Below are 67,595 nucleotides of genomic sequence, written 5' to 3'. Positions count from 1 at the left end.
ACCACTGCTGCATTAGTGTTTGCTTGCATCTGTGTAAGACGTAAGCTGTGATTTTCCATTCAGGAACGGCTACGATTCAGTTTGGTCCCATGAAGTGCACGCAGGAACGGTTATGAATAGACACTTTTAGATATAATTATGTGATCAATTATCAAGAGTTATGTCTATTGAGAAGAGATGTCTTCTCAATAGACATGTCCTTTCATCATATCTTTTCACCATGTATAAATATGTAAACACCATGATAAATGAATACAAGAGTTTATTTGCTACTCTATTGTCTTTCTTAATTATTATCTACACCACAATAGGAACTACACTTTTTACTATGCCGCCGAGGATCTGCTCCTCCAGGGAATCAGATCGATCATGCAGATGACCAGATTCCTTTCGTCCTCAGCTCCCATATCCGAACCGGATCGGTTAAACAATCGCGGCGACTAATTTTCAGTCGAGTGAACACGTGGACCGTCCGATCTCCCGCTCGTCAGGATCAGACAGATCCTCTTCTTTCTTCTTCCTCCGTCTCCCATCCGCCTCCCGCCCGACTGTGCTCTTCCGTTGAGTCCTCATCGCGCTCCCCCGCCTCCCACTCGCCTGCTCCCGTCCCCACCATCGGGTCTGCCCCGCCGCGCTAACTCGTCGGCTGAGACACCCCCGCCCAGACTTGGCCTGCCGGTTGTCTTCCCGCCGCCGCGCCCGCCACCACCACCTGGCCGGCCTTCCTCTCCCAAACCCATTTCTAAGCCTGACAGCCTCCAATCCCCGTAGGAAACCCCGGCCCTGAAACCCTAACCCTGGCCGGCCAGCACGTTCACATGTTCGATTGAAATCTCCTACGATTGCAGTCGATCAATACGTAAACAAATAATTAGCATGCGTGACCCCTCCAAATTATCACTACTACAAGTGTAGTTCGTGTCCAGCATTCCAACAGGAGTGGAGTGCTAACAATACTCCAGCTTCATGGCCCTGGCAAGGCTACGTGCAAGCAAGGTACAGGCAGTATGACCGCATCGAACGTGATCGATCGAGCACATCTGAACCTGATGCGTGCCTCGTTGGAGATGCCTCCGTCTGTGTGTTGCTGTGTGTTTAACGCAGACGCGATGCTATGCGTGTGCTTCCCAGTCTCTGAGCTGCTGCTGCGTCCTGGATCTGTGCAAAAATGTCACTCGAATTCTGATGTACTAACAGAAAGGAAACGTCTTGTGAAAAACCTCGATCTCGGAGCACATCGTCAGGGTTTCACGCACACGCTTCAGATCAAATAACAGGAGATGCTAAAGCTCGAGAGAAAAAATGAATGATAATGGATCAGCATGGTGCGATCAGTGTAATGTGTCATTATTCGCATAATTGGTCAGGGTTTACTAGACCAACTCCACATGATATTTTCCTAAAAAGTTACCACTTCGTAGGTGGTTGATAGGCTGCGAAACTTTTCGACAGGCATGGAACCTGAACATTTCTCACTTATTACCTGACGCAACGGAAGAGGAAAGGAAACTGCATGCGAGTCTGCAACCCTTCCTCTGTCCATGTGTTCCATTCCACTCCAGCGTCCAGCCAGCGCACTGCTGCAGATTGCACTCTTACACATGGCCAGTCCGCGCCCACCCCACACCGTACGTTCAGAGCTTCAGGGTCAGGCTCGACAACTGCCTGCACCTGACGATGGGTAGGTCGATGAACCACGTAACAAGGCTACCAAACTGAGGGCCCATGGCTTCCCAAGTGCAACAAATAACAAACCAAGAAAGTACTAATCAAGGTGTGTGCCCAAGTTCAAGTGTTCTTTTTTTTATAAGCGACCAAACATAGTTTGAACAAGGGCTCAAACACTGTCCTGTAACAACCATCACGACTATAAAATAAGGCGGATGCTAATAATCAGTTGCCTGTTTTAGATTTTTTTTTTATCAGTTGGCGCCTCTGGACCGTTGGATTCGAATATAACGATAGATCTTTTTTTTTTCAACCTCTGTCTCCAGCGTTAGGTCCCTCACGCCGTCTGCCACCATATTAACTCGGTGTCCTTGCCTCCTCCGCCTGCGGTCAGCAGCGCTCTCGCCACCTCGCTACCCCGCCCTTGCCACCTCCGACGGGCCGATCTGCTTCCCCGAGCATCCCCTAAACCCAGGAAGCACACCGGCAACCCAAAAATCTCCTCTTTGAACCCTAAACCTCGCCTGCCATGATGTACGTGGCGGCTGCCGTCGCCTGATCGCCACTCCTAAATTTCATTGATAAGCCGGAGGCAAATCAAGCCATCAGAATCTTGCACAAAACAAAATATACGCAGGACATGCACTACTACAAAAACTATTTTTCGAGACACCTAAAGTGCATTTTTACAGGTGGCTCATATGAAAAACCGCGTACGCAGTTAGCGAAGGTCCGCTGTGGTTATGGACCGCCTGTGAAAATATATTTTCACAGATGATTCCTTATATGAACCGTCTCTAAAAATATGATGATTATCACATGCAATTAATATAAGGAATCGCCTGTGTAAAAGGTCATTTTCACATACGGTTTCTTATGTGAACTATATGTGAAAATAGATCATTTCCACATGCGATTCACATAAGTAACCATCTATAGAAATAAGTGACCGATTATCTTAAAAAAATTATAACTTTTTCATATGAAGTTAGATAGGACAGATTTTATATGAAAATTGTAACTCTCGATGAGATCTACAACTTTTTAGTTGAAAAGTTTTCCATTTGAAGTCATTTATATGTCCAAATTATCGTTTAAAACTGCAAATGATTATTTGGATATATAAATGACTTCAAATGAAAAGCTTTTCAACCAAAAAGCTGTAGATCTCGTCGAGAGCTATAAATTTCATATAAAGTTTGTTCTCACCCGATTTTGTATGAAAAAATTATAAATTTTTTAAGATATGTTGTCACTAATTTTCACAATCGGTTTCTTACGTGAATCGTCTGTGGGGTTCTGTATGTGAACCGCCTCTGGAAATCGATGATAGATTTTCTTAAAAAAATTAAAACTTTTTTACATTAACTCAGATGAAAACAAATTTTATATAAAGATTATAGATCTCGATGAGATCTACAACTTTATAGTTAAATTTTTTTCATTTGAAGTCATTTAGATATCGAAATAATCGTTTAAAGTTTCAAGTATAATAGATCAAAAGGAGTGCATATGCTATTGTTGTCTTTCTTCTTTTTGAGATAGTGAGAGTCTTTGATCTTATTTTTATCGATTTTGTTGGAGATGTTGAAGTTGGTAATATTCTTTTTCTTCTTCTGGTATTAATAGGACTTGTGGTAACAATAGCATATGTAATTCTTTTGATATCTTGTATCTAAAATTTTAAATGATTATTTAGTTACCTATGACTTCAAATAAAAAAGTTTTCAACTACAAAGTTGTAGATCTCGTCGAGATCTATAATTTTCATATAAAATTTATCCTCATCCAACTTATATGAAAAAGTTATGATTTTTTTTTTAAAAATAACACACATTTATTTTAAATAATTATTTAGATATGTAAATAACTTTACATAAAAAAGTTTTCAACTACAAAGTTGTATATTTCATCAAAAGCTATAATTTTCATATAGAGTTTGTACTTATCCAACTTAGTATGAAAAAATTTATGAATTTTTAAGATACTTTATCACTCATTTTCACAGGCGGTTCACATATGAATCCGCTTGTGAAAATGATGGTCATTTCTATAGACGGTTCACATAAGGAAATGCATGTGAAAATAAGTGACAACCTATCTTAAAAAATCATAATTTTTTTATACTAAATTGGACGAGGATAAACTCTATATGAAAATTTTAGCCATCGACGATATCTACAACTTTGTAGTTGAAAAGTTTTTCATTTGAAGTCATTTAAATACCCAAATAATTGTTTAAAGTTTCAGATAGAATATATCAAAAGGATTGCATATGGTTTTAGTATCACTAGCATTTCTCTGATGGGATGGTAATGAAAGTTCGCGCGAGCTCAGAGGTCCTGGGTTCAAGTGCTCAGAACCGCATACGCGCGTATTTTGCACGAAAAATCTTGCGATCGTGGGGAGTATTAATTTTTTTTGCTTTTTTTTATTAAAACAATGACGATTCGAGGACCAATTATTACAGATGATCCGTTTAAGAAACCGCATGTAAAAACCCGCTTAAGAAATCAGTTTCTACAAACGACCCGCTTAAAAAACCGCCTATGGTAATATGTTTTCACAGACAGCTCTTTTACACTTGTGGAAATCGTTTTTACAGACTTTTGATTACAGACGAATACGCTAAACGTTATCAACCACATCTAAAAAATAATTTTTTAGTAGCGATGAAAATCACCTCTTTTATGCAGGCCTCTCCTTAATCATCCCCATCTTTAGCTCCAGCATCCTGTTGCTCTTGAACACCACCTTGGAGCTGTGCTGACACATCCATCGTAGCAACTCCAGCTTGCAGCTTGCGGGGGTACAGCATATGGAACTTCCCTGGTCGTTTCAGGTTTCCCTTTGCACCTGCGCCCAACAAAACAGCCCATGAGTTACGGCAGAAGAGCTGGTACACAGAAACAACTGAATGTGCACATATCCGTGCCCAAACCCTTCCCTCTAAAATCGCTACTAAGCAGCATCAATGTCGGGGCTTCAAAAAATGTATATATACATATATCACACCTACTTGTCAGTTTACTATCATATTTATCTGGGGTTTGCCATTTGTCTGGCAAATTAAAGATAGGGAATCACCTGGCGCCATGTTGAAATATCTGGAGATCCTGGATTGCATATAAATATAACCGAAAGCAATGCCGTTCATTTTTTCTGCGTCAAACACGGCAGCTCTTTGCAGTCTAGTGTTCTTCATGTCAACAGACAGCACCAATGCCTTCTTGTCCCAGATGCTGACCTTGCCCATGAGGTAAACAACGCGATTGTTACTCAAGCTCAGTGTGGAGCCTACCCAAGGTTCGCTGAGATGTTCCTCCACTGTCCGGCAGCTTAGGCAGCAGGTCGGCATTGTCAATGTTGTCGTCAACGCTGACATGGCGGGACTAGATTGTATACTCCCTGTGCCAACCATCCTGTTCCTCCCAGGGACTGGAGATGCTCCATGTGGAAAGATCCCAGCTGGTGTTTGTAGCTGCTGTCGGCGTCTATGCTGCGATGCAGTTCGACGAGTGTGAGGAGACCTTCGACGAAAGCGATGCCCCGAAAAAGCAAAGGCTCATCGTGGAGCTTGTCGAATCTGACGTAGTGCACAGGTTTGCAGCCAAGCATGCCGCAGACCAGGACGCCCCGCCAGGGGTCAACAAAGCCCAGTAAACCACCTTCTCCGAGCCTGATCACCTTGGATGTAATATGGACGTGATGAATGCCGGGAGAAACGGGAAAGCTGCTCCATTTCTTGTCCATGGAGTTGTAGATGCAGAGGTTGAAGCTCGCAGGCCGGTGGCGATCGTGACTGAGCTAGTGCGGCCATGTAGTATCGTTCGTCGTCGTCTGCGATGTGGCCACCCTCGCCAACGTCACGGTGGGCGAGGATGACTGTACCGTAGCAATTACACATGTAGGGGTGGGGGGGTCCTCGAGCCGCCACAGCGAGGGCCGACCCTTGCCGCCGGTGGCCTTGTAAACGAAGTAGTCGCTGCGACAGCGGTGGCCGCTAGAGCAAGACGCGGAAGAGGACGAGGACGAGGTCCGCCTCCGTGGCCTCGACGGTGGGCTCGCTCCATGGCTAACTCGGTCGGTGGCAGGTCAGGGCACCGGACGTAGACGGCGGGGGCGCGGTACAGAAGGCAACCCGGATCGCCTTGCCGTTGCCCATGTAAATATTGATAAACTATGTTTATATATATGTTTGTATATATAGAGAGTTGATGTCGGGTTTTTATAGATAGAATCTATGTTGATTGTATAATCACTATTTTGAATTGTTCATCTATATCTTTGTAGTTTTGCTAACGTGGTAAATGTCTAAAAATCGTCGAAATGCTTAGCAATGCATAGATCGTCGGTAGAAGACGAGCAATGGTTCGACCGTTATTCGCGAGCTTAGGGTTTATTATATGTTCACGTATATGGTTATGTGAATGTTGGTTGGATGAGTGGTGAGTATGAGATGAGATATGAACGGTGTTAGGGGTGACGTCTGCCTCAAAGGAAAGTCCTAGGGGTAGTCCGGAAGAGGAACCTGGGTACCATAGACCGCTTGCATCGTTTAGGGCCGATCGTCGGGTAGTTGACTTTAGCACTTACTTTACTCACCACATAACAATCTAATGGTAAGGCGAGCTGAATACCTTCGCAGCTGTGGCTTTATGGGCCTGAACATTAACAGTGTGAGCGGGCAGACTTGTAAGTGGTACTAGTTTGCTTCGGGAGTAGTTCTAGTACTGCCACGTCGAGCGATGCACGATCTACACGGTTGGAAAAGGTTGTCACGAGTACCCTCTTGTGTGTATTTTAGCGGGTGGCACAAGTTGTATGGTCCTCGTGTCGTATGGGTCCAGGAGTATCCCCTGCAGGGTGTATAAACAGTTCGAACTGTCGCGCTCTCGGTCATGAGCATGCTATTGTTTCATTTGCACCTGGTCGTAGAGTTCTCGTTTGTGGATGATGGTTCGGATATGTGATTGATGGTTCGGTTATTATGGTGATGGATGAGTTGGTTCAGTTTACTTATATGTTCAAGTACTTATGTTACAGTTTCATTTATGTTCAATTGGTTATTGCAGGGTAGAATGACATGTTTGATTAAGTATATGTGCTCATACATATATGTCTAAGTTGTTTACCGTATATGTTTTACTTAACCTTATGGCCTGTTCTTGCTAACAACTCAATGCATAATACTTAGAGTCGGAATATTATATACCTATATTGTGTAAGTCTTGCGAGTACCTTCGTATTTAGTGTATTGCCCTTAAATTGATGCAGGTATTGCTGCTACCAAGGAAGATGTTATCTTTGGCTACTTCGTGCCTGCCGATCAAGGTGACGGGCAAGAGTAGTTCATCCTACTCTAGGAGGTCGTGCCTTTGGGACGGTGCCTAAGGGCATATGACACTGCTCTCTCTTTTGTTGTATAGGTTTCTTTCGTTGCGTAGTTGTTATTTCTCTTTTGCTGTAAATTGTTGGAAACCGTTGCATGTTTAAAAAACTTGTAATATAATGTTAATTACTCGCTCTTTATTAAGCTATGTTGTGATGTATTATGTTGGAAGGCATGTGTTCCGATCTTAGGCATAAAACACGTGCTAGGACTTCCGGAGCAGTATTCGGGTTAATCGTTGAAGTCGTGATTAAGTAAATGATCGACTTAATGATTAATTAAAATATTGTTTGGACGGTTCCTCACAGCATGGCATTAGAGCTTAGTTTAATTAAGTAGCCTAAACATAATTAGAACATTATCTAGTAAGCGGTCAACTTCACTAAGCAACCCACTAAAGTTTCTTTTATGCCCCCTAATGATTAATATGTATGAACTTACTATATTATGCCTCTAAGTATGACGTATGTGGTTGTGATGCTTGATGGGGTGAGATGCATTCGAGAAAGAAACGTGTAGTTCAGAAGCGAGCATACTTTCATGTTTTATTGCTCATTTTGCATCATGCCTTTGAACATGTATTTTCATCAATATATAGTGTATGGATCCAAGTAAGTGAGATCCGACATACTAAAGTAGCATTAGTTGGAGTTTGATTTTTCACTTATGTCAGAATTTAACCTTTCTCATCGTCACAACAAGATGAGAACCCGTGGCAGTTTAGGTGATGTTCCTGAGGGTTCCAATGAGAATGACACGCCTCCACCACCGAGCATGGCGGAGATGCTTATGCAAATCGAGCAAAACCGTCAAGCTCAGACGATGCTCCTCGAGGCTCTCGTGCGCAACATGACCCCTCAAGGAGGAGGTGGGGCTGGGCGCCAAGATGACTTCTCGGATTTTTTGCAGACTCAGCCGCCCACCTTCACACGGGCTGAGAATCCCCTCGATGCCGATCCCTGGCTTCGCACCATCAAGTAGAAGCTCGCTCTCCTTCGGTGTGAGGACCATGAGAAGGCGTTTTTCGCCGCCCAGCAACTTCAGAGTGCGACGGACGCGTGGTGGTCCAACTATTTGGCCATGCACCCCGCCAATCATCGGGTGTCTTGGGCGAAATTCCGCCAGGCATTCCGTGACTTCCACATTCCTAAAGGCTTCATGGAGATCAAGAGGCGAGAGTTCATGGACCTCAAGCAAGGAGGCAGAACCATCATAGAGTACGTGCAGGTGTTCAACCACCTTGCACAGTATGCTCAAGATGAGGTCAACACCGATGAGCCGAAGCAATACCACTTTTTCAACGGCCTCAATTCCAAGATGCAAGACCGGCTGTTGACGCATAAATTCACCGACTTTAACAAGTTGGTGAGCACGTCCCTCACGGTGGAGTTCAAGCTCAAGAACCACCAAGAGGAGAAGAAGCGCAAGAGAGGTCCGTCACCTTTCATGGGTGGGAGGTCACAACGCGCCAGCGCGGAGAGCCAACCTCCACCATCTCACGTGTCGGCGTGGCTGCTCCACGTCCAATGTGGCTTGTGCAGCGTCCAGCTTTCTCCACCCCACAAGGGCAGACAGCAAGACCCGCTGGCTCCCAAGTGAGCGTGATCGGTGGCCCAGGCGGCCTGTGCTATAACTGTGGCCGTGTCGGGCATTATGCTCGAGACTGCCCATATCCGAAGCTGGGAGCCGTGATGACCGCTCCAAGGCCACCACCGGCTCAGTCTGCACCACAGTCCTCTCAGGCGACCCACGTTCCCAAGCGTGGCCGAGCGTGCGAGACCACTGCTGAGGACGTTCACGAGGGTGATACCGTTCTGATGGGTACATTGGATATGAGTTTTAAATCTGACATTGTGTCTGCAGTGGTTCTATTTGATTTCGTGGCCTCTCACTCCTTCATAGCTACGAGTTATGTTTGGCGACATAGGCTGAAAGTCAATACCACTCCTACATCGTATGTTATAGACGCCCCAGAGCCAAGGTTCTAGTTAACCAGTGTGTGACCAAGGCATCAGTGATCATCAACGAAATGCCCTTCGTTGCAAATCTATTGGTGATGGACTCGAAGGGAATAGATATCATATTGGGGATGAACTGGCTCTCTAAGAATAAGACTGTCATGGATTGTACTCAGCGGACAATTACTCTAAATGGTCCATCCGTCACCCGAATTCAATTGAAGCTTGAGGGTGTCGATTCTTGTCTTTTTTGCTTTGAAGGCTGTCCCCACTATAGATTTGTTAAGCTGAGCTGAAGAAGCAATTACAAGAGTTGCTTGTAAAGGGATTCATTCATCCGAGCTCCTCATACTGGGGATGTTCAGCACTCTTTGTGAAGAAAAAGGATGACACTCTGTGGATGTGTGTTGATTACCACCCGCTGAATGAAGTCATAGTGAAGAACAAGTATCCTCTCCCTAGGATTGACATCTTGTTCGATCAGCTAAGCGGAGCCCGGGTCTTCTCGAAGATCGACTTGAGACTAGGCTATCATCAGATTAAGGTCCGATCGGAGGATAATCTAAAGACGGCTTTCTTGACCCGCTACAGGCTATATGAATTCACCGTCATGTCCTTCGGATGACGAATGCGCCAGCATTTTTCATGTATCTGATGAACACAATATTCATGGAGGAATTGGATAAGTTTGTCGTGGTTTTCATCGACGACATTCTCATATACTCCAAGACCGATGAAGAGCATATTGAGCACCTCTGTATTATTCTTGGTCGGCTCAGAGATCATCAGCTTTATGCCAAGTTCAGCAAGTGTGAGTTCTGGCTTAGGGAGGTAGCTTTTCTAGGTCATGTTCTGTCAAAAAACGGTGTTGCAGTTGACCCAAGCAAGGTGCAAGATGTGCTTAAATGGGTACAACCCAAAAATGTCACGGACATCCGTAGTTTTCTTGGACTTGCGGGCTATTACCGTCGGTTCATCGAGAATTTCTCCAAGGTTGCCAAGCCAATGACCGAGTTACTGAAGCAAGGCAACAAGTTCGAGTGGTCAAGTGAGTGTGAAGTTCGCTTTCCAGACTTTGAAGAAGTTGCTCACGACCGCTCTAGTTCTCACTCAGCCAGATATGAGCAAGGGTTTCGATGTCTATTGTGATGGTTCTCGCATGCGCCTCGGATGTGTCCTTATGCAAGAAGGTAGGGTTATCTCTTACGCCTCACGACAGTTGAAGTGCCACGAGAAGAATTATTCGACACATGACTTAGAGCTGGCTGCAGTCGTGCACGCTCTGAAGATCTGGTGTTATTATCTGATGGGGAACTTGTGCCGTATCTATACGGGTCACAAGAGTTTGAAGTACATTTTCACTCAAGCCAATCTGAACATGAGGCAGCGAAGATGGCTCGAGTTGATCAAAGATTACGAACTAGAGGTTCATTATCATCCAGGCAAAGCGAATGTGGTCGCCGATGCACTAAGCCGGAAGGCTCATTATCATTGCCTTAGAGTCGAGCCTGGGAATACCACACTTTGTGATGATTTTCGCTAGCTTGGGCTCAAAATGGTTCCGGATGTCTTTCTTGCCAATTTGGAGATCAAATCCACTCTCCTGAACAATATCAAAGTAGCTCAAAAGGATGATAAGGGCATGGCCCGAATCTAGGAGAAGATGAAGATCGGCAAGGCCGTATGCTTTTCTGAAGATGATCAGGGTATTCTGTGGTATGGGAACTGACTAGTGGTTCCAAGGGTTGAAGCACTAAGGAAGAAGATTCTTGATGAGGCTCATGACTCTTTGCTATCCATTCATCCAGGGAGCACGAAAATGTATCAAGACCTCAAGTCACGGTTTTGGTGGACTTGCATGAAGTGAGAGATCGCTCTATATGTAGCTGAGTGTGATGTCTGCCAAAGAGTGAAGGCCGAGCACCTCAACCTAGCCGGTACACTTCAGCCTTTGCCCATTCCTTCCTGGAAGTGGGAGGAAATTGGAATGGATTTCATTACTGGCTTGCTGAAGACCTTGAATGGGTATGACTCCATATAGGTCATTGTGGACCGACTCACGAAATCAGCACATTTTCTTCCCGTGAAGACTCAATACAATGCAAAGCAGTATGCAGAGTTGTATCTCACTCGGATTGTGTGCCTACATGGGGTTCCAAAGAAGATCATTTCTGATTGAGGCACACAATTCACTTCTCACTTCTGGAGGAGCTTTCAAGAGGCTATGCAAACCGAGCTCTTTCATAGCACGGCATACCATCCTCAGACTGATGGCCAAACTGAGAGGGTAAATCAGATTTTGGAAGACATGCTTTGAGCTTGTATTCTCACTTATGGGAGGAGGTGGGACATATGCTTTCCCTTCGCAGAGTTCTCATACAACAATAGCTTCCAAGCGAGTATGGAGATGTTGCCGTTTGAAGCTCTATATGGCCGAAGGTGCCGAACGCCGCTGAATTGGTCCGAATCCGGCGAACGTGCTTTCCTAGATCCGGATTTGGTCAAGGAGGCGGAAGATCATGTTCTGAATATCCGCAAGAGTCTTCTCACGGCTTAATCCCGGCAAAAGAGCTATGCGGATCGTCGCCGCTGAGACCTCGAGTTCGCAATTGGAGATCATGTGTACCTCAAGGTTTCTCCGCTCAAGGGTGTTCGCCGATTCCAAGTCCGAGGCAAATTAGCGCTTCGATACGTGGGCCCATTCCAGATTGTTGCTCGACATGGAGAGGTGGCATATCAACTGGACTTGCCTCCGTCTCTCTCTGCCATGCATAACGTTTTCCACATGTTGCAACTGAAGAAATACCTCCGAGTTCCAACCGAGGTCATTGATGTTGCACCTCAAGAGTTGCAGCCGGATTTGTCATATTATGAGCGGTCGATAAGGATTTTGGGTGAAGCCGAGCGCAAGACGCGACGAAGTTCCATCAAATTTATCAAAGTCCAATGGAGCAACCACTCGGAAGACGAGGCAACTTGGGAGCGTGAGGATAAGATCCGCTCTGAGTATCCCGAGCTCTTTGCAGGCTTGTAAAAGTCGTTGTAAATTTTGCACAGTTGGAACATTTCATGTGTATGTGTTCATCGCCATGTGGAATAAAAAGGTGTGCATTGGATTCCATCTCTAACAGCATGATGTCTACTCACAGCGTGCTCATTGTTCTCTTCCCCCGACTCGTACCAAATCTCGGGGCGAGATTCTTTTTAAGGGGAGGAGGTTTGTCACGTCCTAAATCCTTAATCACACAATTAAGCATAATCATGCTTTTTAAGCATTATGTTTAATTTTGCGTAATTGTAAGTCAAAATACTAATGCACTTCGTTAAAAGGCAATTGGATGAGAGAAAAAAAATTTAGGAGGAAAAAGAATGAAATTCGCAGTCACAACGGACCCTTTTCTCTAAAAACGTGGGCCCCACATGTGGGCCAACCACCCCACCTCTCTATGGGCAGCAACCCACTCCCTCTCTCTCTCTCCCACATGCTCCCGAGCTCCCTCTCCCCAGCTCCAACCGGCCAAGGCAAGAGGAGCACCCCCTCTCTCCCAAACTCTCTCTTCCTCCCTCAAATCCGAGCTCAAGAGAAGGAGTGGAGGTAAGCATGTGGTACCATCGCGATCACGAGCTCATAAGCTATCCATTCCTCTAATTCATTTTCGTTTTCCCGAAGGATTTGAGCCGATTTTGTTGTCTTTTGGTGTTCTTGGTTGAAGCTCAAGGAACACCGGAGTTCTTCGATTTCTCGCCGTTTACTCCTTCTCCCGGTGGTCCCCATCCTCGGCAAAGCACCTTGGGTAAGTCCTTTAGGCTTCCCATGGCTTGGATACGTATTTGGTTGATCAAAATCCGAATTTGGAGCTAGATAGTGAAGTTTGGGTATTTTTGATGCTTTAGACCTAATTTGAGGGTTTGGATGAATTTGAGTTAGGAATTGAATTTCTAGGTTGGGTAGTGAGTTCTAGGACCCTTGAATTAGCTCTAAGATGTTTTCTTTCGGTACGGAGAAGTTCGCAAATCATTTTGGCCAAATTTCCCCCCTCTCAAACGGACTGTTCTGGAGCCACCTGGAGAATACGGGTTAACCCGGAGGGTCCGGACGACTCCCAGCCGAAAATAACAGAGGACCCCTCCCGGAGGGTCATCCGGAGACTCCCGTACCCGAAGGTTTCTAGGTTGACTGTTCATCAGCTTTTTTTTTTCTTTTGTGATGATAACTTGTAAAATTCATAGTAAATTCTCTGTAGCTCCAAAAATTATGAAACCAATTTTGTTGGTTTCATAATAATCTCCTCTATCCATTAAAAATATACCTAGCCATGAAATAGTTAATTAAATTTCTGAGATGAATTAATTAGATTAAGGCTTATTTAATTCAACACTAATTCTTTACAAGTCAAAAATGAGTGAAACCAATTTTGCTAGTCTCCTTATGACTTGTTCTATCTAGGAAAATTGTTTTCCTGCATTATGTGGCATATTTTGGGGCATTTCATCATATGCGCCTTGTGACACACATTGTTGCATTTCATTCATACTTATCATTGCACGCGTTATGTTTCATAGAGCATACTGATCCGTCGATCCTGAAGGCTAAGGACAATCCTGACACGCCCCACCTATTTGAGCCAGTGCATCAGGATAAGCATCTATCATATTGCACCTTTGTCGAATTGAATGAAATCTAAATATTGATAAACTATGCTTATGTATAGGTTTGCATGTATAGGGAGTCGATGTCGGGTTTTTATAGGTAGAACCTATGTTGATTCCATAATCCCTACCTTGAAATTTTCATCGATATCCTTGTATCCTTGGTAACGTGGTAAATGTCTAAGAGTCGATCGAAATGTTTAGCAATGCATAGATCTTCGGTAGAAGACGAGCAATGGTTCGACCGTTGTTCGCGAGCTTAGGGCTTACTACTTGTTCATGTATATGGTTATGTGGATGTTGGTTGGATGAGTGGTGAGTATGAGACGAGATGTGGGCGGTGTTAGGGGTGACGTCTGCCTCGAAGGGAAGTCCTGGGGGCAGTCCGGGAGAGGAACCTGGGCACCGTAGACCGCTTGTATCGTTTAAGGCCGATCGTCGGGGTAGTTGGCTTTAGCACTTACCTTACTCACCACATGCCGATCTAATGGTAAGGCGAGCTGAATACCCTCGCAGCTGTGGCTTTGTGGGCCTGAACATCGATGGTGTGAGCGGACGGGCTTGTAAGTGGTACTAGTTTACTTCAAGAGTAGTTCTAGTACCGTCGTGCCGAGCGATGCATGATCCACACGGTTGGGGCTGGTTGAGAAAAGTTGTCACGAGTACCCCTTTGTGTGCATTTTAGCTGGTGGCACAAGCCGTATGGTCCTCGTGTCGTGTGGGTCCAGGAGCATCCCCTTGCAGAGTGTATAAACAGTTCGAACTGTCGCGCTCTCGATCATGAGCATGCTATTGTTTCATTTGCACCCGGTTGTAGAGTTCTCGTTTGTGGGTGATGGTTTGGATATGTGGTTGATGGTTCGGTTATTATGGTGATGGATGAGTTGGTTCAGTTTACTTATATGTTCAAGTACTTATGTTACATTTATGTTACAGTTTCATTTATGTTCAGTTGGTTATTACATGGTAGAATAACATGTTTGGTTAAGTATAGGTGCTCACGTATATATGTCTAGGTTGCTTACCGTATATGTTTTACTTAACCTTATGACCTGTCTTTACTAACAGCTCAATGCATAATCCTTGGAGTCGGAATATTATATACCTATATTGTGTAAGTCTTGTGAGTACCTTCGTACTCAAGGTGATGCTCTTAAGTTGATGCAGGTATTGCTGCTACCGAGGAAGAGGCTGTCTTTGGCTACTTCATGCCTATCGATCAGGGTGGCGGGTAAGAGTAGTGCATCCTACTTTAGGAGGTCGTGCCTTTGGGACGGTGCCTAAGGTCATGTGGCACCACCCTCTCTTTTGTTGTATAGTTTTCTTCCGCTGCGTAGTTGTTGTTTCTCTTTTGCTGTAAATTGTTGAAAACTGTTGCATGTTTAAAGAATTTGTAATATAATGTTAATTACTTGCTTTTTATTAAGCTATGTTGTGATGTATTATGTTGGAAGGCATGCGTTCTAATCTTGAGCACAAAACACGTGTCGGGACTACCGAAATGGTATTCGGGTTAATCGTTGAAGTCGTGATTTAATGATTAATTCAAATACTGTTTGTATAGTTCCTCACTCCATTTTAGTGTGGGATTTGAGAAGAAAAATGAGTTGGGTTGAGAGATTAGAAGATTGAGTGCAAGTGAGCTAAAATCCATTCTTGTGCACTCGAGTTCATCGGCAAGAAGTTCATGAAGCATTTGTTACTCTTGGAGGTGAAGCCTCCTAGCCGGCTAGGTGTTGCCCGGCGAGCTCCCGTGCGTGTGGTGAGCTGCGGGAAAGTTTGTGAAGGTTGATCTCACCTCCGCAAGGGAAGAGATAAAGCTAGTGGATCGAGGAAAGCGGTTGAAAGAGACCCGGCTCGTTGGACCTTCCTCAACGGAAACGTATGATTCACGGTGGTGAATCCGAACTTCGGGAAACAAATCTTTGTGTCTCCACTTCGGTTTGTTTACATTTGAGTTTTTGCTCAATATTTGTGTATTTTACTCGATCTACTTGTTCGTGTGTATTTGATTGTAGGTTATCCGTGGATCTATTTGGAATCATCAATTGGAACATATGACTTCATTTGGTTTGAGCTAGAACTCTGTAGGCGTTGTTTAATTTCAGTTTTGAGCTCATTTCTGTACAGAACCCGGAGGGTCCGAATTTTTCCGAAGGTTCCGGAACTGTACAACCCGGAGTATCCGGATTAACCCGGATACTCCGTTGAACAGTGTTTTCAGCCTCTTTCAATTAGCATTTTCTTGCATATATTTTGCTAGAATTGAGTAATCTTTGTCACCCTAGGACTATAACTTTCACACTTATTTAGGGTGATTGTGCACTAGGTTAGACTAGCATATTTAGGATTTTCTCTTGTGAAAAATTTATTAGTTTATTTTTCGCTGTAAGTTTAGGCCAACGAAAAAAGGGGTGAATTTTTGTAAAAACACCTATTCACCCCTCCTCTAGGCGACATCATTGTCCTTTCAGAGCGGTGGCCTCACCGGCCCGGACGAGGGCACCACTGGCTCGAGCGTGAAACGGGGAAACCGTTCGAGGCACCCATGGCGGTCGGCGACGACCGGAAGCGGGCGGCGACAACACATGGTGGTGCTAGCTCCGTGGCGGCCCGGTCCAACACGTCGACGGTGAAACGACGGTGCAACGGCCCGAGCGAGGATACCTAAAGGATCTACGCGGGTGTGCGAACTCAGCGGCATGCTCATCGGCCAACGGACCCGGCCGGAAGGTGGCCGGCGGCGGCTCACAGAGACGGTGGCGGTTGGCTCACGCGGGCGGCCGCGCCGGAGACGAGCTAGAGCCAAGGCAAAGCGTGCAAAAGGAAGAGGTGAGCGAGGAGAAGCTCACCGCGTGGTTGGTCGGGGCAGAGAAGCTTCAGATCAACGGTTTCGACAATGAGGGGCGGAGCCACTTGGCCGGCGCTGAGGAAGACAAGGCCGGCGCGCTCTAATCTGGATGGAAGAGGGGGAAATCGTGCGGGAAACGGGTGGAGAGGGCTTCAGCAACCTTCCCATGCACGGTTGAAGCTCCAAAGGGTGGGCTAGGGCTCAGGGTGGCGTGGATTTGGGTTGCGGCACTGTTGTGCTTTGCGCTTGTGCTCGCTCGGCTCTAGTGCTTGTGATGGCCGGGAGAGAAGAGTGAGGGATAGAGAGAGAGATGCACGGGAGGGGATAAGGACGGCAGACGCTTCCTCTCGAAGCAACTTGGTGCCATGACTCACTGGCCTGCCTCCAAAGTCCACAAAACCGGTGAAGTGCAGTAGAAAGAGAAGGGATGGGCGCGATGAACAGTTGCCAGCCAAAGAAAAATATCCTCTCTATTTACTTCATCGAAACGAAAGCCTTCCCAAGATCCAAAATTTGCGAAACAATTTTTTTGTGAAACTATAATTCATGTGAAATCCATTTTAACTTGTTTTACCCAAAAACCTTGAGCCAAATTTGAACTAAAATTCTACAAAGATGCAAGCTCTTCTAACTTGTAGTAATTTTTATGCCTTCAAAGTAATTTCCAAAAATTTGGAAAAATTCATTTATATTCTTCACATGGCATAGGATAATTTCTAAAATTATTTCCAACCCTATGTTTCATAGAAATTTTGTGAGTTGCTTCTCAAAGCATCACCTTTAATTAACTTTAACAATTCGGGTTAAATTTAAATCACATGCCAAAAATTGCTCAAAGCAATAAACATGATGCTAATAATGCTCATTAATGCTTAATGACTTGATTAATGATTTTGGGTTGTCACAACAATCCAACACAAACTATCCAATATACAAAATTTAGCACAAATTTTGAAGAAAAATTCAGCACAAATGTAGAGTGAGTTGGTACAAAAATGATAAGTAAATTCATAAAAATAGAATGTCAAAGTTATTCTGGAGAGAAAAGCCATTTTGAATACTGAGAAAAGCAAATCAGTATAATTGTATAAGCAATTATTATAAAATTAGAAAGCAAATCAGACTCAATATGAATTTACAAAGCAATCCAGTACGAGTACAAAAAACTGAAGTCTAAATTTGAGAGCAAAATAGACTTCAAATCTCAACATGCGGGTGGGGTGGGCGGAGGCAACAATTCCCACTAGGGGACACACTGTGCTATAGCAAAAGATAGAAACTAACCATTATCCTAAGTGGAAGTACCAATTTTTAAAAGCAATTAACAGACAAAGCCTCAAGTTTATAATATCAAACATATCTGATTTGAAGCCTAGACAATGATATAACTATATTGGCATTTTCTTTGTAATAAAAAACTCGACCCAATAGGAGAGACACCCCAAAGGTATTACATTAAGGTCGAGAAAAGGCTCCAAAGGCTGACTACAACCTGCACGCTATCACTGAGCGAACACGCTACGACCACGGGGAACACACAGCGAGAGGGCTTTTTTTGCGAGAACCAGGGTTCAAGCCCTTATTGGTAGCCTCACACCTGGAGATCTTACCACCGTGCTATTCGCAAGTTATCATTTTCCTTCTAATAAAAGATCTAAGTATACATGCAAACTCAATTAAGGATACTATGCATCTTGCAAATCTCAGCTTGCAACTATATTGCATCTCAACAGACCAACTTTCTTATGAAACTATACAATATTGCTTTTGAAGAAAAAACACACAAAAAATGTGATCTAAGAACTAACCTGAATACAAGGGTGAAACCTTGAGCCCATCCTGTTTTGATATGAAGATGAGCAAACATTGGCTCCACAAACCCTTGTTTAACCTAGCAATAAAGAAAGAGCATAAAACTGAACATCGCAGAAAACCAAGACTATTGTATGTGCATAAAATGCTTCTAGTAAATACCGAAATTGCTTCTAATAAGTAAAAAAAATGCTTGTATGTACAAGGACTGGATTTGAGCCTACTCGTACTAGCATTTGCTCAAAACACTTGTCCATGTTGCCATCTTCTATTCTATATACTTTCTTCAATAATGAAGTATGAGATTTCAACTATTAATCTACCTCTAGTTAGGTACTTGGCAGTAAGAAAAGGTAATAGTAACTCTGTGATACCAATTCTGAAAGAGAGAAGAAAAAAAGACCAAAACTGCTATATGATGCAAGTGGAAAAAAGACAGAAATAATGACGGTCATGGATAACAGGGAAAAACACGAAAAATCACTATCCCTGGTTTTTTACATAGAACAATGACTGTTATCCCTACTTTCATAAACAGATTTGCTAGAAAAACTATTGAAATGCCAGTTTGGAAGATCCTATTAAATATAATATATTTTTAGCGGGTGTATTAACTTTGTTTTCTACCAGAGAAAGTTCATTAACTCAATTAACCGTGTGCGATTAACTGCTGTGATCTAGCCATTGCCATCTATGTGTGTACAAATACTAATCACAAGTCATAGCTCTGAACAAGCTGGCTCCCTAAGCATTCCTTGCTCTTTTGATAATTAACTACCAGAACTTATATAGAGTGAAAATTTGCTCTCATGACTCCTGAGATCACCATAGAAAATAAAACAGATGCCTACCGCGCACTAACTAAGGTCCACACCTTTTGACATGCGTACCCAAAGCAGACTAATTGTGAACACAATGTACATGAAGATTAGAAATGCTTAGCAATCCAGTGCCATCTATCGTGGTTTTTATCCACTCGTTCAAAGGATAAAGCTCCACAGCCCCCTACAAATCATACCAACACAAAAAGGGTCACATAATTTTGGGTTCAGATCAAGCAAAAAAAAAAAAAAAAAAAAAAAAGCAGCGACCATAGCTTATATGCTGAGGAGGTCGTTCTCGCTTCATTGCCGGTGGTGATGGTTGCCTCGTCGAGCTTCACAATTGAGGCGATCCGTTAACTAGTGCCATGATCCTCCCCTTCCCTCTCTGAGGAAGGCATCTGAGCATAACACCAACAAAACTGCAGCAAAAACATTCCTATTGAATAGCTGAAGAAAACTTACAATTTTTTTGACACAATCCTCATCGACAACAGATCCAGATGCCCACATCGTTATACGCGACGCCCCCAGCATGTGCCCGCCAACGTAAGCAACTTCCAAGATCTAGTGTCCTTTCATTTATTATTTCATTATTTGCTCTATCTCCTGAAACCAATGTCCTGGACGGATTCTTTGTTTGATCTTGTTTTCCTGATTGGATCTCTTGATTTTGTTCTTGTTTTCTATTCGCCCCACTTGCAGACTTATAAATTCTGTCTCTTTCTCCATCATATAAAGTTAAGTTGGGGCGTTTTCTGTTGTCTAAAGACTAAACATCTCTTATTTGTCTTACTGTCAAAAGTTAGCACCTCTTTTCTCACACTATTTTAACACCATTCGTTATTTATTTTCCTTTGGAAGCATAGCTCAGATTGTCCTTGGACTTTACACCAAACTATCCAAACAGATTCAGAAAGGACTGAAGCTGGCAGAATCACCTTCTGAGCTGAGATAGTGAAATCTCAGCCTAGCCTTCAGTGTAGGTATGGTCAGGTTAAACGATGCATGGAGGTGATGAGGCAGGTATTGTCAGTTTCGCTGCCATTTTGATTGGTTAGCATCGGTCTGTGCAGCACAGTGGCTGTTTTGGTTCGGTGTGCATCTGCACAGGGTCTGTACTCTGAAGAAACATTCGCGGAAGGCGAACACCACCGGCACCCCAGCTTTAACTCGCCTGCAACTTTGGTCCGTTTTTATGTTGTCGTAGTACTGAGCTTGTACGGGCTACTGCCCTTGCCTCCCTTTGTAAGTTTCTTCCAATCGGTTCTGTGAACAACGTGCTGTAACTTCGGCGATTGGCCCAGACCAATTATTGATGCGCATTAGGTAGAGTTGCTTCCTAGACTGTCCCTGCAATTCACTAAGAACGCTCAAATGACACCTTGATGTTGATGTTGGGGTCCGTGCTCATCTCATCTGATCTGCTGAGTTCCAGCACGTGAAGTGCCGAACTGCCGATGCGTCTGCTCGCTCGAAAGGCCGGAGCAGCGAGCACGACGCGTGCTGCACGCCCGTCCGGCCTCCGGGAGCCGGCACAGCCGCGGACCCGAGCAGCCGGGCAGGGTCCCCGCGTTTTCCTGGACAGGTAAACGGCGGTTGGTGACAACCGTGGCCGTAAGCATCGTGCCGCGCAGTCATCAGTTACGAGCTGCCGGCCGGGGTTGGGTTGGGTCGCCACCGACAGCCCCCGTCCCGGCTCCACGCAACGAATCATTCGCCTGCACCTCACGTGTCCCGTCGCTGCCGGTGTGGTTGATTGGTTCGTTGCGTTGCATGCTGTCGTTGTCGTTGGCCGCGCCGAGCTGAGCGGAGACAAGGAGAGGAAGCGCCTGACTGCCGAGCTGACATTTGCCGGATCCCGAGAGCACCGTTCTTCCTCGGTTGATTACTCTTCCTCCCGGTGGATTAGCTAACCGATTGAGCTGATTAGCTCGAGCGCGCGGCATAAAGACCGTCCTTTCCTCCCGTGCTTGCTCTAAGCAAAAGCGGAGCGAAACCAGAAAAAAGGAAAGAAAAAGTTGGGTTTTTTTTAATTAGGAGGTAGTGGTCGCAGTAATCATGGGTTCATAAAAGTTGGATATGTCCGAGCTGAGGCGGATTGGATCCCCGTCGCGACGTGGTGAGCTCTCTCTTCCGCTGCTACCTGCTCTCCCTCTCCTCGTGCGCGCGCTCCGCTTCGCTTCGTGGGGTCGTGTCCGGCCGGCCGCCTCCTCCTACCTCATCAGCATTTCCTTCTCCGCTCGTATTAATCTTTGCCTCCCACCTCTGTCCCCGTGTGTCTGCGTTGTCCACCTCGGCCACAGATGGTTTCGTTGATGAGGTGAGGTGACGTGGGGGAGCCAAAGCCAAGAACCGGCGGCGTTTGAGGTGGGTTGTGCCGCGAGGTGGCAATGGCGCCGTGGTGGGGGCGGGAGGCGCGGGGAGGGGGCGGGACGTCGGTGGTGGTGAAGATGGAGAGCCCGGACTGGGCCGTCCCGGAGTCGGAGGCGTCGGCGGGGGGTAAGGCGGGGCGCGGCAAAAACGCGCGCCAGATCACGTGGGTGTTGCTGCTCAAGGCGCACCGCGCCGCGGGGAAGCTTACGGGCGCGGCCTCCGCCGCGCTCTCCGTGGCGGCCGCCGCGCGGAGGCGGGTGGCTACCGGGCGGACTGACTCCGACGCCCCGCTCGGGGAGAGCCCGGTCCTGCGCACCAGGTTCTACGGCTGCCTCCGCGCCTTCGTCGTCCTGTCCATGCTCCTCCTCGCCATCGACGTCGCCGCGCACCTCCAGGGCTGGCACCTCGCCGTCGACGTCCCCGACCTGCTCGCCGTCGAGGGGCTCTTCGCTGCTGCGTACGCGTCCTGGGTGCGCGTCCGACTCGAGTACCTCGCGCCAGCGCTGCAGTTCCTGGCCAACGCGTGCGTCGTGCTGTTCTTGTTCCAGAGCGCCGACCGCCTCATCCTGTGCCTCGGTTGCCTCTGGATCAAGCTCAAGGGAATCAAGCCTGTGCCCAAGGCCGGCGGCAAAGCGTCGGACGACGTCGAGGCCGCCGCCGAGGAGTTCCCCATGGTGCTCGTGCAGATTCCTATGTGCAATGAGAAGGAGGTGAGCTGGAAAAGCAAACAAAAATTTCGATTCTCTGCTTGATTTCTGTGTTGGGATTTGCTCAAGGTCTCATTTTGTGATTGGGCGTTGAGTTGCCTGGCCGCATTGGTGGTTGCAGAGATCGAAGGATTCGGTTTTTGAGCTGCAATTGGGGGGACTCATTGGGTGGTGGATAGGATAGGGTAGATTGGGGAATCTTGGTTGTAGTGCCACTAACGCAAAATATAGGGTTCTAGATGTTATTTGGGGATTGGAGTTATGCTTAAAAAATGGAACGAAACGGTTTCGATTTCTGGCTGACAACTGCAAAAGTACTATAGATGGTTACTTCCGATTTCTGGCTGACAACTGCAAAAGTACTATAGATGGTTACTACGACATTTTGGTGTGGGTCTTTCTGTTACTAAGTGTCCGGTTGGTTCAAGAATCGATTTTGGGTTGGAGTTTTTGGATAAAGAAGAGAAAGATTCAGTTTTGGGTTGGGAGCTCCAGTGATTCTAGAGCTCACTTATGTCTGCCTAGTTTTGTATCTTTTTACTCCGAAATACATTTTAGACTGTTTAATTTAGATATTGTTATCATGTCATTTAGTAAGGTGAAATTATCAGGAGGATCAGACATTGTACTGACCCTGCTTGGAGGGGGAAACTATTAAAAGGAAGGGTTACTCAATCAGCGTAGTACTTCTGAATAGGCTAAGATTAGATTCATTGTAGACAATCCTAAAGAAGGGAAATATTGACTAATCAAATAATCTGTGCAATTATATAGGAACTCTAACCAAATTTCTCGTTCCTTCGTTTATATGTTTGCAGGTGTACCAGCAATCCATTGGCGCTGTTTGCAGTCTGGACTGGCCAAGGTCAAACTTCTTGGTGCAGGTGCTGGACGATTCTGATGATGCTGCCACGTCAGCTCTTATTAAGGAGGAGGTGGAGAAGTGGCAACGTGAGGGCGTTTGCATATTATACCGACATCGGGTGATCCGTGATGGCTACAAGGCTGGAAATCTCAAGTCAGCCATGAACTGCAGCTATGTAAAAGATTACGAGTTTGTTGTTATCTTTGATGCTGACTTTCAACCCCAACCAGACTTCCTGAAGCGAACTGTGCCCCATTTCAAGGTTTCCCGGACATTTTTTGCTTACATTTTCATTAAGGATGATTCTGTGCGAATTCTATTGTCTTGACTCGCTGTGTGTGGGACTTCCAGGGCAATGAAGATGTTGGATTAGTTCAGGTAAGGTGGTCATTTGTGAACAAGGACGAGAACTTGTTAACTAGACTGCAAAACATAAACCTGTGCTTCCACTTTGAGGTGGAGCAGCAGGTTAATGGTATCTTCCTCAATTTCTTTGGGTTCAATGGAACCGCTGGAGTGTGGAGAATAAAGGCACTTGAGGATTCTGGTGGGTGGATGGAGAGGACGACAGTGGAGGACATGGATATTGCTGTCCGAGCACACCTCAAGGGCTGGAAGTTTCTGTTCCTTAACGATGTTGAGGTACTTGCATAAATTTCGTTGTGCTTTATGAATATTTTATATTGTGTTCAGACTTGTAATTACAATTAAAGTTGTGTTACACGATTATCCTTTCAGTGCCAATGTGAATTGCCAGAGTCATATGAAGCATACCGAAAGCAGCAACATCGATGGCATTCTGGTCCCATGCAGTTGTTTAGACTCTGCTTTGTAGATATTATTAAATCAAAGGTATGGACCTTTTCTTGTATGCATATTCTGAAATTTGGATTGCTCATCATCGTATCAAATTCTAAGGATCCCTTTTGACACATGGTTTAGGATCATCCATTCATCCTTTTCTACCCGTTGAGAATATTTCAGCTACACTCACTGTAATAATTTAGCATGGTGGACTATGAAAATGGATTTCTAGAGACTGAATGGGTTCCTTATATGACCTGAACCTTCCATGATTCTTATTTTGATCCCTCGTAATTTTAAGCACTTATTTGAAACCTTGAGTTATGCCGCAGAAGCAGAAAAGAGATAGAGGAAAAGAAATTATTTTGGGTATATTGTATCATATGCCACTGTCGGTTATTTTCTTGTTCTGTTTTTAACACACAACTGGACTTCCAATTTGGCATATGCTGGTTTACTGTTTTCCACTCCTTTTGAGGCTCGTCATTTTTGTATTGCCTGCCCATTTTTTAAAAGTTGTAGTGAAGTCCATCTAGTCAAAATTTTCCTAAAAGCCTGGGTTAATTGAAGTAATGTGCAAATAAACCGGGCCTGTGTGCAATACACTTGTATCGAAGAAACTAACATTGAAATACAAAGCGGATCAGTAACTGTTCAAGCACTTGTGTCTACGTTTCTTTGGTCTGTGGGACTCGATTCTTAGAATAGCCTTTATGCCATTTGTAGCAAAAAAAATGCATAGTTGCTCTCTATCATTATATGTTCAGCATTTGATCAGTATGTTTTCTTTCCAAATTTTTGACCTAATTTTTTCTTGGGTTCATTGGGCTGGGGCTGACTTTCTTTCCTTTGCTGCAGATTGGATTTTGGAAGAAGTTCAACCTCATATTTCTTTTCTTTCTCCTTCGCAAACTTATTTTACCCTTCTACTCCTTCACTCTTTTCTGCATCATCCTTCCCATGACAATGTTTATTCCTGAAGCTGAGCTCCCTGCTTGGGTTGTGTGCTACATTCCGGCAACCATGTCCTTACTGAACATCCTCCCAGCCCCCAAATCCTTTCCGTTTATTGTTCCCTATCTTCTATTTGAGAATACGATGTCAGTAACAAAATTCAACGCCATGATTTCTGGCTTGTTCCAGCTCGGGAGTGCCTATGAGTGGGTTGTCACCAAGAAATCAGGCCGTTCTTCCGAGGGAGATCTTGTTGCCCTTGTCGAGAAGCAGTCTAAGCAACAGAGAGTAGGGTCTGCACCCAATCTCGACTCCCTAGCGAGGGAGGAGTCTCATCTCAAAAAGGATTCCAAAAAGAAGAGACACAATAGGATATACAGGAAGGAACTAGCACTCTCCTTCCTTCTCTTAACAGCAGCAGCTCGCAGCCTGCTTTCGGTGCAAGGCATACATTTCTACTTCCTTCTGTTCCAAGGGGTCTCATTCTTGGTCGTTGGTCTCGATCTAATCGGCGAGCAAGTCGAGTGATACAATACAAGGAACGTGATGGATTTCTTTTTGCTGTGAGGGGGGTAAAGCCATCAAAGAGCACTTCTGGTAAAGGGAAGAACAGTACATGATTTGATGCATACACGACTACACGAGAAGATTTGGTCCCACTTATTGGGGGTTATAGTTCGTCAGACACTGAAATGTGGAATTGTAGATATATGACTTGGGAGTTGGGAACTGGGTCTGTGAGTAGTCTTGGAGGTCGAATTCTTTTGTAAGAATCTTCAGTGGTTAGATGGGTTCTTTTTTGCTTACTCTACATTTACCTTCAAAGGGATATACTGTAGTTTTCCATGTACTTTGGCCACTTGCTACGAACGCATACTGAATTACTGATACTATGATACTTGTTCGTTGGTTGTACACCCACTTGTGGGTAGAAGATAGCACTGAGAACCCGGCACAGGGAATATGTTCTGCATTGGTGCATCGAGAGTTAAACTTATTTTGTAAATGACTGCCATTTGTGAATGCAAGAGCACAAGTGTGATTTATGGGAGGATATTCAACCTCTTCGAAGTATGAGCAACAACTGTTTTTGGCTTCCCCATCTGCATTATTCAGAGTCTTAAGTGTTCGGCCTTGTATCACCGTCCTTGAAAAGGACAATTCAGAAGCTTTAAGTACCGGGGCTCTGTCGCTTATGTCAAGATGATGTTGATATGTTCTCTTGGGTTTGCAGTTTAACATGCTACTTCTATCGGGCTATAGCTTTACAAACTTTTTATTTTAAAGGAAACCGGCAGGAGAATTATCCGTTGTATTAAATAGGATAGCTTTACAAACTGGCGGCTTTATTCGATCATGCTAGTAATATTTGTGCTTTTCTGCTTCGTTATCCTGGTTGAATGGAAGGCCGCTTGCTCTGGTTGCTCGTTCTGTTCCGGAGCGTGGTACGTGGTAACAGAGTCAGAGAGACGGCGCTCGCGCGGAGGACGGCTTGCAGAGCGGAGGACGGCAAGGCAACGGCTCCTCGCGGATGGGTGTGGCTGAAGTGCACGGGGCACCTGCATGCTCGGCGTCGTCGATGCGCCGTCAGGCTGGCCGCGGGCGGTCGAGCTCAAAGCGCAACGCGCGGCTGCAGGCAGTGTCATGCCATGCTCCGAGCCATCAAAAGCAAGATCAAAATTTTCGACCCATCGATCCAATCATCATATCATATGTTCTGATGCGCCGCACGATCGGGTGAAGCGAGACTGCGCATGACGACCCGGGGCTCGGCGCCGGCGTCCAGCTTGCGCCACGACGAGGACGGAGGCAGAGCAAGGGAGAGGTGAACACGGCGAAGAGAACACGCGCCGAGGCGGCCGTCCATACCGACCACGAGGGCCATGGAACCTGCACCACCCTCTCCTGTTGCCCGTTTTAAAAAAATTACAAATCTTAACTGTTGTCGTCCGTTGTTAAAAAAAATATAAAATTAAAAAAGGCAGGACTCTAGATTAGTAATTGTTAAAAACGGGTGCATATATTTACAATTTTTAAAAAAATATAGAATTAAAAAAGTTCACTCAACCGTAACGTATCGACCCACGCTGGCCCAAAGGTTGGACAGCTGAAGCCTTAGCCCTAACGTCGCTCCAACAATGCCGCTGTTGTACCCCGCCTTTCTGCCGCTTGTTGGTGTCATCCCTAATGCCGACGAGCCTCTTCAACAACCCCAAACACTAAAAATCAAATGTTTCGGCGATTAAAACCAATTGTTCCACCCATTTTATTCAAAAGTTCCAAGAATAGAAACCAAATGTTCTACTTAAAAAAAATCCAAATCTGACGGAGGTAGGGCACGTAGGCAGCAACGCTTCTGCAAGTAGGATGAGCAGGAGGTGACTGGGATCGGTAAAAGGAGGTGGGGAGAAAGGAGGGGTTGTAGGGAGCACGACGATAGTAGTCGGGAAAGGGAAAGCCAGAAAGAGACTACTATGTTCCTAGATCTGGGGAAGGTGATATCAGGACCTTGGCGCAACAGGAACAGCCAGAGGTAACAGAGAAGATCGTAACGGAGGAGGAGAGGCCCATAGGACAGGGAGAGACGAGTGAGTGGCTGGTAATATGTTGGCGTGCATTGTAACTTAGAGGCCGATGAGTATACAAGCCGTGCCGAACGAGAACAGTGACAGGTTGGATGTGACTGACCATTTCGTGGCAAACACGTCCCTCTGGCGTGACTCGAGACATCTTCTTCCTCCTCTCACCCCTTTCTCATTCTAGAACCTTCTAGAAGCTTCTACTCCTACCTTCCCCTAGCAGGTCCGTAACAATTGGTATCTAGAGCCTCACCACCCGAGCGGTGTTTACCCGGTTTAGTCAGGAGTTGCGTGGGTGAGCAATCCTCATAGCTCAATTTGGCATCATCAAAGGAAGACGAAGCCAATCTGTATCTGAAGCCTAGGTATACGTCGAGGAGACAACATCACTTGGAGGACATGGAGGGGGAGATCACTCAGCTTCATCAGTTCATGAAGCCGCTGGACGAGGATCGACATGGCATCTCTGACTACGGGTGAAAGGGCTGGTTCAGGTCACCTCTCAGGGATGGGCGTGCTTGGAGTGCCTCCCCGAGAAGGACATAGAGGGCCAAATGGCTACCGCGATCTCCACGACCACCGAAGGTTGGCTCCTGGGTGTGTGACCACCTACGCGCCACCTTTGGTCACAGGTGCGCAAACTCACCCGATCCTCATTTTGTTGATGAGTGTTTCATTCAAACCAATTTCTCGGCCTTTTCCGATTCTTCTACCATGCATGTTGGACAACATTTTAAACTCGAGTTCCTTTGCTTTGATGGTACTCAACCTCATTTGTAGAGGAATTTTTGTGAGTATTATTTTGATCTCTATTTGGTGCCAAGGGAGCAATGGGTTCGAATTACGGCGTGTCATTTTGTCGGGACCACTGCCACCTGGATTCAGGGACATAATTGAGCTGTGGTGCGGGAGGATTTCTGTATCAAATTATTGGAGAGGTTTGGCAAAGAGCAATATGAAGATCAGATTAGGCAGCTATTTGAAATCCAACAAACTCAATCAGTGGTTGAGTACCGAGAAAAGTTTGAGCCCCTCATGCATCATATTTTGGCACATAATCTAGCTTTTGACATGGTGTTTTTCACAACAAAGGTTCATCGATGGTTTGAGGGATGACATTCGGGCTGCAATCATGTTACATCGACTGAAAGATTTGGACACTGCATGTTCACTGGCTACATTACAAGAAAACATGTCTGTTCATGGCCGTCAGTGTGGGGAACGGATCAATGGAATTCTGATTTCATCGCGGCTGCCAACATGGACCGCTCCTGTGGTGACCACACTTGCGGCCACCACACTTGTGAGATTGTTCATGGATGCTTTGGCAATGGATAGACATGGTACTGAAAGTGCTTGTGCCCTTGGTTCAAAACTGACAAAGGATCGCCTCGCTATTGTAGTGAACATGACCCTTTTAGGGTATGTATGTGATTTTAGTAATTAATGACAACATAGTCAATGAGACTAACATGTTTGTTAAGTATATACGTTAGTAGGTCTTATGGATGCAATACATGTAGAAGCTACCGAAGCGGAACTCAAGAAAGTTTGAATTGGACGAGTTTAGAAAAGGTTGCACTCACCGGATGGTCCAATGCTCAGTAAAATGTACACGCCGGAGTGTTTTCAACTTAGAAGAGAAAATTAAAGACTACAGCGGATGGTCCGGTGCTCAACAAGGTATACACGTCGGAGCATTTTCTAGGAGCAGTATTTCGGTATAGAAGGAGTTTTGAACGCCGGATGGTCCTACAATGAAAAGGAGTATACACCGGAGGCTTTACCGGAGCATTTTCCAAGAGATGGTGCAACGGCTTGTATGGTGTGGTTATACACGCCAGATGATCTGGTGATCAGATGATTATACACGCTAGGCAAATGCATAGTGAGAAGTGGCTCGGTCGACTCAAGTATACACACCGGATAGTTCGGTGATGGAGTTTAATGTTACACCGGAACATCTGGTGTTCACAAATGAGTCTAAGTGAGGTTTCAATGGCTAGTTACTATTGTTGTACACATAGGTTGGTCCGGTGTTTGTACTGCTGTTGACGCTGGATTATCTGGTGTTTACAGTTTATTTGAGCCATTGGAGCAACGGCTAGTTCGCGAGATTAAGGCTATAAATACCCCTCCACTTGGCCATTTGAATGGGCAGGAATCCAGATAAACTCATATACACCTGAGAAGACATCTAAGGCACCAAAGTGCTAAAAGTGATCATCCAAGGTAATTAAGCACAAAATTAAGAAGTGATTAGTACTATTAGGCCTAGAGAGATTTATTGCTAGGTATTTCTGCCTAGAGAGGGGATCGAGGAGTGATCCTACATTGTACCAAGTGGTAAGTTGGCACCTTGGAGTCTTGGTGACTCGTCGGCACTGTGAGACTTGGTGACTCATGCTTGTTGACCATCCGACTTGGTGTGAAGCGGCGGCAAGACGTTTGTACGGGGATACGGACACCCTTGCCTTGGTCACTCAAACTTTGAAGTGAAGATGGCGGCAAGTGACTAGAAGAGAGGCTTATGATGAGGTCTTACCTTGATGGCTTGATGGCTCAACCTACTTGAGGTCTAGGTGGCTCAAGGGTCATGACTGGGTACCGTCCGGGAGCAATATCCTTAGTAGCTACTCCAACGTGGACTAGGATGGTGTTTATGCTATCGATATCATGAGATAAAAATCTCTTGTGCCGAGTTTGCTTTTTCTACCATATTTACGTTTTCGCATTTACATACTTACAATCTGTCATCGCATGTTTGCCTTTCTAGAGTATCTTACTAGGATTGACTATAGGTTGCAAACCTTTTGAACGGTACGAGTAGACACACTAGATAAATCTAGAGCACATTTGAATAGAAATTGAAATAGGTTTATCTTGTGAAGTTTTTGGAGCTGATAAGTTTTAGATGTCCTAATTCACCCCCTCTTAGGACGTCATTGGTCCTTTCAACTACTCTATGGGCTTATCACCGTGCTCATGGATTATGTTTCAAGTGCAATGAATGGTAGAGCCATAATCATTAGTGTGCCTCTCAAGTGCAAATACATGTCGTTGAAGAATTGTTAGATTTACTGTAGAATTTTGAAGTGAAGAGTGATGGGTTTTCAGAAGTTGAAATTGAGGAGGACACTCTGATGACTATATCGAAGATTGCAGTTCAGGGAACTGAAGGACCTTGGACAGTCAGACTTTGTGGTATGATTGAGGATAAGGAGGTTCTAATCCTTGTGGATTCCGGTAGCTCACACAATTTTATTAATGAACAGTTGGTCATTCAGTTACAACAACAGCCGACTGAAATTCCTCCTGGTTCAGTGCGAATAGCTGACGGTGGTGTGTTAACCTATACTATAGAATTGACCAACTATGAATGGTGGGTGCAGGGCTTGTCCTTCAGTACCAATTTTAGAGTTCTAAAACTCGGTTGTTACGATGTGGTGTTGGGAATGGAATGGCTCGAGCAGCATGATCCCATGGTTACTGAATGGAGGAACAAACATTTGTGGTTTACTTATTAGGGATCTCTGGTTTCTTTACAAGGCATTCGACCAAAGTTACTCCAATGTTCAGCTTTGTTAGGAGTTCAATTACAGCAACTATTGTAGCAGAATGCCATTCAACACATAATTCATTTCAGCGGGGATAGTGGTGCAATGTCAGTACCAGATCAAATAACTCCTAGTATTCAATAGCATCTGACAATACACCACAATCTTTGAAGAACCTACTGCATTACCACCCCACCGGTCATGGGATCGCCACAATACTCTTTTGCAAGGTTCTAAATTGCTCAGTATTCGTCCCTATCGCTATACTCCAGCCCAAAAATAAAAAATTGAGCACCAAGTGTCTGACATGTTGAAAGTTGGTCTTATTCGACACAGTTCCAATCCGTTTTCTTCACCCGTGTTGTTAGTCAAGAAAAAGGATGGGTCATGGCGCTTTTGCGTGGATTTTTTACATCTCAACGCAATGACTGTCAAAAACAAGTATCCACTGCCCATTATCCACGAACTTCTTAATGAATTGACTACAACCCATTGGTTCACTAAGTTGGATCTACATGCGGGATATCACCAATTCCAGTTAAACGAGCAAGATGAGTTCAAAATTGCATTTCAGACGCATCACGACCATTTTGAGTTTTGAGTGATGTTGTTTGGTCTCTATAATGCTCCAGCGACGTTCCAAAGCACAATGAATGAAATTCTTGCTCTTCTTCTCCGGGTTTGTGTGTTGGTCTTCATCGATGACATTTTGATTTACAATGCTTCTTTGTCTCTACACGAACAACACACCAAAGTTGTCTTTGATCTTCTCCACAAGCATGGTCTGAAGGTGAATTTATCGAAGTGTACATTTGCTACTCATTTCAGCTGATGTATTGTTGCCCGGAGATAAGATCGAGGAGGTCCGCAGTTGGCCAACACCGATGAATGTCAAGGAATTGCCAAGCTTTTTGGTTTTGGCGGGGTATTACTACAAGTTTGTGCGAGATTATGGAATGATCAGTAAACCGTTAACAGATTTGTTGTAGAAACAATCGATTTTGGTTTAGACTATAGTGGAGTCAGCGGCCTTTCATGAACTAAAGACTAAACTGACCAATGCACTAGTGCTCACTTTGCCCAACTTTTAGAAGCATTTTGTGATTGAAACCGATGCAAGTGACAAAGGAACCGATGCAGGAGGGACATCCCATTTCTTTTCTCAGTCGAGTTTTGTGTCTGAAGAATCAAGGTATGTCGGTCTATGAGAAGGAGTATTTAGCTCTTTTGATGGCTATTGATCACTGATGTCCATACCTTCAGCATGCGGAATTCACCATCCACACTGACCACAAAAGCTTAATTCATCTTTCGGAGCAACGATTACACACTCTTATTCAACACAAAGCATTTACCAAATTATTGGGCCCCAGTTACACAATTCAGTATCACCAAGGACAGTTCAACAAGGTAGCTGATGCCTTATCGCGCAAACCAGGCATGCCTTCTACCGAATATTTAGCATCAAACTAAGCGGGTTTTTGCAATGGGTGATCGTGTTTATATCAAGTTACAACCGTATATTTAGTCTTCGATTGCTCATTGCCCAAATTAAAAGCTTTCTTTTCGGTATTATGTATCGTTCACCATTACCGAGCATGTGGAATCAGTGGCATACAAATTGGAATTACTAGCTAGACCTCTCATTCATCCGGTTGTTCACGTGTCATTACTGAAGAAAGTTGTCGGTCTAACAATAGCCTTTAGTCAGAATGTGCCGCCCTCAACATCGGTTCTTCAGGTTGCTAAGGTGCCCGAGCAGATCCTGGATTGTAAATTGGTGAAATGGGGAGCTGCTACCATTCCTCATGTGTTGGTTCAGTGGCAAGGATTGCCTTCACACCTGGCTACCTGGGAAGATGTCGTGGCTCTGCATTGGTGCTTTCCTTATTCAACGGCTTGGGGTTAAGTCGACTCTGAAGGAGACGAGAATGTCAGGACCTTGGCACCACAAGAGCAGACAGAGGCAACGGAGAAGACCGTAACGGAGGAGGAGAGGCCCACAGGATAGGGAGAGACGAGTGAGTAGCTGGCGATGTGTTGTCATGCGTTGTAACGGAGAGGCCGGCAAGTATATAAGCCGTGCCGGACGAGAACAGTGATAGGCTGGATGTGAATGATTAAATCTATGAATGATCATTCCGTGCTAAGCACATCCCTCTAGCGTGACTCGAGACATCTTCTTCTTCCTCCCGCCCCTTTTTGTCCTTCCAGAACCTTCTAGAATCTTCTATTCCTACCTTTCCCTAGCAGGTCCGTAACAGGTGACAGGGAGCTCAGAATGGGCGACACTAGCCGGGAAAGGGAATAGCGAGAGGAAGCCAGAAAAGGAGGAGGGTGTGGAAAGGAGGGGGTGTGCGAACTAAAGATGGCCAAGTGGGTCGGGTCAAATGGGCCGGCACGAGGCACGACCATTTTGGCCTGGCATAGGCATGGCACGGCACGACGACTTGGGTCGTGCCTGGGCCGAAGCCGCGGCACGACGGGCCGGTACGGCACGGTCCGTTTAACTGTTTATATTTTTATATTATTTTATATAATTTGCTTAGATCTAATACCATATAGGATATGTGGTACAATGGTAGTGTGTTTGACTCACAAGTAGAAGGTCAGGTGTTCGATTCCGAGTAAAAGCAAGTTTTTGTGATTTTTTTCAATTTTCCGTGAGCTGACGGGCTGATGGGAAAAAAATTATCGAGCCTACAGTGCCGCGGGCCGGTACGGTACGGCTCGATCTTAAATGGATCATATCTGGGCTGGAGTCGTAGCACATAGGCCGACACAATACAACTCATTTAGCTAACAGACCTAAACAGACAATACCTAAACGGGTCATGACACAATAGATCCATATAATACCGGACCAGACCGGACCATCCATTTGGCTCTGGAGCTAAGGAGCAGCCCCTATGCCGTGTATAACATTCACGGAGAAAGCGGCCCACGTTGCCCATCTCAAGTGCGGGTGAGCGGGTCCGTCACACCAGTCACCGAACCCAGCGCACGCGCTAACCTGGCCCACCTAGCCCGCTGTTAGTCGCCCCACACGACGCCGCCTCGCCGCCGGCTTCGCAACCTCCAACTCTCTCGCGCGCGCTGCAACCAGGCGGCCCGACCGGCGCGTGGAGCTCTCGCGCCTGGGACAGACAGGAAACCCGCGGATGGCTGCTGACTCTGTAGCCCCAGCGCCTTCCTCCGGCTCCGGCTGGGACTTCACCTGGTGACTCCTCGATCCGCCCTTCTCGCTCCTTTTAGTGGTCACACACTCACACTCGTGCGTCGTTGCATTCAGATTTGCATGTCACCGTAGCTTACTGTTGGTTTATAAATGTGATTTGGTTGTTTCCTTGTTCAGCAATATGCGATTACGTCTTCTTTGTTCAATGCTGAGCGCTGACTGCGGCGCAAGCTTTCCGCGTATGCTATTTCCGCATGCTTGATTTGTGCTCGACGGATTGCCTAAGAGAAAGAAGCGTTATTTAAGGCAGAAAATAACTCTCTGGGATCTACGTATAATTAACGCGTGAAAATTAAGGCTGCGAGCGTCTAATCCAGCATTCGTAGTAGTGAAGTACATCGAGTTATTTTGTTTTCTTGAGCAACTTGAACTGACATACCAGCGGCAGCTGATCAGTGGACTCAATGATACAGCCATATATTAGATCGCTTCAGTCAGTCGTAGTTTTGTTTCATCAGTGTTGAGATGGCAACTAAGTAATCCGAAGCAATCAATCATAGTGCTAAGGCGATTGAAAATAAACTGTAAAACTGATGTACGTAGCATCTGTTTGGAAGTTATGATTGTGCGCTACCTTTTTGCAGATTCCTGGCCAAGCAGGATTTGTATTCATACTTTCATAGCATGAACTGTCGAAAATTGGATGGTTTTATGAAGATGGGTAAAGCAGTGAGTTGGCTGCTCAACTTTATGAATTAGTGTTACGAAACCATGTATTTTCATGAATGATTGTTGGGAAAAATTACTGAAAATTTGTGGGAATTGGTTGTTTGTAGATCTAGTTTGGCAAGCCCAGCCTTACCGAGTAATCGAGGGTAGAGTTAGCTTGATACCAGTTGCTTGCTTTCCATATTGGCCCTTTAACACCTTGCTCTAATAAGAATTGAGATGCTATTACTGTTGTGTCAGAAAATTGCAATGACTTGATACAGATGTTACCCTTACTGCCCACTCACAATTTTGCTTGTGTTGTTAATGATTCCTGGGTAGCGTGCAGCACTGACATTTGGTTTGGCAGTAATTTTGAAGTTGATTATGAGTCTGAGGAACATGCATCCATTGTCTACAAAACGTTAGCTGTTGACAAGGAGGTAAAGAAGTCGTATTCTACTATTTAACAGCAGACAATCCGCATTCATGAACTCATCAAATTTTCTATTTTCCGACAACCTGTGGCTTTGTACTGCAGTTGCAGCCTGACAAGGTCAAGAGGGAGATGACTCTTTCTGGCAGCAAGCTTCTCGTGTTAGTTATCCATTCTGGCATCACTAACAACTGTCTTTGCATTGCTGCATCAGGTCTAAGACTTAAGTCCTCTGATTTGCGCAGGCACTTTGCGGCAGTAGAGGCCCGGTTTCTGCGAGCATCATTCAGCGCATTTGTGAATCTTATGGTACTCGTGACGAAGCTTGTCGAAGAATATGGTGTGGCCAAGGAAGGGCATTCTTGATGAACAATTTTCATGCACTGCACCATCGAGTTCTTTTTCGTCCACCTGTGAGCATTTTGGACAGTCTGTATCAGTGAATTTGCTCTTGATTTGTCAAGCTAGATCCTAGCTACTATATACGAGTATGCAGGAACATGCTTATACCAAAAGCCGTCAAGGATGCATGAGCAAGCCCTATTCACACTGTCATAGCCTCAATACGATGGGAAACCTAAACTCAACTAAACCTAAGTTATAAACTGGCTGCAACAGGTACTTAGACACACCCCAAGGGATTATGTGAATAGTGACACACACACACACACACAGGGATTATATGCTTCAGCTATATGTGTGCGAGACACGCATTCCCACGTGATCAATGGGTTCCACAACTGATTGACTACTCTACACATAATTGGAATCAGTCTGTAAAGGATCAGCATTGTATAGATCGAAATGGACAGCTGGGCTTGGCATTATGAAGGTAGGGGGCGATTGATCGAATTCATTGTCCGCTCGATCGACAATATAGGATAAATGGCAAAGAAATATGGCTGCTTTCTCCTGTAGATCTGCCCAATTTTTATGTGGAGCTGAAGATGATTCATGGGGTGAGAGCATGCGTTGTAGCAGTGCACCTTGTCGTGACATGAAAGCACATAGGATCAACCTAGCTAGCTAGCTAGCTCAAAGCCATCGCCCGTCGCCTTGCAAGCGGTGGCAAAATAATTGGCACCTCTGATGCTATCACCGGCGCAGCTTGCGGCAGCGGCGGTGGCACTATGACCTCCGAGGAGAGGAAGTTGATGCGATGGGAAACAACCTTCATGCGCACCTCCAGCACCGACTTGACGTCGGCGGCGAGCTCCGGGAACAGATCGTCGTTGCCGTGGCGGCGACCGAGGCTGAGGTTGATCTCGAGGTCACGGTCGGCGAGCTTGCCGTCGTGCAGCTTCTTCCTCAGCTTCTCGATGCGCTGGCGCAGGAAGCCCTCGTACTCGAGCATCTGCTTGTGCTTGGAGCCATCGTTACAGGTTCGGCCTCCAGCCACACCCATGCATGGAATGTAATCACTGGTCACTAATTGAGGCAGCTCGAGATCCTGATCGAACTTGTGTACGCACTCCAAAAGTACAAAGTGCTTGAGTGCACTCGCAAGGATGGACCGGGTGGCCACAAGCCGTCAACACAATTCCCTCGGTTCATGGGATGTGTAGCTTGTGAGGGTACAGTGAATGCAGAAACGGAAGGTAGTTACAATATCCAGGGTTTTCGACAGCTCACAAGCTTAACATGCAGATTTCGTTCTTGAGATTATAGGCAACCTGTTTCTCAATAAGGAAGAGTTCTCGAGATATCTACATGTTACACGATATCTGACAATGATACGATTATATTACATTCAGAATCGCGTATCACCAGCAGTTCGAAGGGGCAGTGATACGGACAAGTGTAGGACCACATGTAGAATTCTATGTACAGAGAACGGTCGACAGTGCAGATACATCAACTTGCGACTAGGACGAACGCAAGACTCCGTGGCATTGTTATCGTGATTTCGCTACTGCATATCCATAACCAGGCAGTGAAGTGGCACAGAGACAAAGTGACGATCTTTTGGCAGCAATGTTCTTCATGAAGCCACCATCTAGCATTGAGGCGCCATACTGATCCGTTAGCAGTGAGTGTTCTTCGATCCGAGCTTACCGTCTAGCTAGCTGATAATGGGCTTGCATAATGGCCTTCATTTAATCATCCTCCAGATCACTGAAGGATACATCTTCCTCCTCCCCCACCGAAGTGGTGTTGCCAGTTTTTCTGGGCACAGAGGCCATATCCTGAAGCCAGTCGTCCACTTCTTTGTCATCATCATCCGCAGTGTGCAGGTTAGACTTCTCGGTGGGTACACTCTTCATCTCATTTTTCACCACCAACTCTTCTTGAATAACAGACTTGTCAATTATTTCCGCCTCAGTGGTTGAAATAGGATGCTTGTAAGCCTTAACGTCCGTCATAGGATTAGAAGTTGGTTCTTGGGATGATGGAGCTTCAAATATCCCACTCTTGTTTTGGGTCCTTGAGGGTGACAATTCTCTATCTTCAGGTTGGGTAGAGGGAACATTCCTGTTTTCTGATGACGGCCCACCATCCTTGCACCCCTCAGATGATAGCTTGTTCTTTGTCGGTGAACTTTGCAGTAATTCTTCTCTTGCTTCCAGGATCTGCATGAAACAGAATGCTTAAAGAAGGTGAAATTCAACAATAAGCATAGATGCACAGTTCTAGTTTGTAATGACGTAAAATGCAGCAAGAAACTTCCCTTCCAAACGTACTACTACAAGAAAAATCTCAGGTATGATCCACAACTTCCATATTTATCATTATGATATGCTAAGTTGTCAGTATATTTTTCCATGGATGGTATGCATATGTTTTTTTTTTCTTTTTCAGAATAGGAGGCTACAAAGGGGTCTCCCGGTGCCAACGTTGGGGATCAAACCCAAGTCGCCGGCTTGAGAGGGAGCCCAGGTATGCATATGTTGACTGCACAAGAGAACACATGATACTAATAGCAGTATGATGCGATCCACAACCTTTGCATCTGTACACCATTACATCAATTATGCAATTTGTCGTAGTTTCATGGATCACATGCACATTTGACTATACGAGGAAATTAGTTAACAAAAAAGGGCAAATACTGAAGGATAACACGCAAAATAGTTAGGCAATACTTAATTTCAGAAACTAGGATCTCCCTTTAGAAGGCTTTATTTTTCAGTAATCAAGATTATCTCCACAAGAAATGACAATGTTGAATATAAATCTGCCGCTTAATCTCAATCTATCTGACAATGGCTGGAACATAGAAATGGACATAAAAAAGTTCTTGATCAACAAATGTTGAATACGAAGATGAGATGTTCATCAAGAGTAATCAACAAGCTTTATGTGCCTACATCATCTAGTACTCATCAGGCTTCATGTGCTTATATTGTCTATCACACTATGATGCCACATTTGGGCTTAGTTCTGCTAACAATCTTTAGTTGTTACTGTATTCTATTGTATTCCCATTAACCCAGCAATAGAGAACTTATTTAAGCTCCGAGGAAGATTATTTGTAACTTGTAACTGTGATGATACACCCTGGATATATAATTTGTCAACAGGTAGTAGTGCCAGAAGCAGTATAATATCATGCACCCACATGACCCAAAGCTAAGTTTCTACAGATAGTGTTAAGTTTATATTCAGTAGGATGCAATACAATATAAAAGCCAGGCTAACGAAATTTTGCATAGTTTGAGCTCCATTCATATTTGAGCTAAGCTTGACCCCAGCCTCAGGTTTGTACCAATCAACTCGAGCTCAGCTTATTCACAATGAACTGTTTCATAGAAAGGTCAGACACTATGCTAATGAAACAAAAGAACAAGCTGTGTGTTGCGCACATAGGGTAATGTGCCCTGCTTTGCTTAGTAGTTCAGCATGTCTTGGTAATGTTAGCTCACTCTAAACTTGTTGCAGTCTTAATGTCTTATATATCCATAAGACCAATGAATCAGGGCATTTCAACATTTCATGCTAAGCCAAGTGCAAGGAGCTGCCTTTTTTTCAACATGAAATATGTCATGATGAATGCTAATCATGGGGTGTGGGTGTTTTTTTTTTTGGGGGGGGGGGGGGGGGGTGAATAGTGTTTTCCATAGATAAATCTTACAATCAAAAGACAAACACTTGCTTTGTATAGTTCATATATCTAAATGAGTAATTAGATTTGGATAAGATTTATATAAGCTGCCTTCCCAATAGAGTCTATAGGCACATGTTTCTGTTTGGATAATTGTAAGTTACCATTCATGGCAACAAATAGATGTGATAATCCATAATCAATTAAGAAAATCTTTCCACGGATAGAAAAATGACTGCAGCAAAGGACAGGGAGTGTACTTGTGGTGTTGAAAGAAGTTCAGCGTCTTGCATGTTGAGTTTTGAATGGAGAAGCACAAAATAGATCTTCCAAAAGCATGCTTCACTCATATTGGTTGAGCAGAGCTCAGTCCTGAGATATGACAGTCCTGGCACAAGGTGCTCTATAGCCACTGCATGTGCATATTGTGCGTCTGACAGTTCAAAATCTAAACGCATAGAAGCATAGCAGATATAAGCCAAGGAACTGAGGAAAATAATCTGGTACAATAAGCAACGTGTGACATACATCATGCATGATGGAACGAGATGCAAACAATGCCTCAAATCGTTCAACTCATACATGTTGAACCTATAATAGTCAACTCCAAACACAGTTGTGACCAGAGCAAAAGTACGGTAAACAATTACAGTATCGCAAGACATCATTTACTATGTAGGTAAAAATTATGATTATGCCATAAATAACAGGACGATTAGCAATTCATATGTTCTGTCTGCTCAAAGGCGGATAACTAACATATTTGTTGGATAGAATATACTTGCTCGTTACAGTTTGCATATGTAATGAAATCAATTGTGAGCTTGATCCCTTGGATACGACTGAAGTCTGAATGTTGCCCAAGTTTGCAAAGCATTCGAAAATAAGTGTCCCTTTCACTTATTCACCAAAGGGAGTGGCACCCCACTCATTTATATGCAATAGAAAGGCTGAAGTGATTGATATATTATTAGAACTCAATCAATTTGTTATGAGCTCAACGAATCATCAGACTTTCGATGCTGGTTATGAGCTTTGAGATTGTATGTGTATTTAGCTGTTAACTCTTACCTGTTTGGCTTGTTGCTTTCTTTTTCTTTTGAACGTGTTTGCTGCTTTTTTTATATTTTGCCTCTGGTAGTGGTAGACCCCTCTAAAGCCTCTCGTGAATGATAATGATATACTGAACACTGATATTTTTGTGGAAACTGGGACTTTGTAATAATTCAATACACATTACAAAACAATAAAAAAAAATCTGTAGGTAATTATGACATTTATGAGGAAGAGCATATTGGCGGCACAGCGGTCAGTACGGACTATCATTACTTTCTAATCATTGAAGTTAGCAATAGTTCAAAAAGGATTCCTCGGTTATAAACTAGTGGGGAGAGAGATTTTGCGATTACTACTCCCCCCGCTAAAGCTTAGCAAATGCAACCTAGTCTGATCATTACTAGAGCTCAAATGCTAAAGTTAAAATGAACAGACAAGGTTGCACTCCAAAAGCCTTAATTTTAGTCTTAAGAGAATATTAGTTTCAGTCACTCAAATTGACAAGCATAAGCAGTTAGAATAAAAGGTATCCCCTCCGATTCACCTCTGATCAACTACTGTGGCAACAAAGTGAGCTCAAACTTGAGCAAAAACAAGCAGTACAGTACACCCAAAGCAGCACAATTAATCGCTCGAGCACTTCAGTCTGATGCTACTGGCTCTTACCATTCGCGTGCCGGTCGTCAACGTACAAGGGGAAATCGAGCCATGTCTTGGGATGCTCCGAGATGTGTCTCACGAACACCACCACATCCTCGGTCACACCGACCGCCTCGCCCTTCCCCTCCTCCTCCTCCCCGGGGCCGAACGGAATGAACGACGACGCAATCCTGGATATCTCCGTCACGGCGTTGGCGTTCGACAGCATCGAGATGCCGCTCCTCACCCTGCCCCCGATCTCCGCCAGGTCGCTCCGGATCCCGGCGATCCGCGGCGATTGAGCTCCCTCCTGCTCCGCCGCCTCTGCATCAGCCGCCGCCGCCGACTCCTCCTCCTCCTCGACCTCGGGCGGCGGCGCAAGGAAAGAGGCGACGCCCCAGAAGCGGCGGGTGAGGGACTCGGTCAGCTCCGAGATGTCGCCCTTCACGCCGCGGCTCGGGGTGTCCGGCTGCTCGTCGGGGTCTCCGGCGTCAGCGCTGGCGTGGTCGGACAAGCGCGGGTGCAGCGGGTTCTTGTCGTCGGAGGTGGACTCGGAGTCAGATTCGTCGTCGGAGTGGGCGGAGGAGAGGGTGGCCGCGATGGAGCGCGCGAGCCATGACATCGCGGCGAGCTCGTGCCGTGCGTGCGGGCGGCGGGCTGGTAGGCGGGCTGGTGGAGTGGCGAAGAACAGGGAGAGTGACGGCCGGCGGAAAGGGGGAGAGGATCGGTGCGTGTTCGGTACGGATGCGTCTGGATAGAGGAAATTAATTTGACGGCCGTGATCGAGTTTAGATCGCCGGCGCCAGAGTGGTTTTGGAGAAAAGCACAGGTTTATTGTGTTGATCAAACTTAGTTTTTGTGTTCATTTGTTGGCCAGAGACAAGACATGTTGTAGGTTGAAGGTGTCAATCAAAATGCTACTCCCTTCGAATTTGTACGAGCAAACTATATAAAAAATAAATCAGAAATATGCTTTACTGTCACTAAAAATGCTTCTTAGCATCACAGTTCTAGTACTTGAAAACATAATAGTCAAAGCGAGCCTTAGATAGAGTAAGTGAATAACACAAAATAGAAAGAAACGAGCACCAAGGGAAAAAAAAAACGAGGGGCGGGCTTACATGTGGGGTGGTACAGTATACATATAGTATATTTTTTATATTTTTTTATTGTTTCGTGTAAAAGAGTTAATCTTGATATGTTATGTTTGGAACGTAAAGATTTATAAGCTAGTCTGAATCTATTTAAATTGTTAGTATGATATTAAGTCTATCACACCAGAACATTTAAATCACACGATCTGAAACAAAAATATTGATGGATCGAGATATTACATTAAAAAATTGACTTTGCTAAACATGATATGCATTTGGAATAAGTGAATTTAAGTAAAGCCTCCTCTTATAGTAGCCTGAGCTTGTCCACTATAAGATAGGACGAAACACTTCCAAACAACAAAATTCTTCACCTGCTAATAAAAAAGCCGGAGCCGGAGCTGAATTGAGAAACGCAAGTCGCCTTCCACCGGCTTCTTTTAGGCCAACGCCAACTGATCCCCTATGCAGTTACTGTAGCACTAGAAATTCATCTCCCCCCTACAGTGCTGTGAATTTGACGGAGTACTGTAGCATCCGTAATACTGTAGCAGTACTGTTTACAGAGGCTGCCCCCTGAGTCCGAAGGGAGGAAAACACTATCATGTACTGTAACAGTACTATAGCGGTACTGTAGACAGAGGCTGGCAGTGGGTTTGGAGGGAGGAAAAGAGTAGTAGAAGGTAAGAAATAGGGTAGCTGTTGGAGATAAAAAAATAAAAAATACTGTAATAGTGATAGATGATGCTGTAATAGTATTTTTAGGATGAAAATTTGAATTAGCTGTTGAAGATGACTTAAGGGGCAGAAACTAAAGACCGATTCACGATAATCTCGTATAGACGAGCATATAAGCATTATGCACCAGCTTCAAGTCATGGTATGAACTTCACGTTATGATGCCATGACGTTTGTTGTGTCTTGTTCTTGTATAAAAAATTAGGTTATTTTTTAAGTAGTAGTAGAGATAGGGTTTTTTCTCTTATTTTTTCTGGATTGTTTTGCCATGAATGAACAGTGTAACATAAATCACTACCTTCTGGATGAAAGAAATTAAAATCTTCGCTAAAAAGAGAGGTATTAGAATCATCCGCCACCCACCCCTGTTTTCCTGCTTATATGCGCATGACAGCGGTTGTGTCATTTGTCTTTGTAGTCTTCACCGTTCACCTCATAATTCCAAAACTAGCAGCCAATCTACGGTAATTTCTAGAGGGGCATGATTAGTAAGTATAAGCTCAACTGGGCCACTAATTTCCAATGTTCGACAACTCTATTTTGCAGTATACCAGTATCAACGATGAAAAAAAGCTACCACCACAGCTAGCTTAACACACGGTGATATCAAAATAAAATGTTGCCTTCTCGGCTTCTCCTAAACAGGCATCAACTTTGGCTGACACATCCATGCATCCGGGCACCAATGAGCCATCAGCCGCGGCGCACAAGAGTTGGCGGCTCAAACTTGCCAGTTGCCACGCGATCCTATCCCCAAAACCGTGGACAAATCACCTCGATTTCCAGCAAAATGCACCCAAATTCTGACCAATTCCCTCTAACGCCGACTAAAACCCGCCGACCCCACGCCATGTGACGAAGCAAAACAGCGTTAAGAAAACCGGTTGAACGAAGCAGACCGCATCACTTTTCCAAACCCAGCGCCTGGACTTTGCCGCACACTGGATGAGTACATATCACAAGCAGCCAGGTGGGAACACCCATGGGTGCCATCATTGTGCTCATCACTGCCCCCACACACGCCGACGCAGCCATCGCGTTGACCTTGTCTATAAAAAGCCGCGAACCTCCACGCCTCGCCAAGCCAGACGGTGGACAGACACTCGCCTCTCTCTCTCTCTCGGGGTCGGAAGCCAAGTCCACGCAGCAAGCGGATGAAGAAGTGCGGCAAGCTTGGCGGGTGCATGGGCGCGCCGATGCGCGCGCTGTCGCGGGCGTGCGACTCGGCCTGCGACCTCTACGTGCGCGGCATGTCCGGGTGCGCGCGCAGGGTGCCGTCCGGGGCGGCCGGCGCCGTGGGGCGCGGTTTCGGCAGGACGGCCTCTGCGTCCCTTATCCTGCGGACCAGCTCGGACCGCGCCGAGGACCTCGTCCGCGCTGCGTCTAGGCAGCAGCGCCGCGTCGCGGCCGAGCCGGCGCCGGGCCAAGTTGTCGACCAGGCGGTCAAGGTCCCGGCGCGGAAGAAGGGCGCGGCGGCCATGGGGGCCATCGCCGAGAACGCGCCGTGCGAGTTCGACGCCGACGGCGGCTGCGCTGCTGTCCCCTCGCCGAAGACGCCGAGGAGGCGCGGCGGGACGAGCGGCGGCCTGGCCTCGCGCCCCGGTGGGTTCGGCGCCATCAAGGCCGGGCGCGAGGCCTTCGCGCGCTAGCTGCGGTGCATGCGATGTGTACTCGTCCTGCCAGTGCAGAATTAGCTTCGAGACATCTCTCTAGATTGCACCACTTTTTCTCTTTCTTGCCGTGTAAATTATTGTACGATAACTACGAGAGCACGAATAATCTATCGTTTAGAAAATTATGCGTGAGTGTGCTGCGATCGCCCAAATTTTCCAGATGACGTGAAAGTATCGTACAAAATGCTCTGTGCAGTTGCTACTAACTTCAGCTTAAACAGTTAGAACGCCGGGTTTGATTTCGACGGGTGAGGTTCACATCAAGCTGCAGGGTGTGTGTGTGCAGCAATCGATCTGAAACATTGTGCCTGAAAAGGGAACGTTTTATTATTCCGACATTTATATAAGTTCTGTACTCAATCATTTATTATTATAAAATTTTAGCTGACGGTTATGAATGAGCAGTCAACAAATAGTCATCGGAAAAAGAGTACGAAACATAAAAAAAAAGTCTAAAATCAAATATAAATTCTCTTAGTATGCGACACGTCTATTTTATCGATCATGTGCTCCTCTTTTTCCATAAGGGACCAGAATCGAATCCAGTATGTTTCCTTAAAAATAACCTGTATATAGGAGTTAGATTTTACCTTATCAAAGACAATATCATTTCTAGTTAGTCAAATAACCCAATATAATACACTTGCCTTAACTAGAACTTGAGAAATTATCTTGAGATCAATATTAATTAGCCATCCATTAAACGTATGAGGATACCAAAGGCAAACTGAATAGCTCTCCAAATGAACTTAGAAAACCGTATGGGATGGATACTCATTGGTTCATTATGTTTTAGTACTTGGACTTCGTATAGAACTTACCAGTAGCTTATCAAGACCATCTAAAGGTATATGTCTAGTCATTGAGTTGCACAAAAGCTATTTTAGCTACTAGATTGTTCCAGCTCATAAATTTTCTCCCCACAAGTGCCCTACAGAAGGATATATTAATTGGATCCGCATTCAAAACATATGCTACCATCATATTTCTCTTCCTCACAATGTGATATAACAACAGAAATTGTCCCTGAAGGGTATGATTACCTAACCATTTGTCTTCCCAGAACTTAGTTTGAGTACCATCATTAAGTTAAAAAGTCCCTAAACTCAAGAATTGATCATTGACCTTCATAAGGTCTGACAAAAAATAGGAGTCCTCGGGTTTCCAACATACCTCTCATATTGTCTTATTCTTGAGATTCTTGTTTCCGAGAAGTTGTTGCCATTCCTCATCATCATTGATTAATCTAAATAGCCATTTGCTAAGCAAGCATTTGTTCTGGACATTTAAATTCTGGATGCCTAACCCCCTGGTTTTTGGTCTACATAAGATTCCCCACTTTGCTAGGCGGTACTTTTTCCTGTTTTCATCACTCTGGCAGAAGAATCTGGATCTATAGTAATCCAACTTCTTAAGATCACCCCGAGGAACCTCAAAAAATGACATCATATACATCGCAAGACTGCTTAACACCGAATTTATAAGCACTAGACGACCTCCAACGATTATGTGTTTGCCCTTCCAGCTACTAAGTTTCTTTTAGAACAGTCTTTAATCACTTGCCAATCTTTGTTACTTATCCTCATATGATGCATCGGGATCCCGAGGATATGTAAATGGGTAACTCCTCATCTCCTAACTAAAAACTTGTAAGTATTGGTTCTCGAATTATTTGACCTCCTCGTAGCAAAATATTTTGTTTTTATAGAAGTTGATTTCCAAACTAGAAAGTTGCTCAAAAGCTCAAAGCAAGAGCTTCATATTTTTGACTTGATCAATACCATATTCCATGAAGAAAATTGTATTATCTATATACTGTAAAATGAAGATATATTCATTGACTAAATGAGGTACCACACTTTTTATTTGACCCTACTCCTTTATTCTAACAATAAAAATAGCCAACATATCAACTAAAATATTAAAAAGAATAGTCGATAAAAAGTCACCTGTTTCGGTCTTTTTTTTTAAAAGTATCTAGCGATGTGCAGACGATCTTTCTCTGCAATGCTACTAGTTATACAGTGTTGGCAAATGGCCTCTTTTACGCGCGGTTTACTTGGACGTTAAGCGTTGGCATATAATTTCAACTCCGTGCATAGTTCTGGAAGCTGCAGGATCGAACACGGTCGAATTGATGGCGAACAGTACGCTGATGAAGTGAGGTCGTTCCTTTTCATCAATCCATAAAACGGCCAGCACAACCGTAGTAACTCTATCCTAATCAGCACGATCCGGTTTCTCTCCGCGCGTGCTCGACATTTCTAATCGCTGAGCGCGGCCTCGCAAATTTGCCCAAATTTTATCCTTTCCTCGGTAGAAAACGGTGGCTGCTCCGAGTTGTTTGCGAGTGCTCGTCACTGCTCCTGACCCGCTTTTCAATGATTGATGTGCGAGTGGCGCCGAGTGCAGTGACCTGGAGTTTTTCTACGCTGGGGTACCTGTCAGTGCTTGCTTTCTGATGCCCTCTCAGCCGAAGCAATTGCGCCATATGCCGTGTGGCGTGTGCAAGTCGTTCTTCCATTTGTCGTCGATCATGTCCCCGAGCCAGATGTCATCAGGTAGAATACAGTGAAATTGTTGATCTAGAATGTTTCATTTTCTTGTCAGTTAACGGCAAGCACGGAATCATGTATAATTGGTGGCTCTAACCGAAGTCGTTAATCCGTCTCAATCACGCGTCCATCGTGATAGGTGATGGGCACGGCGCAAAACCCGGCGATCAACTTACACCGTATGCTCCGAAGGGATTTTTCGCCATTTTTATTTTCAATTTGCTACAGTATCGATGAAAACCAGCTCAAAAAACAAGTGAAGCATGTCAGTGTTTAGCAGTGGTGCCGCTAAGAAATAGAGGGCGAAGTGTTGGGCCGTATCCCTCCTCCACGTAGAGGTTGATTAGGAGCGCAGCAAAACAGCCCACAAGCCTGGTGCTTGTGAACCGTTGATTTGGTGCTTGAATCGATCGTTAAGATTGCTCCTTTGAAGGAGTGTCAAGCAAAAAAACAAAAACAAATCTAACCTCCTTTGCCTAAGCTGCTGCTGGCATTGAGAGACCGAGAGAGTAAGAGAGCAACACACAACCTGAGGGAAGAGAGAAAGAAGAATGATAGGTGAATCTGATCAGATTTGGTGCCTTTGAACCGATTGCCTTCAAGCTTGCGATCGAAAGCTCAAACATGGTTGGATCGACACCAAACTTTGTGGGCTCCTTCTACAGTTAGAGTACTCCGATTTGAGCGGTTGGTTTGAGCATTGGTTGAGTGGAGCTATCAGGGTTTGGTAAAACGATAATGCAAATACTTATAATAAAATAAGGATATCTAGCACTCAATCGGTGTATCACGTGGAAGACATAGGGGTTAGACATGTTTAGGCTTCTGAGGATAAAAACCTTGTATTCTGTGTGTTGCTTTCATCTTGATTATCTTAAGAAACAAATGATTATAATAGGGTTGTCTAGATCTATTCCATGTATTACTCTGCGAGTTTCTGATCTTCCTAGAATATGACTTGCTAGATCAAAAATCTAATCTGAACAGACAGATGCGTGCACTACCTTCTTAATATTAAATGACTTTATTTTCTAAGGGTACCCCTCCTCACCTTATATAGTTAGGAGAAGGATAGTCATGTCGTACTCGGAGTCTTGAACCTTGGTTACTTTTTGGGTTTTCGAGTGATTTCTTCCTTACTCAAGGAGATATATATTCTAATTGTAGGACAAAGGTATGTCTTACTTAGCTTGATATCTTCTAGGAACATATAACATAGGTATTTGACATATGTATGATGGGTATTCTATTCTTAGAATATAATGTACTTCTAGTATATCTAAATTATTAATTATTTATTTCTCGTCATATCATCATATTTTAGTAGAGTTTTGTTAGTTCGGGTTACTGCAGTTTTAGCACAGTGCAATTTTGGTAGAAGGTCATTTTGGTTAGTGAAACCGTGTCCATTTCGGCTGAAACTTTGATAGCGTGTTTGAGACTCGTTGAACTACGCGCCTACCAAAGTTCATGTAGTGGAGATTTGTAGTTTATGAGATATGAATTGATACCCAAAGGGGACAAAAACTATGACTTCTTTATTTGACCGATGCCAGACCTCTTGTTAGTTGTTGTTGTTTGATTTCAAGTTTTGTAACTTAATGACGGCTTTACTGCTATTATAACCCTCTAGAGTTTTTAGACAAACTTCTTGTACCTATTATTGATTATAGTGGACCGGTTGGTAACACGTTGTTTTTTACTATTTAGCCCGAGGAGATTTTTTCATGTAATCATGTTAACAATGCATGTAAATGTCATTGTTCCGCTGCTTATCTGTTGGTTGAAGCTCCCGTCATTCGTCATAAGATAAGATTAATTGGTAGTTCTTGCCGCGCCTTTTTCCCAACAAAGAAAAGGGTGCATTAGCCTACGGAGCACGCCTACCGGCGCCGTCACGAAATCAATTCCACGCGTTCGTGAAGACAACACGCCACCATAATCCACGGCCGAAGCGTCGCCATCAAGCACCGAACGACTAACCCTTAACGCTAATCCGTTCGTCCAATCTCGATCAGACGGGCCCACAGCCCGTGCCGTTCGTTCTCCTTCCCTTGCCCACCACCAAAACGGCACGTGTCCCAGCCGGTCGCTCGAACACGAACGCGCACCGCCCTACTCCACTCGCTCTAGTGGCACTGTGGCACTCGAGGGGGAATTGGCTTCTCGGCCATCTCATCCCTGCCCGGCACGCCCCCGCTCCCCTTCCTCCCCCAACCCCAACTTCGCCGCCGCCGCCGCATTTGCCGTCGGTTCCTCGCTGCAGTGCGCTCCTCGTCGGGCCTCAGGCGATGTCCGATAGTGGCACGTGGGCGAACCCTTCTTCACACGGATTTGGGTAACTCTTGCAAAATTTGTCCGATGGTCGATCCATTGTCGATCCGGATCTGTTTCGTTTAGACTCCCCTTCGATCTACGCGCCGGGGCATAGGAATCGGCATCCGCTAATCTCGTAGCTTATAGAGACGACTCGTTGGCGGATTTTAACTGTTTCTTTTGGGGATAACTTTCTGATTTTTTTTCATCCTAGAATGCGGAGATTTAGGTCGTGGTACGACGAGCCCTGCTCCTAATTTTTGCTCTCGTTGTCGGATCGTGGTTTGAGTGGTCTCCCCATCGTGCAGATCGGAGTCGAGCGGCATGGCGAGCCGCGTCAGAGAGCCGGCGGCGAGGAGCAACAGCGGCGCGGGAAGCAAGGACTCGGGCAGCTTCGAGTGCAACATCTGCCTGGACCTGGCCCAGGACCCCGTGGTCACCCTCTGCGGCCACCTCTTCTGCTGGCCCTGCCTCTATGAGTGGCTCCACGTCCACGCGCACTCCCAGGAGTGCCCCGTCTGCAAGGCCGTCGTTGAGGAGGAGAAGCTCGTCCCCCTCTATGGCCGTGGCAGTACCTCCACCGCCCCCCGGGCGAGGTCCGTGGCCGGTGTGCAAATCCCGAGCAGGCCAACTGGGCAGCGGCCGTCCACCGCCCCGCAGCCTGACCACAACCATTACCCGCAGCAGAACCCGTGGTTCGTGGGCGCTGGTGGCGCCCCTGTAGCTGGCGGTCGGTGGGGGAATTACACTTTCTCGGCCGCCATTGGAGGGCTGTTCCCTTTGCTGAGCTTCCAGGTGCATGGGTTCCCGCAGGCGACAGCATATGGGCCTGCCGCTGGGTTTCCTTATGGGTATGGCCATTCTTTCCATGGGTGGCATGGCCATGGATTCCCGCGCCAGGCGCCGCAGGGCCAGCAGGTTGATTCATACTTGAAGGTGCTGCTGCTGCTGGTTGGTGTGCTTGTAATTGCCAGCCTGATCGCGTTTTAGATGATGTGCAGTTGGAGCTACTGCTGATCTTTGTCGTTGTGCTCGCTAGTTATAGCATGATTGCATCTTAGGTAGCTCCCATGGTTTGATGTCAGTGTGGAGAGAAGTAGTAGAAGATGCTTCGGCCGGTAATAGTACTTGTGATAATGGGTGGCAGCTGGTATTTTCGTTGTGTAAAGTTGCCATTGAAGTTTATAGTTGCATTAGTTGTGCTCTTGCCTTGAAATTTGGCCATGTTTATATTTCTTCAAGTGATGTTTGCAAAGTAATTTGTATTATCTTCTGTATTTATTGTCCTGCATGCTTATTCTGTTTTTCTATGCATTGGCAAAATATGTAGTCTGACCATTGCATGACACAGTTTCTCCTGCATCATTTAGGTAATATATGGATCCTTATCCATGGATAAGTACATTGTTAATTGCATTTAATTTTCAGTTAAACCATGTTCTGAATTAAAGGTTGGCACCAACTGACACTGTAATTACTGGGCATATTGTATAGGCTATTTAATTTGTCCATATTCTTCATGCTATTATTTTTACTTATGTGGAGAGGAACCTTTTTTCCAGTATAAATGCTGCATATCTAGTCCAAAGCTTCCTGCCTGGTTCAGAGTAGTGTTGAATCTGAGGCCTTGCTTCGCATTCGGACTTCGGAGAGATCTGTTACAGAAATTTAGATGATAGTGACATATGCCACTTAGTCCATCACCAATCTGTGTTGTGAACGTGTACTGTTATGTGATGCTAAAAATCAACATGAAAAGGATGAATAACTGAATAAGCATATGTTTCTATTGTTTGAACTTAAAATTATACAACTTGTTGCTCAAATATTTGTTCTAAATTTAGTTTGAACATTATCTCAATGAATGACTTGCAGATTTCAAGCTGTAATGCTGTGGGCATTTAGAGTCTATGTTGTGAACTTGCAGTGCTGCTATGTAATGCTAAAAATTAACAATGATAGGATGACTAAGCATATCTTTCTTTATTCTGAACTAAAATTTATCCAGCTTGTTGATCTAATAGTTGCCTGCAGCACCTGGGAGGTACAACTCAAATATTAACCAGTTAATGTTGGTGCAATGAATGACGTAAAATGTTCTAGTAGTGTGTATGATGGACATACAAAATCTATATTGCGAACCTGTCATGATGTTACATAATGCTAAAATTTAACAACCACAAGGTGAATAACCATATGTTTCTATATTTTGTGTTTCAGATTATCGAGCTAGTTGATCTAATATTGCCTACATCACCTGTAAAGTATAACTCTACATTTCCAGATCAAGATGGATGTAACGAGTGAGTTAGAGATTATAGTAGTGTGTATAATGTGCACACTGAATCTTCTGTTTTTTCTCCGTTTAGCAGGATGATCTGAGATTGAATATTGCCGGCTTGAAGCATGAGTACTAGATGGCAGTTCAAACATGAATCAAGGATAGTTAGTACTCCGTATCTGCCATGTGATACTGTACATGATTTATTTATTTTTCTTGGATTTGTTTAGGCCAAAATTCTTCGTTATGCTCCTTTGAATGCTTTGGGATATGGTTATTTTTTTGTGATCTGATACTGACCGTGAGCACACATGTGCACGTTGAGGTATGGAGCTCCATGTCTGAGAACTCCGAAGATTTTCTGCAGCTATGTCGTGATGCTGACATTGCAGTAGGCCTTGTGCTTTGTTGCAGTGTCTTCATTTAGATTTCTCATGTTTAGAATCTGTTTTGTGCTGTATTGAGAACGCCAAAATGTGCTGAGATTATCTGGCAACAGCGGTGTTTTTTGTTGCCTTGATCAGCCTCCAGATTGCATTGTTGGTGTTCTTTATTTCTGAAGTTGTACCTGTTATAAGTACTCCGAAATCATGAATCTGACTATGGAAAATGACCATGCTAGTCTGTATGACTTAGACTCAAGTAGGGATGGTAATGGACACAATTTACTCAAAAACTCTAATAGGTGCGGGTTTAGATGTATTCTTTGCTCATGAATCTAGGTGTGAGTTTGATGTCAAACCCAACAGATAGAGAGATACGAGATATGAAAGTCCTACTCGTGCTTGTTTTGCCCATAGAGATGGATAGGGGACACCCTATCGCTGTGTGGCACGAGCTAGGTCCGGCTGTGGCCCTTGGAGGAATTATATAGATATGATGATAACCTTCCAACCTTCAAATGTGATGCCGGTTGATCCAAGAGTTGATTGGTGGTTTCCTTTTTCCAAATACCTTCTATATATGTTCCTTGATTACTAAAACAAGTTCTGATCGATTCGGTGAAGAAACATGAAAGTTAGGGCTTTTTCCATGGCTTATTGGGCTCCTCCTGAGGGCAGTACGGTCAGGTAGTGGTGGTGCGGTCCACACTCTAAATTCTCTAGACTTCCTCTCTATGTAGTTTATATTTGAAAGATCATAGAAATTTCATAAGATCTTGGATCGAGACAAACATTATATCAAATTATAGACCTCGACGAGATTTATAACTTTGTAGTTACAATTTTTCATATTCTATATGAAAAAAATAAAAACTTATACTATTTTGGTATAATGATAAAATTATGCAATGCTGAGGTGTTAAACATGTTTATTATGTTTTATGCAACATTTACAATAAAAACACATATTCAAGAGAGGCATATGAGAGCATTTGATATTGAATGCGTATAAAAATAAGGTACATATTTTGGACGCCGTCAAGCACGCGCTAGTTTCGGTAACAACAAGGGTAGGCTCCTTTCAGTAACAAGAGCCAGTGAAGTAGTGTTAAACAGGGACACCCTAGGGGGATGGGAGTTCAAGAAGCAGGAGCACAGAGGCTCGAAGCCCAATGACAATTGCAAAGGCAAGGCTTAGAAAGGCCCTTAGAACGATGTTGCAGGGGCTAAACACCCCAATCAAGGTTGTTGGTGTTGCAGATCCTTGAAGCACTGGTCTCGGACCTGCCAGACTGAACCACACCCAGAGGCAGAGCCAGAAAGAGACACAGAGGTGGGCTGCTGGTCTAGTGCTGACACGAGACTGGGCTGGTGCTGGGCTGATATTGAGCTGCTAGTGTTCCTTGTGTTACATGGATCGGATCCGAGCTACAGCTCCTAGCCTGGGTCTGGGATCCGCCCCTAGCCACACCTGATTGAGATGCATTAAGAGTACGATGATAGTTTTACCCGTTTAACTGTTTATCTGTGGATAAATATTTTAATATGGTCAGGTTTATTTCTTATTTTTTACTGGTGGATATATTTATAGACGCAAATCACTACCCAACGGGTATACAAGTACGAGTGTAGGTAAGACATATCCATACCCGTAGAACTCGTTTACTCGTCAATATATATAACACGTGGACCTTACTTTTCTTAACCCTAATATTCCAACTCGAACTCGAACTCCAACCCTAATCCCCCCTCTGCCGCCACTTAGCCCGCCTCTCTGGTTGGCTCCCTACCGCTTGTCGCTGCCGCGCGCTACCACACCGCCCATTCATCGTCGGGCACCACCACGCCATCCGAGCGTCTCCCAGCCTCGCCTCGAGCCACATCGTCGCCGCCCAGCCCCTCCCGCCCCGCATCGTGCAATCATCGCCAGCCCTGCGCTGTCTCGAGTGGTCGAGCCTCACCGTGCCAGCCTGCCCTATGCCACTGCCGCTACCAAGCCCCTCCTCACCCAGCGTCACGCCGCAGCCACTAGCCCTGCGCCACCCCTGCCTAGCCTCGCTCCACCTCGAGCCTGCCTCGCGCCACCCCCGCCGCCCAGCCCCTCCCCGCCTCGAGCCATGTACACGCCGCCGCCCAGCCCCGATCCACGTTATCGCCTAATACCTTCTCATCCCACCCTGCGCCACCGCCACCCTCCCTGCCACCCATGGGTATACCCACGGGTGAGGATTTGATCTCTGTTCTTTACCCACAAGCATTTATAGGTATACCCACAGGCGAAACAAAAAGTGATAGATAAGGATATGAATAAGCACTATTCGTACCATTCACATCTGATCATCCCTATTTAAGAGTGGAAGAAGTGTCAGAACCTAGAGACCCCTTTTATCCAGGTGTCTGTAGTAACCCAGACTGGAGGCAACCTCCCTAGCTTCCAGCACCTACGGAGACACCATAGACTGCAGCAATGGACATCAATATTCAATCCTATCTCTGCTAACCCAGGCGCCACCATCCAGGATTACGAGACAGTACCTTCGATCTCGACGAGGACGACCTCCTTGGCGAGGAGCAACATGTCCAGTACTGGGGCATGGAGTAGTTCCCCCAGTTATCAGTCAAGAGACATTCGTTTTAGATTTATTTCCATAAGTCAGTGTGGCATTTATTTTCAAACAAACGTTTGGTCGTTATGTAATAATTGCTCCTGCGTGAGCAACATTCATTTGTTTTTGCTTAGGCTGAAGTCTTGGCATTACTAAAATTTCCATAGATTATTATAATTGGCCTTCTCTTGTTCTTGATTCTTTACTTATCCTCATTTCATTCTGAACCATGAATTGAATCAATAAAATATTTCATGTATTTTTAAGAGAATAAGAGGTGTATGTTCCAATGGAGGAGGATGAAGAACCTTGCTTGGTTGATAACGTTGCCACAAATTCAATCCTTAGAGAAACAAAGTGTTTTTAGACACTGTAGAAAATAACTAAAAATCTCTTAACAATTGCTGGAAACAATGGGTGCATTGTAGGCTCTGATCGAGCCGTTGTGGTAATCCCAAATAATATTAGGGTCCATTGAAGAAGCATTCTTGTATCCGTTAGCTGAAATAACTTAGCTTACCTTTAAAGACATTTGTAGCAGTTGGTACTTGATGCGTAAAAAATACTTATCATATTTTCTAGTGATTTTATGAATAACTTTGATAATTATTGATCAACTAATCATTGGTTAACTATAATTTGCATGATATATGTTTCTTTTTGTTACACCTGTAGGAAAAGGGATGATTTTGCAAATCCATAGATGTGATGATTTCGCGAAAAGGAAGCCGATCATACCGATCATGTCTTGATTGGAGTTTTCAAGAGGTTTATAGAACTCAAACTTAGTTCTAGCTCGTCAAACCTAATAACTTATGTGAAGACAATGATATTGAATGGCTTAGACTATACAAATCTTATTTTAGTGGTTATCTATAAGGGTTTTATAGGCTTATATCGAATATGCCCCTAGGGTTTTTCCATCTATTTAAGTAACACGTGTACTCCTTAATGAATAGGAGATCACCTACGTTCATTAAGTCTAGTGTGTTTTGTTCTTCCTCGTGTGCTCGGGAGCGGAAGATCTATAACCATCTTCTTCGCGCCTATTCGTCTACCGGAAGAAGGGAAAACGGATCGGGGGGTATCCGTAATAATGCCTTTTTCTTAACAGAAACGACCCGCGCCGAAAAGAGAGACGCGGGTGTCGAAACTTACCAAAGTCAGCTCGCGCCCAGCGCTGGCTCGGCTGAACCCATCGGATCTCATCGTCGCGGACCAAGCGACCGACGATTGATTCAGTGACCCACAGGCGCGTGCAGTTTCAGTTCGCCATGCGCGTAGCCTTCCAAGGCGGAAGGCCTTGCTCGTGTTGCGTAAAGCCGAGCTGCTAGTCAGCTAGAGACCCGAACCCAATCGCTTTGGTATCCTAGAGACGTGACCTGCCTTTTCAGTGCTGCTTCAGACGTGACCGTCTGCCGGTTTCCTGCAAATGGAAGCTGACTTTGATCAATTTACATCCACCTTTCGTCCTTTGCCAAGACGGATCGCGCTGGCTGAACTCCACAGGAGCATTACGGTTTATGGAATTCGCAAGTGACCAGTGACAGATCCTGCAAACTTATCCTTCCTGCTCCCGCACGACCCAAAAGCCATCAGGATCGAGTAAATTAACCGTGGCGCGCATGCAACTGCAGGTCCGGGCTCGCATTTTTGTGGGCGTGCGTGAGCCGTCGCCTCCGCCCCCCCCCATCTTTTATTCCGGGACGAAGCCGGCACGAAGCTTCCTCCGGCAACCGCACCGAACCCCTGACGTGATCGCCGGTCCTTGCGCCACCGTTCTCGACGTCTTCTGGGCCTTTTGGGCGCCGGCGACGGTGCGTGAGTGGTTCAGGTGGGTAGCATTCGTCTGCTTCCCCCCGTTGCAACCTGCAAGTGCAACCTGTAAATATATAAGAGAATTCTCTGTGCGTAAGCATTCGTGTATGTACTGCGATTCTTGTGGCGCATCTATTGCGATTTTGCAAGATGAGACCTGCAGCAACGATGGAATGGGTTCGAACTGGTGATTGGTGCAATTGAGCTGCTGAGGAACGCGTGAGAAATGCGATGAACATGTGGTGGGTAGCATATCTGCCAGTAGTTAAATCGTATGCGTGGAATGTTTGGCTCCCTGGTTTTTACTATTTAGAAGTAGAAAGTTGAGTCAAACTGTTTCTTTTTGAAAATAGTTTTTGATTGGCAAAAACTGTCATTATTACTTAGAAACTGATTTGGATGATCTTTTGTAGTTTTTAAGAGAATATATTCTAAGATATATATTATATATTATATATTTCATACGTATAAAAACCAATTTAAAAACAACTTTTCAACTGTAACTTTAAAAACAACTTTTAAAAAAGTCTCAGTCCAGCTAAATAGACTTTTATTGTCACGAACCTTCCAGTGATTAAGATGGTGAGGAGGAGGAAGCACTCTTAAGGAAGCGACAACCAATTGGAGGCCAAATGAACTATTTAGAATTAATCGATGGCAGTCGCAGTTAGCTTTGGGAGCCTTGGCACAAGCCGATCGAGAGAATAAAATGGGTGACGTGCTGGAAGGCTTCCGTTGTCATGAAAAGAAAAGAACTTTGATTTGCCTTTTTTTTAAAGACAAGAACTAGTCCTAGCTATCTGGACTCTGGAGTAGTATTTAGTTTCGGTGGCCCGGAATATCCCTAGTTTTGCCAAGAAGGATCTCATAGCTAGGCACAGTCTGCAACTCGATCTGCATGGAACACTTGGCTTGGCTAGCCTCTGACGATGACCTCCATATTTCAAGGGATATCCCATCGATGATGGGACAAATATTTTGTCTACTGATAAATCTCCCGTGTTTTTAAGCTCAAGTATACAATAAAAGCGACGCCCAAATCATCTGATTTTCGGTTGACTCGTATAGAGGGGAAAAGATACCCTGTTTGCAAGGTTACAATTTTTTTTTAAAAAAACTGCACCTTTCAATACTGGACAACAGACCGTCCTTTTTTAAGAAAAACTGGACAAATGCATTGTGCATTTCCACCGAAGTACTCAAATCAGTACTGAAAGTCTGCCTGTATTTTCTTACTGTGCCTTGCGTGGTTCTGAACTGCAACCCATGCAACTATGCAACACTTGTTTATTTCTAGCGAGTGGTTAACCTCATATTTTTCAAAGGGGCGTGCCCTCGTTTCAAGTCTGTCAGTTTCCTCATGGATTGACACTGTGTTCTAGCCTCTTTTTCTTTCTCTTTGGATCTTCCTGGTCCAACAGATGTACAGTTTTTTCTCTTTTATAATATATATAAAATTAGCCCCTACTGTACAATTTCAAAGCAGTTAACCTCATATCAACAATTGACAGTGGACCACTGGACCATTGGATGGATCGACCCTTCCGAGTTCCGACAGAAAGCAAGAAAAAACAAAAAAGCCCCGTGAAACTTCACCCACTGCCCGCAGTAAAATACTGCCCCGCGCATTGGACATTTGGACCCTCCCCGCCTTTCCTCCCCTATATATACGCGCCCACCCGGCCTCACTGTCTCTTTCCACAGGCACAGTTCACGAGCTAGCAAGCCTCAGCTCTGCACCTGGAGAATTTCCGAGCTTTGCAAGCTAACCTCGCCGAGTGCAACGCCAATGGCGAGCATCGAGGTGTCCAAGCCGTCGAAGCGCCTATCACCGAAGGGCAGCTTCAAGCTGAGCCTGCCCGGTCTGTTCTGCGGCCAGTGCAAGGCCACGGCGGTCACGTCGCCGCCGGACTCTCCCACGGGCGCCGGTCCGCGGTCGCTGTCGACGTCGTCCGCGTCGGCTTCGGCGTCCGCCTCTTCGTCGGGGACGTCCCGCGGGCGCGACCGCATGGCGGAGCTCCGCGAGATCTTCCGCCACTTCGACCGCGACATGGACGGCCGGATCTCGGGCCGCGAGCTGCGCGAGTTCTTGGCGTCCATGGGCGACGGCGGCAGCTTGATGCTGGGGCCGGTGCCGGGGCTGGACGGCGAAGACCTGATGCTGGGGTTCGACGACTTCGTGCGCATCGTGGAGAGCAAGGGCGGGGAGGAGGAGGAGCGCGAGGACCTGCGGCGCGCGTTCGAGGCGTTCGAGGCCGTGAAGGGGTCCGGCCGGATCACGCCGGGCGGGCTGCAGCGCGTGCTCAGCCAGCTCGGCGACGAGCCGTCCGTGGCCGAGTGCGAGGCCATGATACGAGCCTACGACGGCGACGGCGACGGCGAGCTCGACTTCCACGATTTCCACCGCATGATGAGCCAGGACTAGGCACGTACGTTGCGCCGGCCGGTGTCAAGTCTCGTCACTTTCTACTGGCACGAGTATGAATTTTTACTTATCCAGGATTTTTATTTTTTGGTTTGCCTTCGGTCCATGTACCTGTAACCTGTCCGGCCGTTTGCTGTGGGTCAGCGTGTGCGCGATGGGCACGCGCATATGTGTCGTGAGTTGGGGACGTGCTGCCCGTGTGTGCTTTGAGCCTGGTCCGTTTGTTGTGGAGGGTGTGATGTACTGCATGCATATTATATTATTATATCTGTACTCTTAAAAAAATGTACAGTATCTTATGCTAATAGGGGTCGCTCGCCGCATAGGAAGAAGGTGATGGGAAGAGGAACCTGGGCATGGAGGCCGTGTCGCCGCCGCAGCCGAACCCTCCGGCCGAGCCCGCCGTCACTCACCGGACGAGATTAGTTACTACCTCCGTTTTTAAATAATTAACACCGGTACTGTAGCAATTAGCAACTTTGATCAATAATAATTTTTAAAATATTTAAGCAAGTAAAATGAAAATAGTATTGTTAGATTTGTTAAAAAAAATAGTTTAAGTATGTTGTATACTTAGAAAGATCTACATGTGTATTTGTGAAAAATTGATGATCAAACATTAGAATTTGAAATTAATAGTGACAGTCATTTAAAAACGGAGTTAGTATAAAACAAAGTGAGAAAGAATAGCCCACCGGACGAGAGAAAACATCCGATACTTTGTGACTACCCTACCGTCATAAATGGTACTCGTACTTGTAGCAAGCAAAGCTGCAAGGTACTCCCACTCTACTGGCACTACCGACGAAAAATAGCAGGCAAAGGTAGTACTCGTAGCTGGTTGGGTTAGCTTCGGTCTCTGGAGTGCAGCGACTCCTCTTTTTTCCCCTTCCATCTTTTCCCCATCTTTCTGTCACAAGCAGCGCCGGTGAGATAACCGCCTGTGCTTTTGACCGCGGCCTCTTCGCTATCTCTCTCTTCATGCAATTGCAGGCACTGGGGTTATGAATTCTCTGCTCGATCCTGCCGCTACTGCATCCTCCATCTAGTCGTTGCCGACCTAGTTACCAGTCTAGCACTACTTGTCAGGGCATATCAAGTGATTATCTTTAACTACTATCTTTTATATTTTTCAGCATAATTTTTAAAAGATTTCGTTTTCAATTACTTATACCTCATAATGCTTATAGATATATTTTATTTTAAAAACTAGCTCTCTACGATTCTACTACATATGAGTAAGATTTTCCTCAACGTCAGTTTTATCTTCACTCTCACTTAATTATTTTCTCTCTGCATACCACAATAATAATCTACGACTACTAGAATTGCTCTTAGCTTTTTCACATCCTAGGTGGCTCAAATGCTGCTATCCCTCTTCCCGTCATCATGTCGTGTCCGTTGGAGACCATCACTGCACTGTCACCTACGGTGTGAAGCAGACTCAGTCGTGGCCATCGCTGTTGGCAGTGGCGTCAGCATCACCGTGGCCGGAGGAGGGAGCATGGTGCTGCACCTAGGCGTGCTGCCTACCTATGAAACACTGATAATATAATATGCGATGGTATCCATATCCGATGTCGTATCCGACATGGATACGGCTCAAATACAGATATGTCGAGTATAAAAAAATCAAATAAATATGAATATCTCTTGAATACTTCTGGGATACCTCCTTGGATATGGCTTGGCCTAACAATCTGACTCCAGTCCATTTGCTAACCTAATTAGTAGCAATTCAGCTTCGGCGCCACACGCCCTCCTAGCCGCTTGTCACCCGCCACCCACACATCTCCCTGCTCCCTCTCGCCGATCACCACCATGCCGACGACACCGACACCCTCCCAGTTGCCACCTAACCCGTACGCCTCGCCTGCGCCTATGTGGCTCCTCCCTCTAGGACTCCATCACCTACCCTGATCTGGTGAGTTTTTCTACTCCCCGACTCCCCTTTTCCTCCTTCATTCAAGTACGTCTCTGGTGCTGTCTAAGTATCTGGTGTCTACAACATTAGTCTTGCCTGAAGCCTGAATGATGCCTGAATGCGGCCTAGTGTGTGACAGTTGGAGCCTTGGAGGATGCCTGATACCTGATGCAACTTCCTTAAAACTTGTACAGCCGTGGAATGAAGACTGATGCGTGATGCCCGATGAACATAATGCCCGAATGCCTAATCTTCTTCTTATAAGCCATAGCTCCTGAATGAATGATGACCGTGTGTCTAGTGTCTAGTGTGCTAAATGCCTGAATGATGACTGATGGCAGCAGCGTCCTTAAACATTGTGGTGCTGTTATTTTTATTTGTATACGATGGCAGATTGGCAACGGCCTACTTGATGAATGATGATTGATGTCTGTTATTCACTTGTACATGCAGCGGCCACCTTGTAGCTGTTGATGTCAGCGACAACTTCAAGCACTTCTAATATGTTGAATTGAGACTTTTAAATATGTTGTGTAATAGAACTTAAGTAGAATATGAAAGTAACTTATTATTGTTTTTTTAAATGAAAGGTATCCGTGTATTAGGGTTTTTTTTTGAGAAAATAGTGTATCCTTATATCCGTATCATATCTGTAACCGCATCAGCAGCCGTGCGCCCAAGGCAGAAGGAGCATGCACGAGCAGTAGAATGGATAGATCCTGAGAGGTCATTTGCAGTGGACAAAATTACTGTGAAGGAAGTGGCTACCCACACTTCATCAAAGTTTGGCAAGTAGTAAATGTATCAGAAAAATGAACTGGGGGTTATTTGGTTGGGAGTCGAAACCCACCATACCAAAATTTTGTAATGCCAATGCAAACACTTCACCAAAATTTGGCACGGTGACAAAATTGATGACCAAATTTTGGCAACGTGGTTCTCTCCATCCTCTTCCCGAGACATGCGGGCACATAGTTGGCAAGCCAAAATTTGGCCCACCCATGCTTTGGATGCGTTTGGTTCGGAACCAAAGTTTTTCTCCATGCCTATGATTTGGTTTTGAACAAAAAGTTGGTAAGGTAAGTTGGGGCACATTCGAAACAAGCAATGGCTTGCCAAAATTTTAACAACTATTAACAATAGACCAAACGGTGAAATGAGACCCAAAATTTTTGCGACTTGCTGAATTTTTGCAAGGTTGGTTTGATCACGACCCAAACAATCCAAGTGTCTTCCAGCTCAAGTATGGAGAGTACTACCTTCCAAGTGTCAAACAACAGTTGCCTTTTTCTAATCTGGAGAGCCACTCTTTTCATTAGGAAAAGGCAAAAAATAGGCGTCTTTGTAGAAACAAAATCGTACCTACTTATACGTGTTACAGTTACAAGGGTGTACGGCTATACGATTATATGTGAGTAATTTACATTCCATGTTATGAAGAAGCCAGTAATCCACCCCGGGTGGTCGCATAGCCGCGCAGGAGATTGCAGGCGTGATCGAATCCGGCTGCTCGACAATGAGGCACAGATGAAGAAACCATCTGATGCACAAATCTTGAAGCTCAGTTAGCGAAGGAGAAAAGATTAAGAGGGCTGCTTTTGACCTGGGCGCAAGCGCTGAACGCTTTGTTACTATCAGATTGGAGTAGTCTGCAGTGGCGGGGGCGAAAGAGTTCTATGAGATCTTGATACATATCGTCATTCTCTAATTCAATGGCTAGCATATACACCTAAGAGGAAGGAGAGAGATACATGTTTTACACAATAAAAGATCTTTCTGTGAGACGGATCTCGTAGAATTTCCTTCCGACTTTAAAAATAGATGTTCGGCGTCATTGACGATAACACCAAAATATTGTTCTATATAAACACTAAAGGTCTACAATAGCAATAATAACAGTACAATTAGTTCCATTTCAAAGTAATGTAATGAACTAGACAACTAATTTTACATCAAATATGCATGCTTTCTCTTCATCACTAATGCATATATTACACTTCCTAATCGCTGTTTATATGCCAAAATTCATGGGCGTTCAGCTGAACACCCTTATCCAACGTAGATCCGCCACTGGGTTGATCAATACGGTGCCGTACTATCAAGTAGAGGACCGTGGGGTTCATCATATCTTTTATTGGTATCTTTTGCCTTAAGCCGATTACGTATGCCTTAGCCTCAAGATATAATTCTGGAGGAGCAACAGAGATACGAGCCTAGCGAAATGGGGATAATCAGATCGTCTGTAGATGAGCCAAGACCGTGTCAGATTAAGCTTGAACCGCCAGATCAAAGCAGGCTATGTACAGTGTACCGCATCACATGAGCACGAACGGTACAATCTAGTCACAGAGTTACATATATACAAACTATCTCAGTTGTTTATCTCTCCTACCTAACACTCATCTATCCTTAATTTATCTCCCACACCTGACACTCATCTATCCTTTAATTTTTTTACCATTCTTATAATTTTTTTTATCAACTAAGCCATGCGACCTTACGGAAATTCCCTTTCCATCCGCACACCAAACATGTGCCCGCCCGTGTCGCGCCGTATAAAAGCGCCCCGCCGCCCCTCCAACGATCACCTAGCAAACGGTTCGGATTTCGAAACATTTTCTCCCGTCTCCATCTCCGCCTCACCCCAATCCCCACACTGCCGCTTCGAATCCATCCAACCACCTCTCCACGGCGCCGCCATGGATTTCCCCAAGCGAGAGCGAGCTCTTTCCCAAGGTGAGGCGAAACCAGATCTAACCCGATACTACCCCTAATTCGCTTCAGTTCTGTGCTCAGTTCCCTTGCTTGCACGCGCAGGTTCCCCGCGAAGGAGTCCCAGGGCGACGCGACCCGGAGGAGGAGCCACGGAGGCCGACGAGAACGCGAGCCCTAGGCGTCTGGTGCTGGACGGGGCCGCGTCGCCGCAGAGGAAGAAGGTGCTGGGGGAACGGAACAGCGGCGTCGACGGCGGTGGGGGCATGGAGGCCGCCGCGTCGCCACCAGCGCCGCAGCCGAAGCCCGCGCCGAGCCCGCCGTCGCTCACGGGCCGCGGCGCGGGGGCGTACGACCCGAAGACGAACTACACCACCCCGCGGCCGGACTTCCTGCGCTACGACCCCGAGCGCCGCCGCGAGATCCTCCTCCGGCTGGCGCGCGCGGTGGACGACGACGACGACCGCTCCAGTGCCACCTCGGGCGCCGCGGCCTCGGAGACAGCGTCGTCCCTCGTCTCGTCTGCGCGAGGGAGTGACTCCGAGGCCGAGCTCGACGACGGCGACGAGGAGGAGGAGGTGGTGGTCCCCGCACGTAGAGGCGTGTGGTCGCGGCGGCTGTTTCTTCTGCTCGTCGCCGTGGCCTGCTCGCTCTGCTACATTTACTGTATGAAACCCACTCCCTTCCCTGTTCATTCAGAAGATGGACTCGATTTTGTTGGACCGATTGGGAGCATGTATGATGCTGGTGATCATGAAGTAGATTCTCTAAGATTGTTAGGGCCGATTTACATGATGGGTCCAGAGGATGTGCTGGAAGAAACTACAAGTCAAATTGTGCACGGGGACAGTGAAGATGTGGTCCATCTGTACGACCAGAGAGCTTCTCCAAGAAATTTGATGGCAATTGCAATGATGGGCCTAGCTGATATATGCCCGAGTGTTCCTTTGGGAGACTTGACATGCCAAATTTGGGATGAAAGCATTGAGAATTTGGATGATCTGAAGCAAGATTCAGAACTGGCTGAGCAGAAAGCGACAGTGATAATGGGGTTCTTTGAGAATGCTGACCGAAGTAGTAAAGTTGGTTGCTTGGGTGGAAACATATCACGGGATCCCATTGGTTCCACTTCCACCCACACAACTGACATGGAAGAGGGCAGTTCAGGATTAGTCCATCAAGAGAAAGGGGAGGATTACTCAAATCAATTTGTGCCGCAGTTGGTCTCCATGGGGAAGGCAATGGAATCAGTGAGTGACAAGCTGGACGACAGAAATGGTTTTGAAAGTGAGGAGTTGAATCTTGACATCGAACAATGGCAGCATGAGAACACGGCAGAAGCTGCAAGAGCAATATGCGCTATGGTAAAATTTCTGTGGTCTGCAATGGAACCTCACTTGTTGCAGATATTGGCATGCTTGTCTGTTGCAGGTTTTGTGGCGGCTATGTTCAAGTACTTTCAAAGATCACAGAAGATCGCTGCACCCGCGCCACAACATATGCCTTCAAAGTTACTTGATGAAGTGCCAGTGTTAGTTCCCCATCAAGTTGCACAGTTGCCAGTGTTTCCTTCACCTCAAGCTGCGCTACTGCCTGTATATTCTTCACAGCAATCTGTGCAACTGAGAGTTCCCAAACAAGACCTGTTTGTTAACCTCAAGGATCCTGTGCAATTGCCATTGCCCAAGACAGAACCATTTGTCAACCTCGAGTTTCCTGTGATTGATCACACGAATCGTGATCAGAAACTTCAACAAGGTGATGCTGAAAATATGAAGACTTCACATGGTAATTCTCTGGATCATATTGACAGCTCAAAGCCACCAGTGGTCGAACTACTCGGAGAGTTCACGTTTGCAGATAGCTCAAGAGGAAGGTCCATCAAAAATTTGAATCAGCATGCTGGAGATGCTGCAGTTCAGGAGCCATCGAAATCTTTGGGAAAGGATGTGGACAAGATGCAGAAGAATTCGAGCATTGTTCAAAGCCCTAGTGTTAGAAGAGCAAGTAAAGAGGTAAATTCAATCCTTCCTAGTTTTATTGGGGTTGTTCATTCAGTACTCCAGTTTGCAGAAGAATGTGTGGTTGCATAGTGTGAGAAATGTTTTGTCCAGAATAAATGCACCAGATCTATATAGTCTATAGTCATGCTTGGCCTCTAAGTGGAAGTTCTTAAGAAATTAGGTAATGAACCTGATGATTGTTTTCAAATGAATTAGGTGATGAATTATATGTACTATTATTTCAACAAGTTTCTTTGCTCCAGGTTAACTTATAGTGCGGGCTACTCTACTAGTGACCATCTCTCTAAGAAGTTAGACTGATACCGACAAGCATCCATTTGCATTAGTACACCTTTTAGTTTGCGTGGAATAATGTCCTTCGTATCAGAAATTGCAGCCCCCTGGTTTTTTATAGATATATCTCGTGATAGGTGACAGCATCGTTGTTGCTCTTACTCTCTTGATCTGGGTCCAGTACACCTTTAACACTATGCATTTGGAAATCTAAGTATTTACATTTACATGTACTTGAAATCTTGTATCATCGTACTGTCTGGCATTAGTTAGTTTCTATTGCAGACATAACGAAGAGCTCAAGCATTTGTTTCACAATTCGTCGAGCAGTGAATCTATACGAGCTGTCCACTTACTATACTGATCTTCTGCAACAGGAGAATGCTGTAAAAGGAGAGAAGATGGACGCAACGCCGACTCCGGTGAGACGCTCGAGCTGACTCCGCAACAAGGTGACCTCCCCCTGAGCAAGACATGATGCATGCTCGTTGACGCCGGATGCTGATTCCTTTGGTGGTGTGGAAAGTTGTGGGGGACAGCACCTAGTTGTTACCCAAGAATGTAAGCTTCGCTGCTGTACTTCAGGAGCTAGGATATACTTACCTGAAAATGCTACAGTAATACCTTTGGTTTTCTGGAAACATGTGAAATCTGTATTGACGACTCCTATTGATGTGTTTGTATTTCTTGTACTCATGGCTACGCTTAACAGTAAATCTGGCTAGAGGTGATTGTAATGAACAAATTGGTGATACTCAAGTTTACCCAAGTACTAAATCGGTTGGTATGTTGTTCGCTCTGGAATTTTAATTTGTTTGTTTTGCCGACGTCCTAGTGCTGAATGTAATTGCTGTGCATGAGAGCTTGACTCAAACGAGGCTGAGTCAGTTTGGTAATCTGATGGTACAGGTGAGATTTACGGGTTGACGCATCAACGGATATGGTAAAAGTGGTACAACTGGCAAGTCGATATGGCGGAGGCGGAGGGGCTCTGAATAGGAAGGGGATACTCACCTCGACGCCATAGCGTTGCAGGGGAGGGAGGGCGGGGCAGATTTGAGATCAGTATGTGCAAAAGGGAGAGGTTGCAAGGGGAAGAAATAAGTAGTGTTTGTTTGGTGCGTCTCCAACAAGTTGAGTCAGCTAGAGGATAGAACGGAACAGGAGAGATAAAAACTAACTATTAACTAGCAGAACACGGTGAGGTAGGAGAAGTCCTGAAGGAGATACTGACTATGACAAAAAATGTCAGTTAAAAACTGAAATTTTTATGCCAATGGTGGTTGGAGCGAAAAAATCTCCAAGGAATAGAAGTGTTCAGCAATGGCAAAGACCTGACCCTGATGTTTTGAAGGTGAATTCTGACGGAGCGTCTAGAGAGTAATAGCGGAGGAGGATAGGGATATGTGATAAGAGATGCAGACGGGAGGGTTATACAGGTAGGTGCTGCGTTGTTTGCCCTTTTTAATGGATGCTTTTCATGCTGAAGTGTATTCGTCCATGTGTGGAGTTCAAGCAGCGATTGAACAAGGAATGGTAATATTGTTGTTGAAATGGGTTTGTTGATGCTGAAGACGGCGATAGAAGGAGATACATTCAGGCTAGCACCCATGGGAGGCATCATCTGCGAACTAAAGAATTTGCTTCGGTTGAACTTCATTAGTCTTTCTTTCAAGTTTTATCTTAGAGAATGTAACAGAGTAGCACATGCGATTGTTGC

General features: G+C 45.3%; 7 protein-coding genes across 7 annotated transcripts; 6 read left to right on the top strand and 1 right to left on the bottom strand.

Moving 5' to 3' along the window:
• The first annotated feature begins 20,828 nt into the window (after nt 1–20,828).
• On the top strand, nt 20,829–25,748 carry LOC133908826 (probable xyloglucan glycosyltransferase 1). Its single transcript, XM_062351000.1, has 6 exons — nt 20,829–21,274; nt 21,459–22,238; nt 23,054–23,362; nt 23,452–23,742; nt 23,839–23,952; nt 24,763–25,748. The coding sequence occupies exons 2-6, from the start codon at nt 21,546–21,548 to the stop codon at nt 25,384–25,386; spliced, it is 2,031 nt and encodes a 676-aa protein (XP_062206984.1). The 5' UTR covers nt 20,829–21,274; nt 21,459–21,545; the 3' UTR covers nt 25,387–25,748.
• Nucleotides 25,749–33,964: 8,216 nt separating this feature from the next.
• Nucleotides 33,965–35,866, top strand: LOC133908825 (uncharacterized). The gene is made up of 4 exons (XM_062350999.1): nt 33,965–34,214; nt 35,251–35,323; nt 35,422–35,477; nt 35,562–35,866. Exons 1-4 carry the CDS (start codon nt 34,156–34,158, stop codon nt 35,680–35,682), a joined length of 309 nt encoding a protein of 102 aa, XP_062206983.1. The 5' UTR covers nt 33,965–34,155; the 3' UTR covers nt 35,683–35,866.
• Nucleotides 35,867–36,917: 1,051 nt separating this feature from the next.
• On the bottom strand, nt 36,918–41,811 carry LOC133908824 (uncharacterized). Its single transcript, XM_062350997.1, has 3 exons — nt 41,081–41,811; nt 39,619–39,806; nt 36,918–37,886 (listed from the first exon to the last, which is right to left on the bottom strand). Exons 1-3 carry the CDS (start codon nt 41,673–41,675, stop codon nt 37,413–37,415), a joined length of 1,257 nt encoding a protein of 418 aa, XP_062206981.1. The 5' UTR covers nt 41,676–41,811; the 3' UTR covers nt 36,918–37,412.
• A 2,145-nt stretch (nt 41,812–43,956) lies between these two features.
• Nucleotides 43,957–44,683, top strand: LOC133910108 (uncharacterized). Its single transcript, XM_062352625.1, has one exon. The coding sequence runs from the start codon at nt 44,040–44,042 to the stop codon at nt 44,532–44,534; it is 495 nt and encodes a 164-aa protein (XP_062208609.1). The 5' UTR covers nt 43,957–44,039; the 3' UTR covers nt 44,535–44,683.
• Nucleotides 44,684–49,199: 4,516 nt separating this feature from the next.
• Nucleotides 49,200–50,706, top strand: LOC133908823 (uncharacterized). The gene is made up of 2 exons (XM_062350996.1): nt 49,200–49,451; nt 49,738–50,706. Exons 1-2 carry the CDS (start codon nt 49,405–49,407, stop codon nt 50,417–50,419), a joined length of 729 nt encoding a protein of 242 aa, XP_062206980.1. The 5' UTR covers nt 49,200–49,404; the 3' UTR covers nt 50,420–50,706.
• A 7,522-nt stretch (nt 50,707–58,228) lies between these two features.
• Nucleotides 58,229–59,269, top strand: LOC133910107 (putative calcium-binding protein CML19). The gene has a single exon (XM_062352624.1). The coding sequence runs from the start codon at nt 58,307–58,309 to the stop codon at nt 58,940–58,942; it is 636 nt and encodes a 211-aa protein (XP_062208608.1). The 5' UTR covers nt 58,229–58,306; the 3' UTR covers nt 58,943–59,269.
• Nucleotides 59,270–63,466: 4,197 nt separating this feature from the next.
• Nucleotides 63,467–66,672, top strand: LOC133908822 (uncharacterized). Its single transcript, XM_062350995.1, has 3 exons — nt 63,467–63,602; nt 63,684–65,593; nt 66,253–66,672. The coding sequence occupies exons 1-3, from the start codon at nt 63,566–63,568 to the stop codon at nt 66,313–66,315; spliced, it is 2,010 nt and encodes a 669-aa protein (XP_062206979.1). The 5' UTR covers nt 63,467–63,565; the 3' UTR covers nt 66,316–66,672.
• Nucleotides 66,673–67,595: the final 923 nt, after the last annotated feature.

This window comes from Phragmites australis, chromosome 2, assembly GCF_958298935.1.
Source record: "Phragmites australis chromosome 2, lpPhrAust1.1, whole genome shotgun sequence".
Classification (NCBI taxonomy): domain Eukaryota; kingdom Viridiplantae; phylum Streptophyta; class Magnoliopsida; order Poales; family Poaceae; genus Phragmites; species Phragmites australis.
The sequence above is the reverse complement of the archived record's forward strand: the minus strand, read 5'-3'. Positions and strand labels throughout refer to the sequence as shown.

Coding starts and splice junctions, on each gene's coding strand:
- LOC133908822 (XM_062350995.1), top strand. CDS start 63,566: ATGGATTTCCCCAAGCGAGAGCGAGCTCTTTCCCAAG. Junction 63,603..63,683: donor AGAGCGAGCTCTTTCCCAAG/GTGAGGCGAAAC, acceptor TTGCACGCGCAG/GTTCCCCGCGAAGGAGTCCC. Junction 65,594..66,252: donor TTAGAAGAGCAAGTAAAGAG/GTAAATTCAATC, acceptor CTTCTGCAACAG/GAGAATGCTGTAAAAGGAGA.
- LOC133910107 (XM_062352624.1), top strand. CDS start 58,307: ATGGCGAGCATCGAGGTGTCCAAGCCGTCGAAGCGCCTATCACCGAAG.
- LOC133908826 (XM_062351000.1), top strand. CDS start 21,546: ATGGCGCCGTGGTGGGGGCGGGAGGCGCGGGGAGGGGGCGGGACGTCG. Junction 22,239..23,053: donor CTATGTGCAATGAGAAGGAG/GTGAGCTGGAAA, acceptor ATATGTTTGCAG/GTGTACCAGCAATCCATTGG. Junction 23,953..24,762: donor TAGATATTATTAAATCAAAG/GTATGGACCTTT, acceptor CCTTTGCTGCAG/ATTGGATTTTGGAAGAAGTT.
- LOC133908823 (XM_062350996.1), top strand. CDS start 49,405: ATGTCCGATAGTGGCACGTGGGCGAACCCTTCTTCACACGGATTTGG. Junction 49,452..49,737: donor CCTTCTTCACACGGATTTGG/GTAACTCTTGCA, acceptor CCCATCGTGCAG/ATCGGAGTCGAGCGGCATGG.
- LOC133908825 (XM_062350999.1), top strand. CDS start 34,156: ATGGCTGCTGACTCTGTAGCCCCAGCGCCTTCCTCCGGCTCCGGCTGG. Junction 34,215..35,250: donor TCCGGCTGGGACTTCACCTG/GTGACTCCTCGA, acceptor TTGGTTTGGCAG/TAATTTTGAAGTTGATTATG. Junction 35,478..35,561: donor TCTGGCAGCAAGCTTCTCGT/GTTAGTTATCCA, acceptor TGATTTGCGCAG/GCACTTTGCGGCAGTAGAGG.
- LOC133908824 (XM_062350997.1), bottom strand. CDS start 41,675: ATGTCATGGCTCGCGCGCTCCATCGCGGCCACCCTCTCCTCCGCCCAC. Junction 39,807..41,080: donor TGACGACCGGCACGCGAATG/GTAAGAGCCAGT, acceptor CTATGCGTTTAG/ATTTTGAACTGTCAGACGCA. Junction 37,887..39,618: donor AACTTCTTTCAACACCACAA/GTACACTCCCTG, acceptor TGTTTCATGCAG/ATCCTGGAAGCAAGAGAAGA.
- LOC133910108 (XM_062352625.1), top strand. CDS start 44,040: ATGAAGAAGTGCGGCAAGCTTGGCGGGTGCATGGGCGCGCCGATGCGC.